At 56.8% G+C, this 63,691-nt stretch overlaps 4 protein-coding genes across 8 annotated transcripts; 3 read left to right on the top strand and 1 right to left on the bottom strand.

The window, feature by feature from the left end:
• Nucleotides 1-8,291: 8,291 nt before the first annotated feature.
• SOX12 (SRY-box transcription factor 12) lies at nucleotides 8,292-9,293 on the bottom strand. The gene has a single exon (XM_067554576.1). It carries the CDS (start codon nucleotides 9,291-9,293, stop codon nucleotides 8,292-8,294), a length of 1,002 nt encoding a protein of 333 aa, XP_067410677.1.
• A 22,388-nt stretch (nucleotides 9,294-31,681) lies between these two features.
• Nucleotides 31,682-35,492, top strand: LOC137157248 (purine nucleoside phosphorylase-like). The gene is made up of 5 exons (XM_067554542.1): nucleotides 31,682-31,883; nucleotides 32,710-32,813; nucleotides 33,673-33,848; nucleotides 34,357-34,547; nucleotides 35,263-35,492. The coding sequence occupies exons 1-5, from the start codon at nucleotides 31,682-31,684 to the stop codon at nucleotides 35,490-35,492; spliced, it is 903 nt and encodes a 300-aa protein (XP_067410643.1).
• Nucleotides 35,493-37,359: 1,867 nt separating this feature from the next.
• Nucleotides 37,360-49,300, top strand: CUNH20orf96 (chromosome unknown C20orf96 homolog). 4 transcript variants are annotated; one of them, XM_067553997.1, is made up of 11 exons: nucleotides 37,360-37,488; nucleotides 37,996-38,069; nucleotides 38,484-38,625; nucleotides 39,015-39,145; nucleotides 39,620-39,778; nucleotides 40,406-40,505; nucleotides 41,860-42,017; nucleotides 42,146-42,247; nucleotides 43,374-43,460; nucleotides 43,806-43,924; nucleotides 47,384-49,300. In XM_067553997.1, the coding sequence occupies exons 2-11, from the start codon at nucleotides 38,010-38,012 to the stop codon at nucleotides 47,445-47,447; spliced, it is 1,122 nt and encodes a 373-aa protein (XP_067410098.1). In that variant the 5' UTR covers nucleotides 37,360-37,488; nucleotides 37,996-38,009; the 3' UTR covers nucleotides 47,448-49,300. The 4 variants fall into 4 exon arrangements, with proteins under 4 accessions (XP_067410098.1, XP_067410099.1, XP_067410097.1 ...); XM_067553998.1 differs by lacking the exon at nucleotides 47,384-49,300 and adding an exon at nucleotides 46,594-46,790; XM_067553996.1 differs by lacking the exon at nucleotides 47,384-49,300 and adding an exon at nucleotides 46,312-46,790.
• A 974-nt stretch (nucleotides 49,301-50,274) lies between these two features.
• REM1 (RRAD and GEM like GTPase 1) lies at nucleotides 50,275-61,824 on the top strand. 2 transcript variants are annotated; one of them, XM_067553994.1, is made up of 5 exons: nucleotides 50,275-50,485; nucleotides 52,409-52,748; nucleotides 53,659-53,741; nucleotides 55,833-56,043; nucleotides 56,474-57,705. In XM_067553994.1, exons 2-5 carry the CDS (start codon nucleotides 52,412-52,414, stop codon nucleotides 56,749-56,751), a joined length of 909 nt encoding a protein of 302 aa, XP_067410095.1. In that variant the 5' UTR covers nucleotides 50,275-50,485; nucleotides 52,409-52,411; the 3' UTR covers nucleotides 56,752-57,705. The 2 variants fall into 2 exon arrangements, with proteins under 2 accessions (XP_067410095.1, XP_067410096.1); XM_067553995.1 differs by lacking the exon at nucleotides 56,474-57,705 and adding an exon at nucleotides 60,809-61,824 and having other exon boundaries at nucleotides 50,278-50,485.
• The last annotated feature ends 1,867 nt before the right edge of the window (nucleotides 61,825-63,691 follow it).

Raw genomic sequence — 63,691 nt, 5'->3', positions numbered from 1 at the left:
GTTCATTTCAGCTTCAAGCCCGATCTGGTGACTGAATTCCTGTTTGCCACACACCGAGCCCTGCTCGCTCCCCTTTACCCTGTGCACATGGGCAGAGAGCACGCCGAGTCACAGCACACACCGACTGCAGGCACCTTTAAAGGTAAGCAACGCTTTATTCTTCACGCAGCTTCCAGCCTTCACTGGAAAGCCAACAACAAACGCATAATCGCTGTTTTAATAGGAGAAGCAAATCCCGGGCTTTGGCTCTGGGCGAGATTGAGCTTTTTCGGTACGTTAAGAACAAGGCATTTCCCAGAGTTTTTTGCACAGTGTAAAGCGGGTGGACTTTGGGGGTGGAGGGGTTGAGTTTTAAGTGATTCTGTTGGCCCGGCAGAGTCGCCATCAGAACTTCTGGGACATAAAGGGCCCTGTGACCTGCTTCAGGGTCTAGTTAGAGCAAAGGAGGCTCGGCTCAACTTCGGCCCAATACTTGCTGTCCCCAGAGCAGACGGCAGGATCCCACAAGAGAGGGGGCTGCTCGGGTTTCCTCTTCCCTCCCCCCAATCTCTGGGTGGAGAGCATTTACTGTCAGGTCAGTAGCTGCTACCCCACTGGCCAGCAGATGTCTCCAGGAACCAAACCGAGCAGCAGCCGCTTGCTTCCTGTCTGTTGGGCTCAGGGATGCGGGGGGGGGGGGGGGGGGGGAAGGGCTCGGCCCTGCCCTGTGCAATGTGCTGGGATGCTCAGGCGGTTCTGGGTCTGGGTGATGGTGCCAGAGAAGCAGGAGAGGAGAGAGAGGCAGGTGTGTCCCTGTACAATCTGGTGGCTTTGAGACACCTGTAACACGCCCTCTGCCCCCGCAGAAGGGAGGCGTGTCGGTGAATCACACAGAAAGAGGTGGCAGGTCCCCAGGGACGGCTTAATGCCTGAGCCTCAGGTCTGAAAGACCTGAACTCCTGCAAGCACAGGCAATATCCGGCAATATCTTGCTGCCCAGAGAGGTGCCTCATCTGAGAGCTTAAAAACCAAGGTCTCGTCTGCTCTGTGTGGGCAAGAAAGCTCCCGGCGGTGTTCCGATGGTGTCCTTGAGCAGAACTCCCCCAACCCTGGCTGAGTGCCAGCTATCTATCTGCCTGTCTGCTGCCCCAGACCCCAGAGGTGGCTGCATTTCTGTGTGCTGCATATAGTGGTATGAAATAGTGTTGCATGAAATGCACTGTATACATGTCAAAAGGAACCTCGCTTTCCCTACCTGTAAGAAGGCGGATGGCTACATGCTTTGAGATGCCGGGATGAAAACGCTATGTAAGCATTATTCAAGCATTGTTCAACCTCGTTCTAGGGGACCATGCTGCAAGCAGAGTCTGGAGCTGGGGCATATGGATCTCTGCTCTCTTACTCTGCTGCGTAGATCCTGTGAGCGGGGGTATATTACAGCTGTACGTTGGGACATTCAGGGATCAGACAGGAACAGAGCGCTTAGTTCCACTGAACTACTGTGAATAGCTCCAGGGAGGGACTGAGCGGGAGACAGTAACTGAGAGCGGAGAGGAAATTTTCCACAAAAAGGGACCTTTGACCCAGAATCTAGTGAAATTTATGAAAACATTTTTGCAAATGTTTTCATGTCTTTTTGGAGGAGTTAGTATTTCTGTTCTCCTGCCGGCTTGCTTGGCCTGTCTGTGGAGAGTGCAGCTCCCAGCTCTGGGGCATCGCTGCACTCAGAGGCTGGGAATTTGCCCCTTCTACATTGAAAGTATCTGTGTAGCAGAACGGCAGCGTTTTCCAAGGCAGTGGCAGTGCCGTGTGCTGCAGTCCTGTTAGACGTCGCAGGCTGGGAGATCACCAAGGAACATCTAACCACTGCAGTGGGTGGCGATTCACTAGCTGGTGCTTTTCCCTCTCAGTCAGTGGTAGGTTGGGGCAGGAGTCCTGGGGCCCTGCGTTTTACCCTAATGTCTCTTAGGATGGGTAATGAGTCACGTCCATACTATTAGCTGCACTACTAGCTGTGATGACGTCTCGGAGCATGCCTAGAACTAGACGTTTTCCAGCACCTGGGCATACTGAGCCTGAGCTGAGTGCTCGTGTGTTTAATAAAAAGGGCTGTCCTTTCACTCTAGCCACCAGCCCTCTGAGTACGCCAAAGACAGGCCATTACATGCAGCTTCCTTCAAATCCTCCATTGTGCTTTCAGATGGGTTGTTTTCTTCTTCGCTGCCTGCCCTACGCTAGTGTGCAGTGTGTGTTTGTGTGTGTCTGCATGTGATGTTCAGAACTAGTGTGCACAGCCCCAGGCGTGGAGGAAGTGATTTATGGGCACTGTGTGTGAAGCCCTGGAGGCGAAAGGCTCTGTATGGATGGATGATGCTGTTTGCCCATGGCTTGCAGGATTCAGCTGATTTTGTGCTGTCTGTTGGCTGGATCAGAGGAAGGAGCAGGCTATTCCAACCCCAGGGTTCTTGTGCAAAGAGCGGGAGGCTCTGATTCCACTCTCACAGCAGTGTGAATCAGGAATATCTCAGTTATAATCAGTGGAGTAACGGCCAGTGGAGGTGAGATGAGATGCTGATCCCGCGTGTCAGAGATGCAGACACAAACCGAGTGAGAAAAGCATCTGAGGCAGACCAAGAATACACTTTATTCAATAGTTACAACAATCAGTATAACCATTAGCCGAGGTTTCACATAACCAGTCCGGGACGTTTCACACACACTGTTTGGATGTACCAAGTGCCGTTACTTCCCCTCTTCTAAAAGCCTATTTCTCCAAGACAACAGATACAGGAAACTCATCACTAACACAACATTACAAAATAAAACCCAGAGCGCTTGTAGCACCATTTGCAGGCTGGAGTTTTTCTCCATCGACACCTGCTGACAACTGTAAAGCGTTGGGAGAGGTTTGGGAAAAGGTATGGGGGTAGCCTCCCCATAGCCCTGCTGGCCACAATCCGTGGAGTTTGTTCCTGAGAGAAGTTTTTATTTATCTATATCGATGACTTGAATGTGTCACACACACACGCGCGCACACACGGCAGCAAATTACAGGCAGCAGGGACGCGGGGAAAGGATATTCACAGCAGAAACTAGCCAAGCGGTAGAATGAGAGAGAAGGTAAAACGCGTGGGTGTCTCTAAAGCACTAAAAGCACATGTCACAGTAGTTCACCATGGTTCACAACTCTTTCTCCTCCTACAAAGGAAAACAAGAAAAGCCGGGGGGGGGTGGAGAGGAAGCAAATGCTGTTTGTGCTTAAAGTCAGGAGGAAGGAGGCTGAAGAGTAGTATTTTCCTCTCCCTACTGTTCCGCTTGCTCCTTCCATGCCCTGGCTCTGGGGCTGTGATCAGGCCCCTGTAGGGAGGACCCTACCTGGGGCCTACTCCTGGGAGGGTTAAGCCTGATGGTTTGTAAACTAACTAGAACCACCAGAACCTGCTTTTCCCCTAGGGGACCTCTTAGGCCAGGCCAAAGAGAGCCCAGGATTCCCTCTCCCCCTGTCTCCTGTCTGCCGCAAGGGGCGGAGGGAGCCCACTCTGTCAGATACAGATGCTGGGGTGGACTGGGCACTGTGGCCTACAGCTCTGGGGGCAGCCCCTGGGAGGAAGAGGAGGTGAGAACCTGGCTTGGGATAGGCTCTGTGTTTTGCAGGAATCCTTCCAGACTGGAGTTCCCTCTGCCTGAGCCCCTGGACAGAGAACAGAGAGAGGTGGGGGTGTCTGCAATTCTCAGGGACCCAGAGAGCTGCTTCCTACCAGGTCTTGGCGCTGCAGGGGTGAGGAGAGGAGAAAAAAGCAGCTGGGCCAATGAAATCCACCTCTCCCTACAAACGGGGCAGGCAGCAGTGACAGGAGGCGCAGCCCCCCACCCCAGCGTCCATTCCCCTCTCCCCTTCCCCAGGGCTTCTGAGCAGCTGGGCTGGCAGAGAGCGGAAGATGCTCTTGGCGCGGTGGGAAGTGTGTCCATCTCTCACCGCATGCGTCCCCCCCACCCTAGACTGGCACCTGTTGGGTCTCTGTTACTGCCCACCAGCTCGCTCAGTGCTGGTTCCTAATCAGAGCTGATCTACCCCTAACCCTAGCTCCTGTTACTGACCGAAATGTCTTCGACAGACCCAGCCCAACAGCCCTGTACACCTGGCTGTTCTGCTTTTCTGCACTCTGGGCATTTCCCGGTGGGCTACAAGGAAGTGTGAGATCCATGGGCTGGCTGCAAAGGGGTTCCTCCAAGCAGAAGGGCAGGTTGGGGAAAGTCCCTGCGTGCACCTGACAGTGGGACATTCCGAACGCCCAGGCCCCAGCCCTGCAAGTTGATCCGCAAGGGAAAAGCCCCGTTCAGTGGGGCTTTGCACAGAGATGGGGACCTGCCTGTATGGAAGTGCTTGCAGGACTGGGGCCTCAGAGGGCAGCACCAGTTGTGGGCAAAGGCACAGAGGATTTCAGAGTCCTGGAAAGTGCTGTGCTGACGCTGGCAGCAAGGACCATTCATCGCAGAGCCTGGTGTTTGCAGGCATATTCCTGAACAGTCGATGCTCATTTAAACAGCTACCCTCTGAGCCATTGCCAGTGTTTTAGGGACAGGTACAAGCTCAGAGAGAATCTGTGGGCCATGCCCTGGGGAGTGAAACGCCCAGAACCTGCATCCCAGAAAGCTCCTCCCTGGGGAGCACCTCACAGTCCCAGCCACCAGAACATGTCGGCAGCTGAAAAGACCCAATCACCGTGAATATCGGCCAACATTTCCTCCTTCCAAGCAGACGAGCCCGATCCCGTTCCCACTGATGTCCGGCACTTCCCTGGGCCAGGGCCAACCCCAGAAGCGGCTTCGTTCTGGGGATATGTGACTTGTTTTATTCGCCTGGGGAGGGCTGACCCCAGGGCAGCCAGAATGTGGATTCTGGTGACATCTGGAAGCACGCTGGAAAAACGGCCCCATAAAGGTCCATTTGGGGCCCATTTACAGCACTGGGTAAAGCGCTGACTACCTCTGACTCAGCCCAGCATAGACAAGGGCCCCGCGGGGCAGCAGGGCATGCCCAGGGGCTGCCACTCCTGGGCAGAGCTGAGTCACCCCCAAGGTTGTCTCGTACCTCGCTTGGACACCGCGTAAGAGAAGAAGCAAGTTCAAAGAAAGCGTGTAAACCCTGCAGGGAATCCGGGCGTCCTGGAAAGCGGGGTAGGAGACAGACCTTACTGCAGCCAGCGTGTGTGGAGGGCACTTCAGCGGCTGGATTCCTGAGGTTCAGACGTGATTTGTAAGGACAGTCCTCCCAGGTCATTGAAAGGCAGGCCCATGTCTGTGTGAGTACAAGGCCCCTTGGGATGCACTGACCTGCAAGGTGCCATGGGTGAGGTTCTCATTATAATGGGACTGTCTGGCCTCTGCCTGGGGGCGGGAAGGAAGCCGAGGGGAAGAGCTCTGTAATAGAGGCAGAGCGAGAGATGGGCGTGACGCAGATGGGCTGTAGCAAAGGCGAGCGACTGCTAGGGCACTGAAGCAGTATCGCTACCGCTGAGCTGCAGAAAGCTCCAAGCTCCGGCTTGCCCTCTGTCCCAGCCTCCTGCCACTGCAGGCGAATGGCCTGCCTGAAGCAGGGGGTCTTGGGGAGCAGCTGTCATTTGCCCCGCTTTCCATTGCTTTATTTGGTTTGCTAAGGGCTGTTCTAAGCCGTTTTTCAACTGCAGTGTATGTTAACCCATTGCACCCCTTGGTGGGGGAGAAGGAAAGGTGCCTGATATAGGAAACATTTGTTCTGGTCAATAAGGATCCTTTGCTTTTTGCATATTTGCATTACTGTCTCAGTGAGCTTGAACCCTAGTTTATAAATTGGAATCCATATACACACACACACATACACATCTATATATATACTATTTCTCGAATGTATCCCGAGAGCTCAGCTGATCATCTGGGGAATACAGGGGGTGGAATGTCCTTGGGAGAGGACTTCCTGAACACGCCCACTTGTCCCCTGTCAAAGTCTAACATCTGGGCCATTTCAGCTAAAGCCACTGAGGTCCTGGTTTGACTCACAAGATAACAGTGATCTTCAGAGGCACAGCTCACCCACAGCTCCCGTTGGCTTCAGCTGGGGTGGGAGATGCTCGGTATCTCTGAAGATCATCCCACTGTTAAAAGCCTGGAGTGGTGTTGTTTCATACAGCTAGACAGTTTCCTAATTAAAGGGATCCCATTCAGACCCCAACAACTCCAGACTCGGAGCTTTGGCTGCCTCTGAATGGAAATCCTCACAGCTGTGGAAACCGGGGAATTCTGACCTACAGCCAAGCGGCCGCCTGACACACATCCCTAGGCGCTCAGGGTAGGTGAGAAACAAGGAGACAAGCCCTGCCCCAACTCCGGCAGCAATACGGTACGCCCGCATGGCTGCCGCCAGGGTGCTCCTCTTCCTGAAAGGTGTCCGCTGAAACATGGCCCAGAGCCTCACGCGGGGTGGGGATCCAGGGCAGAGGAGACCTCAGAAGCTGCATAAAGCAAGAGTTCCCTGGCAAGCCAAGGGTGGATGGCTCTGGGGTGTCTTTAGGGCTAAGTCCCGTCCCAAACCACCACCAGGACAGTGTGATCTCAGACCCACCCCGCCCCCTTACCCTTTCCAGCCAACTGGGATCTCATCTTGCTCAGGGACCTGCTTCCTGCCTCCCTGAGCCAGGCACTCGGTGCCGCCCGCCTCCCAGTCTCAGGCTGTGGTCAGGGAGCAGCTCGCACCCTTCCTAGGGCCACCGAGCAAAATACATTCAGACCTGGGCAGAAAGGGCCCCTTCTTTCTGCAACGCTGTACCGTGCCTTTAAATCCGAGCCTGGCATTGCAGCCATATGTTTCCAGGCGGCAGCAGGAGGCGGGGGTCTTACTGCAGGAAGGAGACATTAGCAAAGGCAAGGAAAAGCCCAGCCAAAGAGCCCTTCAACCAAGACGTTCCTTGCCAGGGAGCCCCAGGTCACTAGTCTGCAGGGAAAGGCCCAGCTCCTCCAGAAGAAGCAGGCACTGGGAAGTGTCCCCATGCAGCATGCAGGTCAATTTTGTTCGACCTTCAGTTTGCAGACCCGGCTCAGCCAGGCATCTGGCTTTGTTGTTGTTGGTCCCTTTAGGCAGCTTTCCCTGTGGCGTCCCTTCCCCAGCAAGCCCTGGATTGGCACACTCTGCCCACAAAGCAGCCTCACCCTGGGCAAGTCACCAGAACGGGGCACATGCCAGACCCGGCACCGCTGGCCAAGACCAGGCAGGAGCTCGCGCCTGAGTCTTGAGCAGCGCCGGGCTGCTGGGGGGCGAATCACCAGCAACGCCAGGGCTCGGCTCGGCACTAAAATCAGGGTGCAGTGCAGAAGGAAGCAACACCTGCCCACTTTCTCTGCCTTTGCTCACCTCTCGTATTAACAGGGGGCAGGGTCCTTTCTAGGAACAGGCTCCCCGCCCGGCGTAGTTGCCTACACGAGCGTCTGGAGAGAGGAGCAACAGCCTCTCGGATCCACGTGCAAATCACGTGCGTGCAACTTTGCTCTTTCCCCAAAGTGAGTTGCGGGGAGCGCGCGCCGTTGCAACAAGGCAGAGAAGGAGGCGGGTCCTGCCGGGACCCCAATAAAACGGGGTGTCGGAAGGAGGGGAGAGCGTGAGTTTGACACGCTTCCCTGCTAGCCCTGGAAACCCTAGGACGGACGCCTCCCGACTGGGCTCTCTTCCCAAGGGCTGTTCGAAGGAAGAGGATTAAAACGAAGGCAGGTTTGAAAATGCACGGAAATAAAAGCCAAGGAAATTGGCGATTCCCAGACATGCGAAGGCGCAGGGAAGGGGGAATGGTGCACGAAAATTCATTGGCAGGGGGTAGGTGGCCTCTGCTAGCAAGAGAGGGCAGGAGGAAAAAATATGGGGTGGAAGCGAGATGGGGTGGGGGAGTGTCTCGGCAGCGGAGGGCTGGATGGCAGCAAAGCTGAGCGGCAGCTGGAGGCAGGGGTGGGGGAAGGGGAGATGGGAGAAGAGAGGTTCACAATGAAAACCTGATTAGACAGTCAAATTTCATGGCCAAATAAACGCCGTGTCAAGCCCTGTACTCCCCAAGGCTTCGGGAACGGAAGGTGATGGCCCAGCTCCATGGCGCTGGACCCGGGCAGGGAGAGCGTGCTAGCGCTGGGAGAAGTGGGTGTGTGCGGCGGGGGATGGGGTGATCAGGGGAAATGTCTGCCTTTGAATGCGTTCAAGGCAAAATACCTGATTCCTGCATGTAAACAGCTGGTTTTTCTTCCTGTTTTTGATACGACCTGATTGTGGAAAAGAGTTTACCTGCCGACCGCGGGGCTCAGTACGTAAAGACCAAGTCCGAGATGCTTGACATCAGCCAGTCCCCAGCTATCATCTCCGTCACCTCCGGAGTGCAATAGTCCGGGAACTCAAAGTGAGAGGTGACTCCCAAGGGGAAAAGGTCGAGGTCTTTGTCGAAGACTGACCAGTCCAGGGCTCCGCAGGCTGCGCTCGGCTGCGCTTTCCCGGGCAGGACGCCCAAGAGCTCTTCCTCCAGCTCTTCGTCAGAGGAGGAGAAGGAGGAAGGCGGGGAGGCGGTTGACATCGGGGAGGGGGACCCACTCTCTGGGGATCTCACCTGCTCTGGGAAGGGCTGCACGCTGGGTTCTGGGTCCCTCGGCTGGTGGGGCTCAGCGGAGTCATCCCTCTTGCTCTTTTTCTCCCCCGCCGCCCGCGTGGCGGGGACCACGTGCCAGAACTCCTTGCCGGCTGCCTTGGGGCAGTCCTCAAAGGGCGCCTCCGACAGCCGCACCTCCAGGAGGCCCTCTTCCGTCTTGAGCGTCGACTCCCCCATTTGGCAGCCGGACTCTTGCTTGGAAGGCTGCCTTCTGCTGGCCGCGACCCGGCTGAGGACAGATGGTTTTATCTTCACGGGGAGCCTCGGCCGGGACTTGCTGGCCCCCATTTTGCCCTTTTTCCTGGGCCGGTACTTATAGTCTGGGTAGTCCGCCATGTGTTTGAGCCGCAGCCGCTCCGCCTCCTTGACGAAGGGGATCTTCTCTGAGTCCTGCAGGAGCTGCCACCTCCTCCCCAGGCGCTTGGAGATCTCGGCATTGTGCATGTCCGGCCACTGGTCCATGATCTTCCTCCTCTCGTTCTGCGACCACACCATGAAGGCGTTCATGGGCCGTTTGATGTGCCCACTCGGCGTCTTGCACCACGCCGGCTCGCCCTTGGTGCCGGCATCCTTCAGGAGCAGGGAGTCTTTGGCGGCTAGCTGGGGACACGCCTCCCTCTTCGACTCGATCGCCCGGCTCCTCATGTTCCTCTGCTGGACCATGCTGCTGCGGTCGAAGAATCCCTCCCAGACGCTAAACGCCAGTCAGGGTTATTTTCATTGTCCGGGAGACGAGGAGGAGAAAGAACCTTCTGCTCGCTGGCGCTCCCGGGCTGGGGAAGGTTTTCTTCAGCCCCTTTTAACAGGTCCGCCCCCTCTGAACTCGGTCCGTTAGAGCAGCAGGCGAGGAAATGGATGGAAGTGGCACGGCACCTTCCCAGCAGATCGCCCTGCCTCCCTGAGACGTTTCACTCCCCCGGCCGGGAAGTGAGCTTTGCAAAAGGCAGGCTGGTTTCTGAATCAATGGGCTGTGAGATGAACGCCAAGCCGGTCTCTCCTTGTGCTACACACCGGCTTGGCACGGCACCGGAGCAACGCAGGGGTCCCAGCCCGCAGCACACCAGCCCCCAGGGCGGGGGGAAGGGGATCGATAACAAATAAAGGAGTCAAAAGGCCGCTTCGGATTTTTCCCCAGACAGTTGCCTCCCCTGTGCCTGCTCCTTGTCTCTGCACCCTAGCGCCGGCCTTGCTTGCCAGCGGGAGCCAATGCCTTGCACTGCATGCTCGGTGCACTCCGCCTGGAGACGCGGCGCTCCCTCCCCCTGGCTCGCTTTCTCTGTCTCTCTCTGGTGCCTCCTCTTCCAGCTCTGACCGCCAGGGCCGGGTCCCCCCCCCCCCCCCCCGACGGATGGAAGGACGGACGCACTCCGCCTCTCGCTCGTGTGCAGTCTGGAGCTGCACCATTGGAAGCCTTTAGTGTAAACACCAAGGTGCTTATTCTGTCAATGAGAGGCTCCGCCCCGCCGGGCACGTCATTGGTTGCAGGGCAGGAATGAAGCATTTGCATCCCCCAATAGGCTCTCCCCGAGGAAGGGGTTGCTGGAGCGAATGTCAAACTTTCTCCTGCCCGGCCCCCCATCACCGACCTGGGGTCAGAACCAGCTCTGGGCCGAGGGGACTGCAGGCCGGGGGGGCGCGGACCCACAAAGCCGGGCACTGCCCACCCCTCTGCGGACACCCGGCTCTGGGGAAAGGGAGCGAAGAAAGCACCCGAATCGGCCTGGTCCTCGCTGGCGTCCCCTCCTTGCAGGTCGCCTCGTCCTCCTCCTCCTCCTCCGTGTAGTGACCCTCCCTTGGCCTGGCTCTTGCCTGAAATCAGGAACCAGCTGGACGGTACCAGCCCGGAAGAGCATACACTCTGTCCCAGACAGCGACCTGGACAAAGGACAAACCACGGGGTCTGGGGCAGGAGCGGACAGCCCAGCGGAGGAGGGCAGTGGCGGGGAGTGAGGTGCAAAGAGTGGGGTTTGAGGGTGCCTGGTCTCCTGTAACCCTCAGCACCACCACTCCCGACATGCGGGCACCGTGCTCGATGCTTCCCTTGTGCTGAAGCACTTGACAAAGCGGGTCCACACCCACGCCACCCCTTGGGGGGAGGCCGTCGTGGGACACATGCACCCTGCTGCAGTCTCACTACAGCCAGCAGGTTACACCAGGGATGAACTTGGCCTGTTGTCGTTTTACAGGTGGGGAAACTGAGGCGCAGAGCAGTGCAGTGACTTGACCAAGGTCACACTGGGGAGTCTGGCGGAGCAAGGACTGGAACCTGGAACGCCTGACTCCTCACCCAGTGTTGTAGCCACCATATGATGCTCTTGCTTCTAGCGCACCGGGCATTTTCCTTCCCTACCCTAAGGATTTCTCTCCCTGCCGTCTCTTTCATCCTCTCTTGAGGAGCTCTGCTGCCCTGGGTCTGGCTCAGTTTCCCGGTTGCACTCCCCACCACAGCCTGTCCAGCTCAGGAAGCTAGAGGCTGAGGTTGGAGTTTTCCTTCTTTAACATTGAGGATCAGACGATAGGGACAGAATCCAGTTTGTCTCCTGCTCCTGAGACTCCACCTTGGGCTTGTTATTTACACAGATGCCCATGCTGCAGAGTCAGGATCCGAATCTGGACTCTCTGAGCGCTTCAGGAAGCTCGGCTCCAGCATTCGGGCAGCACTGGCCCAGCCCTGGTGTGAACAGGCTTGCATCGGTAGTGGTGGTGAGCAGACGTGGCTGGAAGCCTCTTGCTACCCCGGCCACCCTCCTTCGCCCAGGGAAGGACCCCGGTCCCCGGCACAGTGTGCGGACGTGGGATGTTACTTGCAGGTGCTGTGGGGCCAGACCACATGCCCGGCCCAGCCCCAAGTGTGGCCGTGAGCCATCCGAGCCCGAAGAACTTCTTGTTTTCAGGCATCCTGTTGAGAAACGAGCTCAGTCCATGTCAGGGCTTTAGGCCTCGGGAGTTTTGGGGGCACAAAAGGGGTGTAACCAGCTTTGCCAGCCCCAAGTGTTCCAAAATCACGAGCCCCAGGTCCTGAGACAGGCGTGACAGTCTTGAGATTTCAAAATGACGTAAAGTTGGGTGCCGTGTCTTTGCCTCCTCGTTGATAAACCTTTGGGTTTGTGTTTTCAGGCTTTCCTCTGCAACCACCAACGGGTAGAAACGTACTTTCTTAAAAAGAAGGAAAGCTGAGACTCTCCTGTAATCGCCTGACTCCAGGAGCTTTGTCTTTAAGGAGAACACCGACGGTTATGAGACGTGCAATAAAATCACTAGCGTTGGCCCCATTGTGTAACCCTCTGGCAACCAGGCCCACAGAGAGTGAGGGTTGCCAGGGGTGAGATGTGAGACGCAAAGGACCAATGGCCACGTATTCATCTGTGGGTTCAATGAGTGTGGCTGAAAAACACAGGTGTAACCATTTGGCCCGATCCATGCGCAGTGTAACGCCGCAGCTTCAGTGCGCTTATCCCGCGGATGGATGGATTTGGCCCATTGCTTTTAGTAAAAAAAAACTTTGCCCTGGTATCCACTTCCTCTTGTTTACATATGCAAATTGGGTAACGCTGGGTGCAACAGGACTACTTTATTGTAGCTTATCTGTAGCACAGCTTGTGCGTGGAGCTCCCTGGATGTTCGGATGTCAGCCTGGCAGCCCCCGTGTTTGCAGTGCATGCAAATCGTGGCAGCATGTTCCGCCAGTGGGGTGAGCATTTAGGAACAGATCCCGCCTACTCTACGCAATAGAACACCTGACAAATTAGAAACATGCTTTGTTCATGGGAAAAGCTTTACATGGAGCAGGGCCCACCCGTCTGGAGGATCCATTGCTCATTGATTGCCTTCCTTGGGCTTTGAACACTTCCTTAAAGCACTGTTTGGTGACCCATCCACTCCCTGTGTGAGCATGTGCTCACAGTGATGGCTCCAGGAATAAGACTGAGCTCCCGCCAGAGGCTCATTTGGTCCTCGCTTCCCCCTGGTCTTTGAAGACGCTTTAGCACCACCTTTTCTAGCAAGTTGAACATACGATTGAGCATGCAAAGGTGCGTGCAATTGTGCACTCAGATTGCACACTCAGTGACGGCAGTTACACTCGCAAACTGGAAAGGTGCTTCCTTTCCCGGGGAAGTGACCCGATTTGCATATGCATAATAACCTCACAATTACACGCCCATTATCATTGCACAATTGCATGTGGAATCACTTGGAAACCTGGCCCGTAATGGCTAATGCTGTGCGGGTGTTGGTGCTGGAGGGACCGTTGGGGGATGCTTTAAGGAGTTTTGATCAGTCGCTTCTTGCATTCCATAATTGTTGTACATCAGCCTGCCTGCTTTGGTTGGAGGGTGTCTGATCCATATTTATCACCAGTCCCATTTGCATACGGCAGTGCTGGGCTGCTCTGCAAAGGCAGGCTTTGTGCAGGCCCCATCGCAGCCTCCTCTGGAACCGTCGCCTTGCGTGTCCGTCGCCGTCGTAGAAGTGCCATGTTCGCAAGTCCAGGTGCACCCTGGGCTGCGGGGAGGAACCTAGCTGCCAGCGAGCGCTTAGCCGATCAGCTGCAGCGCTCCCATCCTCCAGCAAAGAGCCTTCAGCACAGTCTCAGGGCTGTAATTGCAGCTTTTTATGGATCTGGGAGCGTGACCGGGGTATAATGAGCTGCTGGCTGCCCCTCCCCCACCGGAGAGCGAGCGGCGAGTCGGTGAGGCCAGAATTCCCTGCTCTGCTCCATGTGGAGACCAGAGGAAATGGGCTGGGTCCACTCACAAAACGCATGCGAGGTTCTGCCCGGGACATGTTCTGCTGCACGCTTGGTTCTCCAGGAGCTTGAGACACATGGGGGGGCTAACTCCTGGGAATGGGGGGAGGGAGTGTTAGTTTGTTGTGGGTCTCAGCGCAGGGATTTGGGGTCTTGTGCTTGTGCTGCCAGAGAAGGCGGCCGCATGCCCACAAATAAGGTGCTGCTCTGGAGCTTAACCAGTGGGATGGGGATCAGGACACCGGCTTCTTTCCCAGCTCTTCCACTGACTCGGCCTGCGACCCTGAGCGAGCCACTTAGCCCTGCTCTGCCTCAGTTTCCCCATCTGTAAAATGGGGATCATATGATAGCCCTAGTCAAGTGAAGGGCTTTGAGAGCCCCAGATGAGGCTGCTAGGGACATGCAGAATGTTTTGGTGTTTATTTTTCTCTCATGACAAACCGCCCACACTGGGACACGTGCTGGGGCTGAAAGGAAAGCAGGTGAGGTCCCAAAGCACCTGCCTGTTGCAGGAGACTTTCCTGTCTTGTGGAAATCCCTGGACCTTGCCCACAGAGCCCTGGCACTGGCTGCAGCTAGAGAAACAGCTACTGCCTGCTCCTCGGGGCGTCTGCGCTCTTCACCCCATTACAGCATGAGCTCCCCTCCCTGCCCGCCTCAGCTGAGATGGGTGTGTCCCAGCCCGGATGGGCGTGCAGGGCAGCGTGGCGGTCATGTCTGCGTCACCTTGCCCAGAAGGCCGTCGTGAGCTGGCACACATCTCCCCTGCAAACGCGCCACCCAGGGGCTGCCGCTTCCACACCGTGCCAGCCAGCCCCCGTCTGCCGCAGCCCAACGCACGGGCACTCACACGAGCGTCTCTCCGCCGCAAGCTATGGCGAGCAAAGTCCGCGCCGGGACAAGCCTGCCCTAGCTACGGGGAAGGCCGGCACCGTGGTCTCGCACGTGATCTAGCAACACGCGGCCCCCTGAGCAGCCAGGCCCAGCCACGGTGACTTTCTCGAGGCAGCGTTTCTTGGGGGAAGAAATGGTTCGCTTTGGGAATAGTCAGGGGGAGCCAGCCACCCCCGATCCCACCCCACTCCAGCACCCTTCTCCCAAGCATGGGTCAGCCTCTAACGCTGGGAACGCCGAGCGTGTGAGGGTCCGGGGAGGCTTATCTCTGCCCAATCCCGCTGGCAAAGCACCAGCACTCAGAGAAGGGGGCAGCTGCAGTCCAGGCTGCGTTTTTGCTCTTGCTGGGGGGCGGGGGGCGTAGCCCCAGTGGAATTTGAGGGTGGGGTGACCATGGCAGACAGATCTCTGGGGCAGGGAGAGAAAGGGGGTGAAAGCTCCATTGCTCAGGTGCAGGGCGGGGGCGGGGGGGGGTTGGATAGGCCTGGCACGGCGTGGGGCAATGTAGACGTTGCAGCCATCCCCTGCCTGGGGGGGAATCCTGCCCGGGAGCGCCCAGGGGGCAGGACGACGGGAGAGGTTAGCAACCCAGGTGAGCCCGTCTGCCCAGGCTGATGGCGGCAGAGGCAGCCACAGCCGCTAACGAGCATCCTGTGGAGCTCACGGCAGCTTCTGGGCCATTTCAATGAGGAGGCAGGCGAGAGCATGGGAGTGGGGGATGGGTGGGGGGCAGAGAGGGGAGTGTGGCTCTTAAAGGCACAGGAGCCTGCTTCTGGTGGTTACTGCAGGGTGGGGGGACTAGACAGAGGGCAGGCGGGCGGCTGTGACCTTGACCTTGACCTTGTCCCAGCCTAGCCAGCGCCTGCCCGGGAGGGTCCTGAGGGCTCCCTGCCTGGCCCAGCAGTGGGAATTCCCTGCGTGAGGGGAGGGAGTGGGGATGGAGGGTGCATGAACCACACTAATCTAATCCAGCCTGTGACACCGCCGATTTCCAGAGCGACTCCAGATTTACAGCGGTGAAACTAGGGTGGAGTCTGGCCCCGCGTGTCTGGTACGGACACATTTCTCTGGTGTGTTCTCAAGCTGGTCTGTCTCCACCACTTTGCACATTCCGTAGGCATTGGCAGAAGCAGGCATTTAACTAGGGGATTCAGGCACCTAGAGACGCTAACTGCGTGATTGTCGTTGGCAGCCTCCATCTGCACATTCAAGGGTGGATTTTGCACACACACACAAAACCCCTTTTGCACATGCAGGATACAGGCCTAGTGCGACAGACTATGTTTGGAAGCGTAACCAGTGGTGCTTCCCGGGGTACTCAAAATGTAATCAGTCTTTTAAAAATACATTAGAGTACCGCTCCATCCCTCACTCGCCAGGCTAGTGTTTGTGACTTTACAATCACATGGCTTGATTTTTAAAAACGCTCTGTGTGTTTAAAAAATCATACACCACACAAACAGCAGGAGAACCTGCCCCATGGAAGCCGAGAAAGTGTGTGCAAAGCGCTGTCAAATGCACAAAGCAAACACCGTGAGAGGGGGAAGAAACAGAGGAAAAAGATATTTGTCTCTAATCTCTTTCATTTATAGCAATCTCAGGTGTCTCTTACAGCAATAGTAGGTAAACAATTTCCAGAAGGAAATGTGATTTATAAATTGACGGTGTCCCTTTAATATTTCATAAGCTAACAATAGAGGCTTCTTTCTGGGAAATGGAGAGCTTCTATCTTATGGGCCTGCTCCAAAGCCCACTCCCTGGAAACCCTTCTATTGACTTCAGTCAGCTTTTCGATCACGCACGAAGGTTGGAAAACAGAGAGATCCGATGTTAAATAGACAGGGACAGTGTGGTTCTGGAAATGCAGGCCCAGAATAAAACTAATCTCAGCCTTTGAGGACCAGTTTTTCTGTAATCTTGGTATCCTGGAATCCTCCTCTCTGTGCTTTGTAACTGCTCTGAGTAGCAGAACACTGGTGTTATATCAAAATCAAATAGAATTTTATAGTGTGATGTGTGACACTAACCTTGGAAAATGTAAACTCCAGAGCTCTTTGAAATCTACAAACACCTTCGAAGATGCCAGGAATATGGTAATAAGATTCCTCTAACTAGTTTAAAATTCTCATGAAAATATATCGTATATTGACAATTGCTTTTTTACGTGTAAAATTGATTTCCCAGAATCCCAGGGTAGCAACAGTAAAATGTTACTTTAATAATTTTTTTATTATGTATTTTATTACACTTAGAACTTCTAGTGCCTTTCATCTGGGGATGTCAAACTCAAGCACTTTGGAGGAAGGATGGGCTAGTGGTTACAGCATAGGCTTGAGAGTCAAGACTCCTGGGCTCTATTCCCTGGTTCTGCCACTTAGCATGTGACTTTGGGCAAGTATGTGCCTCAGTTTCCCTACCTGAAAAATAGGGCTAACGATACCACTTGGGGCACAGGTGTGTTGTGAGGCTTAAATCAGTCACATCTGTAAAGACCCTTGAAATTCTTGAACTGAAAGTGCCATAGAAGCGCTAAGCATTACTGCTCACAAACCACATCAGACACAGCCTCCTGGGGACTGTTGCACCAGCCAGAGTGACCGTGGTGGGTGGCATTGCACCAGGCATCGTGTGGTGAAGTTCCCAGCTCTGGCTCAATCTTGCAAATCCATGAACCTCTGGCGACCCCACAGGCAGGGTCAGGATAGGATGTGTGCTCTTTGATGGAGAGTTAGCGAGTTGGGGTCATGAGTCCATCCTGGCGACATGGCTGAGAGGATCCAATGCTGCATTTATTGCTCTCCCCTTTTACAAATGCAGAACCAGGCTCACAAGGAGAAATAGGCAATAGGAGAGCCAGGCGTAGAACCCACCAGGAGTCCTGAATCCCAGGCCTCTGCTCTAACTACTTGGTCCACGTGACCCCCATGCGATGAGTTCATCTGTTCTCAAGCACTTAAAGCTGAGCAGAAGGCCAAGGGGTTACTTCAGACAATGCTCGAGCTGGGGAATTGTCCACCCATGTCCCTAACCTAACCTCTTCCCATTTATTTCCAAGAAAGGAAGAGGGGTCAGGTAGCCTCTGTGGGCAGTCAGCGCTGGGAGAGAGGGGGCGGCCGTGCTGGGGTGGGAAGAGAATGGTGCGTGCCGGGGAAAGGACACTGGCTCGTCACGTGGAAGATGCTCCAGGGTAAGGCGATGGTGGGACTGATCGCAGAACCAAGGTGCGCTGGGCTGTCCACCCCTCACCAGGGCTGAGCAGGTTAAAAAGGGCCAATTAACCTTATCAGCTGCACCTGGAGCAGAGCCAGGGCCTGATAAAGTCCAGCTGAAGCTAAAGCCCAACTGGGCAGGGGCAGGCTGGGCTCAGGAAGTTGAGCCGGAGGGGCAGCAGGGAGGAGGCCTGCAGTCACTCCCTAGAGAGACTGGGAGGTCACTAGGGGGCAAGGAGGAGTTGGGGTGGGGGTGAGTAGGCTCTGGGATCCTGCCCTGGACTATAGAGTCTGGCAAGGAGCCGAGAGGGGGGAGCAGCCTTTGGAGTGGAGGAAGCTCAGGCTGATAAATGAACGTGGGAGAGGGAGAAGTGAGGTAGGAGGGAGCCCAGGGAAACAGCCACAGGGCTAGAGATCGAGCAGAGCGTGGTTGCTAGACTCAGGGTCCCTGGCCTGGAACCCACAGTAATGGGCGGGCCTGGGTTCCCTACCGGCCACTGGGGAAGTGGCCTTGGCCCTGGACCTGGCCTTGGCCTGGCTGACTGCCTGGCATGGCATGCAGGCAGCCTGTCCAGTGGGACTCTGACACCCTGGGAAGGGTGAGCTGGCCAGAGGACTGCAAGTCCCAGAGGGAGAGAGAGCGAGACCATGGTGATAGAAAGGAGGGGCCTGCCTGGGCAAGAGCTCATTCCAGACCCACCAGGGAGTGTCCCCCACCCCTCTGTTACACAGGGTCAGTGCCCAGGGGAGCTATGGCATCATTGGGCACAGAGTGGGCATTGGCATCTGGAGCAGCAGCCCTGGCATCCGTGGGCAAGGCGCTGGCATCCGTGTGACGAGCTGGAGAGGCAGCATCTCGCCTGTTGGCAGGAGGCGGCGGAGCCGGGGATGGGAGGTAACGTGAGCAGAGAGGAGATGGCGCCCGGGTCTGGGGTGGTGGAAGTGGCTCCAGCGGGTCAGAAGATGGCACCGGGGATGGGGCAGTGCCCTGCAGGCATTCGGGGATGCAGCCACCCCACGTTAGCCAGAGGGATGAGGAGACGCCATCCCCCCTGTGGTGGGGGAGCAAGCGGTGCTGGGCAGGAGGCGGGATATGTTTCCAGAGCTCTGTTGCAAGGGGGCATGCGTTACAAAACTGGGACCTGACTCTTTTCTCAGTGACCCCTCCTGAAACGGAGACGCTTTTCCCTCCCGGGGCTTCTCTGCCGTCCTGCACTGGTCCTGTATGGCTCTGGGGCAAGGGGCTGGGGGTGGAAACTTTCAGGCATTTTTCAGGGAGCAAAAAAAATCCCGTATAAGGGATGAGGTGGACTTTGCTCCAAAGTAAGGGCCCAACCTGCCCCCCTGCAAGCCCCCGTTTCAGTATACTCGGAGAACGGGACATTTTCCTGTGGTACACTTTGCTGTTTCCCTGGGCACTTGGCGTGTGAAGACCACAGCACAGTTCTCTGTGGGTCCCGGGCCCCGCGTTCCTCTAACGCGTGTCGTCCACGCTGGCCCCCCTGCTCTTAGCCCAGGGCCAGTCCCTCGGGGGAATCCTGCCCAGGAGCGCCCCGGGGGCAGGACGACGAGAAGGGTTAGCAACCCAGGTGAAGTGCAGCGAGGCATGGAAACAGGGCCCGCTTTCTTTCGAACTCAATTCCTTTAACGTCAGGCTTCGGCCCCGGCGTGGGGGAGTGAGACGCCAGCAGGAGCTTAGGGTGGCGTGCAGACGGGGCCGCCAGATGTCCGCACTAATCACCCCCCAACTCCGACTGCTCCCCGATTGCCTTTGTTTGCCGCCCAGCCTGCTCGGTGGTGGTGCCCTGGGTGTGCCTGGGGGTTGCCTCAGTGACTGAGGGCTTCCCTGGGCAGGTGACGTGCCCATTGGCTGCCCGAGTGCCTGAGAGGATCGGGGAGCGCAGCCGGTGCCCATTGGCTGCCGTGGTGACGGACGGACCGGTTATCCGCGCATCCAAGCCCAGGCAGCTAGTTGCCGTAGCAACAACAGCGGTAAAGGAAAACAAGGGGCCTGGTGCCCCCCCTGCACAGGCGGCTGCAGCCCTGCCAACGGCCCCGGGTTTCGTGGGACTGTCTCGCTTTGACCCCCGACTGACGTGACCATTTCCCCCCCCCCCAATGCAGGGCTGCCCAGATGGGGGCGGGGAAAGGGCCAGTGTGCCCCAGTCCCCCCCGTCTGAGAGGGCCCCCAAACTGGTGACCTGGTGCACAGGGTCGCAGCGCCAGTCAGGTTTGGCCAGGCCGCCCCGCTGCCTTCATCCATGGAGGGGCCAGGCTGAACCGGCGCCGTGCTGTGTCCCGCCCGAGCCTCCGGCAGTGCTGGGAGATGAGGGGTGGGGTGGTGGTTCCTGAAGGCTTGTCTTTGGTAGCCTTGTCTGGCTCCGGGCCGGGGAGTCACGGCCCCCTGCACTCTGGAGATACAGCCAGCCCAGGGTGCGGTCAGGTCCCCCAGACTCAGTGGCAGAAAGAAGCAGGTGCAGGTGGCATTGGTTAGACAAGCCAGGCGGGCCAGCGGGGGACATTGCATGGCATGACAGACACCCCCCCTGGAAGTGGGGGCGGGGAGCTTCTCTAAGCAGAGCCAGAGGGGGGCACAGGCTGGGTCTTGGGAAGCTGGGGCACCTGCTGCTGTACTAATGCCAGCTCTCGGTGCTCGTCCTACACAAGCAGAGTAGGCCAAAGCGCAAGCCAGCCCAGCCCCACTGGCATAGCCATCTCTGCTGCCTCGTGTTAGGGCTAGTTGCTGTGCAGCTACAGCCTGCATTATTTAATTAACATGCTAATTAGCATTCTCTAAGCCTGGCCCACAGGGCTGGGTGGGTGCTCAGTCGTCCCTCGTTAGAATAAAGAACTCTGATAGCGCCCTGCCCCTGGCTTTCAGCCGGGCTTTACAGGGCAATGGCTCAGAGCAGGTGCCTCGCGGACCGCCCCCAGCTGGCATGCCGGAGTCAGCAGGGTAAAGGCAAGCCCTCAGCTGGCAGCTGGGATGCCCAACACTTGATGCCCATCAGGGCAACATCCGGTTTCAAAAATAAGAGGGTTTCTGATGGGGGTGGCAACAGGTCACTGCAACTGCGTTCCTGTCCCCCAGTCTGCAGGCAGCAAGAGAGCCACGGAGATGGGGCTGTCACCCAGAGCAAACGGGCAAGTCCTGCTCCTGGCGTTGCAGGGCTGGAGCCAGGGGTCCGGGTCCTCGGAGAGTCCTGCTCTCTGGACCTCGGGGCACAGGGGCTTGGGCCAGCATGCGTGAGCGCACTGGGGAAACGAATCTCCTTCCTTGACTGCAGGAGCATTCCCGAGGTGGTGCTATTACACCAGCGCCTTCTGGGGACCTTTGCTCGGGTGCGCGGCGCCGGGTAGCAGGGATGGCACTGGCACGTGCTGGGATTCGCGCTCTCCAAACCAGCAGCATGCAGGAGCGGGCTCAGTCCTGCGAGTGGGTGACGCGGACACCTGCCTGCTAAGACCCAGCCCAGGTAGCTGTCAGCTGCTCCTGGCCTGCAGTGGAGTCGAACCGGCAGCACGGCCTTGAAAATGCCACTGCTCATTAACAGCCCCCAGGCCCTTTCCTTCGCGTACAAACCCTTTGTAACCCCCCCTCCCCAGGATCCCCACGTCAGCCAGTCTCGACGTTTGGCCAGGGCTGAGGGTGCAGAGCTGCTCTAACGCTGGACTAGTTCTGCTGCTGTTCCGAGCCAGCTCCTGCAAGCAAACCGAGAAGGCGCCTCCCCTCCGAGGTGGGCAGGGGAGCAGCCTCTCAGCTAGAGATCAAGGGAGCCTGCCTCGAGATGCCCAGCAGCAGCCTTGAGACCGTCTCCTTTCCTGTGCCCCAGGGATCTGCCTTCCTCCAGCTGGGCTGAAGGGGGCTTGAACCAGCTTCTCTGATGCTGAGCCCTGCCCCTGCTAGCACAGAGGAGTCCCCCGCGTCAGTAGTGGGTGCCGGTCATGCAGACGCTGCACCTAGCCGGACTGAGCGTGCAGCCGCGCCCCTGGGGGCTGCTTAGCTTAGCTGGGCTCGTGTGCCTGCGGGGAGGTGAGGGAGGGTTTCTCAAAGCCATAAGCCAAAGGGGAAGGATTCCCTGATCCCTGGGAAGGGTCACAGACTCCTAGAGCGTAGGGCCCGGCACTTACGGCAGGACTAAGTGTTCTCTAGACCGCTGGCTCTCAGCCTTTCCAGACTACTGTGCCCCGCTCAGGCGGCTGATTTGTCTTGTGTGCCCCAAGCTTCACCTCACTTAAAAACTGCTTGCTTACACAATCAGACATAAAAATGCAAGTGTCACCGCACACGAGCACTGAGAAATTGCTGACTTTCTCATTTTTACCATATAATTATAAAATAAATCAATTGGAATATAAATATTGTACTTCCGTGTATCGTACACAGAGCAATATAAACAAGTCATTGGATGGAATTTCACTTTGTACTGACTGCGCTAGGGCTTTTCATGCAGCCTGTTGTAAAACTAGGCAAATATCTAGCTGAGTTGACGTACCCCTGGGAAGATCTCTGCGTTACGTACTCCTGGTTGAGAACCCACTGATCTAGACCGTCCCTGATAGGTATTTGTCTAAGCCGCTCTTAAAAATCTCCAATGATGGAGAGTCCACACCCTCCCTAAGCAATTTATTCCAGTGCTTAGCTACCCCTGACAGGAATTTTTTCTTAATGTCCAACCTAACTTGCCCTGCCTGCAGTTTAAGCCCATTGCTTCTTGCTCTATCCTCAGAGGGTAAGAAGAACAATTTTTCTCCCTCCTCCTTGTAACAATCTTTTGTTTTCTGAAAACTATCATCATGTCCCACCGCCAGGCTTCTCTTCTCCAGGCGACACAAACTCAACTTTTTCAATCTTCCCTCCTAGGTCATGGCGTCTGACCTTTCATCACTTTCGTTGCTCTTCTCTGGACTTTCTCCAATTTGTCCACATCTTTCCTGAAATGTGGTGCCAAGAACTTGACACAATGCTCCAGTCGAAAGCAGAAGAATTACTGCTTGTGTTTTTACTTACAACACTCCTGCTGATGCGTCCCAGAAGGTTTTTGCGTGTTTTTTTTTTTTTTGCAACAGTGTTATGCTGTTGACTCCCATTTAGCTGGAGATCCACCATAACCCTCGTCCCTTTCCGCAGCACTCCTTCCTAGGCCCTCACTTCCCAGTGTGTATGTGTGCCACTGAGTGTTCCTTCCTAAGGGGGGAACTCTGCATCTGTCCTCCTGGAATTTCCTCCTATTGACGTCCTGGCAGGGGGAAGTGGGGTGGGTCAGACCCCTAGTCCAGGAAAGACGGAGGGGACTGCTCTCATCAGGAGAGGGGGGGCAGTGTTTTCCCTGGAGGCGGCTGGCAGCTGGGGGAGGGAGGCAGATCACGGTGCTCCCTGGCGATCTCGAGAGCGACCTGCAGCTGAGGAGGAGTTGAGAACTCCCAGGGTTTGTTCAAACCCAGGGAGCTGCCCCCATATCTGCATGCATGCACCAGATCCAGCTGGGGGGTGGGACTGGATGCACGGCAGCCCTGCTGGGTGTGGGGTAACAGCACGCTGGATAGAGCCTCCTCCCAAGCCTTGTGTGTGCAGCAGGCAGTGACCCTGGCAGACACCGGCTCCCCAGGCTTCTGAACCTGGGACACAACTGCAATGGTCCGAGTGGCTGTCAGTGATGTCATCCAGGGGACAGCATCTGCCCAGGCCTTTTTCTCGCCCCACAGCTCCCCACACACCATTTCTGCCCACCCTGCACCTCCCGCTCTTCAAAGAGGTCCCTCAAAGGGACCGTTACACTCACAAAAATGGCCCCTTCTTCGTCTAGGCGCTACGTGAGTCAGTCAGGGGAGCAGACTGCCCCACAGGTAGCTGATCCCTCCCTTTACCCTGAGTCCTGGCTGCTTAACCTGCTGGCACAACCACCGTTTAACCGCCCCCGTCCCCCCGGGGCAGATCCAGGCAGAACGGCGCAGGCTCCTGTCTCGCCAGCGCAATTCCCAGCCGAGCCCTGCTCTCCTGGCCGGGGCTGGGGCTGGCCGTGGTGCGAGTGAGTAGAACCGACTTCAGGGAAAACTTGCTTTCCACGTGGTCTGGACCGCCCTGCTAGCCAGTGCCCCTCCGGCAGCACGCTGCCTTGTTTACCAAGCGCCGATAATCCTGGGGGCCTTGGCAGAGCCTCCTCTGCCAGCAGCTCACAAGCAGTAATTGACCCTCTGGGAGCTGGGTCCCTGCTATAGACAGAGCCGCCGGCAGACAGAGGGACTCGCTGGTAATCTCTCCTAGGGTGAGGCGGTGACTCCCGCAGGGGAGAGCACGGCTCTGAAGCACGGGCTGCAATCCCGCCCTCACCCCGTGTCAGCAAGAGGGGCGGGGGGCGCTCGAGTGTGAACCGGCAGAGGGGGCAGGAGGAAGGTGGTGCGGTGCCCGTCGGCTGTGGCCGCTCCTCTCGCCTGCCATTGCGCGCGCCCACACGGGCAGGCTGGAGAGGCGGGCAGGGCTGTGCCCAGACTGGGCCAGCTGGCACATGCATCCGTGGGGAGGCGGGCACAACAGGGCACCTGAGCTTAATGAGGGGAAGGGCAGGCGGGGAAGACACCTGAGGATCGATGTGGCGAGGGCTCCTCTCCGCCCCACTCCCAACAGGCCAGCGCGCAGGATCCGTGCGTGCAGAGCCCACGAGGGCAGGCGTTGGTGCGGGAGGGGGGGGCGACCTGCATGCTGCAGCACCCTGCCTGCTTGTTGATTTGTTCTGAGCGGGTAGAGAGGGACAGGGGTTGGGCTTCTCTCTTCTGAGCAGAGGAACGCCACCTCCTGCCTGGCCCTTTGCCTTCCACGGTGGCCACCTCCTTCCTGACCTCCCGCAGTGACAGGGTCAGGAAGGGACTCCAGCCACCCCGGCACTCTGACCACTAGGCCTCTCTCCCGCCAAGTACTGGCTGGAGGGTCAAACCAGCCTTTCAGCTAACTGGGTGAGGGGCCCAGCACAAACCAGGTCTGCCTCACGCCAAGCTGCGGGGTATCCTGGGGGCCCGCCCTCTGGCCGCCTGCGTCATCCTGAAATGCCAGGAGGGAGCTTAGCCATCCACGGGAGGGCACAGAGAGATCCACCTTCTGAGGCCCAGTGGAGGGGATGCTTGCAGGGAGGGCACCGAGGGGTTAAATGTGATTGGAAGCCCCTGGGCAGCCCAGCCAGCCAGCTGCAGCCTCCCCTCGCCAGGGCTAGGCACGCATCTTGCAGCTCTGTGCGCGGAGGCTGAGGACAGGAAGCCCCTCCCTGCTGGGAGATAATAGCGGCCTGACCCCAATTGCTGGCCGGCTGCGCGGCGGGGGTCCCAGGCACGGGCACCTCAAGCAGCCGTGCCGTAATGCAGCCTGGCATTGGCTGCACTTCGCCGCGGAGGCCTCGCGACAAAACTTTCCGAGGCCGCGGCCGAGAACCTCAATCTGTCACTGCACCTTACGCGCCCTCTGCCACCGATGGACTGGCCCCCCGCCCGCTGCACAAGCCCCTGGGCTAGGAGGCCGAGCCACTCCCTCCCCCAGGGAAGAACCGGTGGGGTTTCCTCCAGGGTTCGTTTGATGCCAGAGAGAATGGGGTGAGTGGGTGCCCGTGCTGGGCATCCAAAGACTGCTGCCCTCCAGCCCTGGCAAGCAGCGGGCGTCAGCTGGCAGGTCTCTCACCCCTAGGGTCCCTGGCTGTGCGCCCCAGCCCGCAGCAGTGGGTACACGTGCATGGTTCCCTCCTGAAATGTCACCCGCCACCCTGGAACCAACTGGCTCCTGCTAATATGGGCAGCAAGGAACCAGCCAGTGTCCGAGGGAACGTCCTGCTGAGACGCACGGGGGCAGCTCACTCTTCTCCTGCCCCCAAGAGCCTGAGCCAGACCCCAGCGTGACTCCAGCGCTTTGTTTCCACCCGCCTGCGTGTCTGGGCATCCAGGCCCCCACCAGCTCCTGTGCAGAGCGCTACTATAAAGCCGGGGACCAGCAGGAAAGTGTCAGCCCCGCCCAGCCCTGGAGGGGGTCACGCCGCAGGCTCCTTGGATCTTGGCTGCCTTGCACTGCTCCCCGATGTGCCCCCAACTCCACCGAGGAGGGCAGGCAAGGCCAGGGACTCTCGTGCATCTCCGGGCACCCCGCCCTTGGGCAGTTCTTGGGAGTCGGTGCCTCTCCTGTCCCACATTGTCTCCCCTTGACTGAGACACGTTGTCCTGACCTCTCTGTTAACCCCTTCCCGGCCGTGTCTCCCCATCTCCAGCCCACCCTGGGAACAGGCTCCTCCAGTCGCTCAGCCCCCTCCTGGCTACTTCTCAACCCCCCGTCCTTCAGTCCCTCATCATCTCCACTGCTAGCCCCACTCCTGGGACCCGACCCCAAGCTCCTCTTCGCTGCCCCCCGCATCCACTTCTGCTGGCTTCTGCCTTCCCCATGGGGCCGGCCCTGCACCATGCTCCCACCACTGCTGGGGGGCCATGGAATCACTCAGCGGAAGGGCAGTGGCTGGAGTGAGTGGGGCTGTGGGGCAGTGACATGGGAGAAAGTGGGGCAGTGGGGAACAGCAGCGGTGGGAAAATGGTGTCTCATTTCATGGGCCATTTGTGGGGCTGTGCAGATCCCCTGCTGGGTTGGGAGTCCTCTGGATGCTGGGTTTCTCCAACCCGCCCCCTTGCAGACCCTGAGATCCCCGCTCTAGAGGGAGAGCCTTCTCCTGGAAGGGAACTGCTTCTCCAGAGAGTCGGATCCTGGGATCCCAGCCCCACCCACCCTAGCTGGGCCAGACCAGTCACTCTCCCGCCAGTCCCAAGATCCCAGGTCCAGCTGCTGCTCCAGGCAGCGTCTATGTGGAGTCATGAGAGACTTTCCCACCGGCGCACACGAGAGGAAGGAGACTCTGGCGGTCGAACCCCCGTGGCGGGGCCTCGCCGGGATCTGCCTGTGACCCCTTGCAAAGAGCTCAGAGAGCCTCCGCTGACAAGCACCGGGGAAGCGCAAAGGATCTGACACGTCGTCCTTCCTAGCGTGTGTGAGAAGCTGGCCAGCAGAACGGAGGCCGGCTCAGCTCAGCTCAGCTCAGCTCTGCGTCCCCCGCCCCGCCTCGTCCCCGCAGGGATGCACAGCGCTTGCCGTCGCAGGAGACGTGGGCCCAAGCCTTAAAGCTCAGGGCCGGATCTGAATTTAACCAGGAACTCCCAGCTGTCTGCGTCTGGGGATGGGCCAGCTGCAAAGTTCAACTCTGGGTCCAAACCTCCTCTACGCTGGGCTGTGGGGCGTGGATGGGACCATCGCCAGGGGAAGCCCTTCCTTGCAGCAGCAGGGAGCTGGCAGCCGACCGTCTTTATTCCTGGCTGCACGCTGTCGCTGGAATCCAGCCGGCAGTTTTGCGGCTGAAGCCCAGGCTGGGCGAACCCTGGGCGCTCACTTTCCCATCGCTGTGTAAACTCCCCAGGAGCCAGGGGAAGGAGGAAAGGCAGGGCACACACTGAGTCAGGAGGGGCTGGGTTTACACAGTCACTTTGCTGCCCTTGTACTTTTTACTAGGGCCAGAGCCGGGTAATGGGAGCCCTCTGCTGACTCGCTCGGATTTCACACCCCACCACAGGAGCCGAGCCGGTTGCTTGGTGCCCTCTGCTGGATTGCCCTTCAGAGAAAGGGGGGGTTGTTCCCCTCAAACCAGGGGCAGCCAGGGCTGCGGGAGGTCACTGCCCAGAAGTGTCGAAGGCTGGAGAGACGCCAGCGTGGAGTCTGTGCTAGGGGCTGCAAGACAAAGTCCTGCTATTCTCGGCGCGTCAGACCCGGCCACCCCCACAGCTCTCACTCCAAGCCGGGCAAGGTGCCCGGCGTTCCCTTTCCCAAAGTAGCTACCGGCTCTGGCAGCCCTGGATTTTGGAGGCCCATCTGCAGTCCCCTTGGGCCGAGCACGGACCCTCCAAGCTCTGCCAGGAAGTCTGGGTAAATAGCATAGCCACAGGAGAGCCATGAGCGGAGGGGACGTGAAAGCAACGTGAGAGCCACAAGCCGAATTCAGCCCTGGGCTTGGGGCTTGGTTGTTTTTTTCCCCCCGATTTGCTATTCAGAGGAAAAAGTCATGACGAAAAATGACAAGCCAGCTGAGGTCTGCAAAGGGCCCATCAAGACGATCCCCATTTAGTTTAGTCCAGGTAGGATGCAGGACAGGAAATGATATAGTGGGAGGTACAAGACATCGCCTCAGAACAGAACAGCTGGCCTCATGTAGACAATATGTGTGTGTGTGAGAAAGTCGCACGATCCCCAGAGACAGATGGACGGGCTCTTCTGGGATCCCAAGACAGAGAAATTCTCCTGATCTGGAGAGAGAGAGAACACAAACCTAGATTCTCTGCTAATGAATTCAGCCCCTCAATATTCCTCTTCATTCCCTCATCTCAGTCCCTGTCTCTGGGGTTTTATTAAACAGTCCCAGGCTGTGTCCTGGACGCTGACATCACTGACCTGCAGCCCTGAACGAACCGGAGCGACATGAAATACGCAAACGTTCTTTTAACGGTTTTTCCGATCAAATTCTCCCGCCCCAACTCAGACCTGACACACAGCAAATCTTTCTCCTCCCAGTTATACAGGATGCCTGTAATATGTCTGGATAAACGTATCCCTTCAGGGCAGGCCCGCCCCTGGCAGACATCTGCAGGCAGGGAACTGATGGTGGGTAAGTTGACTAGAAATGGCTGGGTGGAAGATAAATGAAACAGATGCATTGTTTGCCATCTGAATTTGGAGAGCACGTCCATCCGCAGGGGACACCAGAGACCTGAAAGGTAACTCCGTACTCTGGCTAACACCGCAGGGAGAGTCTGACCCAACCAGTGCAAGAAGCGTCACCAACTTTAGGAGCAAGGATGGTCGCAGAAAATTTTCCCTGCAGTCTCTGAACATGATGGATCCCAAAGAACGGGACTTGAAAATAACCGGCCCAGGGCACAGCTGGTGCCAGCGAGCACGTGAGCGCAGAGGAACGCGGGACGCCTCGTATCTCGCTGGGGAAGAAGCTCTGGGTCGGTACACTCGCCGCTTTGGAGAGCTGCCTGGGTTTGTGGAGGAGGATTTCAGGCTGTTCTACAGGAGGAGCTGCCAGCAGCCTTGCCACACACTGTGGCTTTCCTAGGAAGCAAAGGGTTTGGGGCTGACAGACACAGGTGGCAGCAAGGAGAGAAGAGAGACTCTCTGGACAGTGCCTTTGACGGGTGCCGGCGAGGCAGAACTGCACCATTCACTCTGCACCATTGTCAGCAAGGGCAGGTTCAAACCCTCTTCTTCTAAACTGTCTGGATCAAGTGCTGCCCAGAAGGCTTGGCCCCCCGTATGCCCAGATACCCCTGGCCCAGTCTCCTCCCACCTCCACTGGGCACTTGGGCTTCTTCTTTCTGGTTTCTTAGCTGATTACATGTAAAACCCTGGGCTGGAGTCTGCGCCGAGTGACAATGGCTAACCTGGAGTGTCTCTGTGTTCCCAGCCGTGCGGGGAGACCAGAGCCTGGCTCCTTCTATCTCCGGCCGTGAGGGAGGCCCAGTGAACTGCACATTCTTTCTCAGCTGCAGGGTCACAGCCTCCTCCATAGCAGGATGAGCTCTTTGCAGACCATGGTGGGCCTGCGTTCTCACTGATCGCTGATAACAGCGCAGGCTCTCGGCCCACACTCACGTCCTGTATGTATCCCTCTGTTAGCTGCAGCCCTGCTTGTTGGGGATTGTTGCCTGACTAGTAATTGCTACAGTAAATCGGAGTCTGACCTTGGACACAAACATATCACTGTTAGCAAGGCGCCTGGCTGCATCCCGTCCTCTCTTTGTCTCTTTGTGTCCATTTGTGGGTCATTGTGTTGCTGTGCACAGCAATGCAGGTCCCACACTGATGAGCTCAGGACGTGGGGAAGGGCCCCTCTTCCCGTTCACCTGATGGGGACCCCTAGACTGACCATCATCGTCGTCACTTGGAAATCGGGACAGGACCAGACTCGGTTGCCATCGTGCTGAGTGTGGCATAAACACCCGCGTAGAAAGACTGTCGCAGTCCTCCATTCCCCACCCCAGGAGAGAGACCCACCATGCAGAGGCCAAGGATTCGACAGCCACGTTGCATGTGAGAGGAGAGAAAAAAAAGAACAAGATGCAACCCCAGCAGGAAAAGGAATGGAGGGAGAATCTGAAGAAACCCCCTTTCCCCACACCCAGCACACGGCGCTGCCCCTCCATCTCCCTATAATAAAGTCCCTGTCTGCATGCAGAAGGGAACGTCCGGGCACCCAAACAGCGGCTTTACAGATCTCGCCCCTCTCCTCTTCCCAACTCACCTGACCGTCAGTGACAGCCCCGGGAACAAAGGAGCCATTCAGTCATCTCTGCAACCCCTCCCACGCCCCAGCCGACAAGGATTTTTTTTTTTAATGTGTAAAAAAGCCCAGGAACAAAGGCAGTGATGAATGGATGGGGGAGAACCCCCCCGGCCCCCGCTCTGCAGCATCCAGGTCTGTCTCAGGGTTGGAGGCTTCACGGGTCCCAGGCCATTTCATGCCCCCAAAAGTCATTCATCAACTTCTGAGCAGAAACAAGCTCTTCTAAAGGGCACCAGAGGCTGCAGGCGGGTGTGGGTGGGGGCAGCAGCCCTGGTTTGATGAAGCAGAACCAGGAGCAGAACCACCCTATGTTCTGGGTTCTGCAGAACCACACCCCAGCCTCCTCGGCCCAGCTCCAGCACTGATGTGTTTATCTGCATGGGGGCAGCACCTAGAGACCCCAGTCAGTGATCAGGGCCCCCCTGAGACTGAATGCTGGTGCGTTGCTGCCAGCGTCTGTCGTCCTTGTAATATCTGTGTCCGGCAGTGTAAGGTCACATGTGAGCGGGTGTCTGGTGAGCCTCTGGGACCGTGTAAATCACCACCAGAGGGAGAGAGGCAGGAACTCCTGTGAAGGGCTGACCCTCAGCAGAAGTTGTTAGGCCCTTCCTAAAAGGAAAAATCCTTTGACAGCAGACAGGCTAGTGTGGAATTTCCCTACCTGTACCACCAAGAGGACAAAATACTGTTTGTTGTTATTCTGACTCCAAGTGAAGATGAGTCAAGCACGTAGACTCCTCCCTGCTGCTGAATTCGTAGCTCAACGTCCAGCTCATCGTCCCTGCAGCCAATGGGACAGAGTAACGGCCACTGGACTCAGACCACTGGCTATATAAACTGGGGCAGCCTGGGAGAGTCAGGCTCCATGAATGGGAGTTGGCCGAGCACTGATCAGCTTTAAAATCCAGGTTTCCTTCTCCTGCAAACGAAGTTTCTGGGCTGGGAATCCAGGATGCAGAGAGAAGAAAACTTCAGGTAAGACTATTGCATGATGCTGTGTGCGTAGAGCTGTGTGTCTACGTGAGCATGTTCTACAAGTTGACCTATAAATATTCACAGGAAAACATTTTAAATCACCCTGCGGTTCTGAAAGTAACCCACTTGTTTTGAAAAACAGATCAGAAATTCTCTTTCTTCTCACCGAACTCCTCCAGGGTTCTGGTGGGAGGAACTCTCCCCCGGTTAACCCACCAGTGTCACATTCCCCCTTTTGTCTGATCAGTTTCTTGGGGTTTTTAGGATCCTCCCACCCTGAGGTTGATAACAAGGGTCCTATGATTTTCAGCTGGAAAAAGATTTTTTTAGTGAGTGTTAAACCTTGCCTTGGAGGGTTTGAACAAGAATCTTGCAGCACTGGGCTACTGCATGAGAGCCAACAAACGAAACTGACTAGAAACAAAAGTGAGGCAGGCTTGGGTGTTTTCATCATCCCAGCTTAGTGGATAACCGGTGAATGCGCAGCAATGATCGTGCTATGTGCCTTTTTAAAAGTTCTGGCCTTTATAGCTATCTCTGATGCTTTTAATCATGCAGGATTTTGGATGCATTAAATCTGAACAGTCTGCTGTGCGAATGTCAAACCCTTCAAACATTTCTAGTTAGCTTCCGTACAACTTTTTAAAAAACTACAAGCCCTGAATTGTGACTTGCCTAGCACGATGGGGCTCAGATCCTTGACTGAATATCAGTCTAAAATGACAGGTAAACTCTTCTTCCGCACAAGCAAAGCTCTCCGACAGCTGCTGTCTTTAGACACTCAGGCCCTGAAGAGCCCCAGTTTTTTTGCCCCCGGCGTAGGCTGGTGCAAAAGGGTTTGTGCAGCTCAGGTCTCCAGGCTTGAAGGCTGGGCACATGGATCCCTCGGACGCCGTATCCTTGTATTCATGCAGCTTCGACAAATGTGAAGAGACGGCGCAGTGGCTTCTGTCTCACACCATGCAGCGACCCAAGTTCGCCATCGTCTGTGGCTCTGGACTGGGCATGCTTGCGGAGCCCCTGAAGAACCAGGAGTCCTTCAGCTACGCAGAGATCCCCAACTTCCCCAGCAGCACAGGTACCACGAGCACTCTCTGCTTCCGTTTGCTGCGGCGCCTTGATTCTGACTCTTAATTCCTCCAGGATAAGCTGCTCCCCTCCTGCCCTGGATACCCCTTCCTTCGGCAGCGCCAGCCGGGGGCATGACTTGTTTCCAGGGCTAATCTCCCAGTGTTTGCCAGCTGGCACTGGCCAGGAAGCAGGAAGAAAAGGTCAGCTCTGTGTTCCTGGGCAAGGCCACAACGTTCCTTCTCCTATAAAGAGAGAGGGCAGAGTAAAGAAACCCTAGCCTGCCCTGCCTCCTCGGCTAATGTCTACCTGGCAGGAAGAGGGGGGGTCACTCTGAGTGGGGGGGAAGGCGTGGGGCTGGTAGGCTGGGGAAAGGGAAGACGGGAGGTTGGTGTGTAGTCAAGGGTGGGTGCAAAATTGCAAACGGGCCCCTTTCCCCTTAGGACAAGCACGGCCAACCCCCCCCTTCCCATTTCACCTGCAAAATCTTCTTGCTCTTACCCCTCCCCCCCAACAAGAGTCCCTCACCTGTCCCCTTCTCCCCGCCAAACCTGCCTGTAAGCATCCACCCATGAAAGGGCCCTGGCTTCCCCTCTCAAATCTCTGCTGGCCCTGCCCCAAGAGTAGCTCTCCAGCCCTTTGCTGGATCCCCAGGGGGGATCACTGCCATGGGCAGAGGATCTGCCGGAGGCTGCACTGCTGTAGAGAGCTTTGAAACACTGGCTTGCTGGGAAAGGCCCGGGGGGCGGCTGCTGGGGAAGTGAGCCGGCGTTGGCACACCGCTGCACTCAGCCCCGGCTCGGTTGGGTATTACACATTGCCCACTCTCTCCGCAGCGCCAGGCCACGCTGGGCAGCTTGTCTTCGGGGAGCTGCAGGGGAAGCTCTGTGTCTGCATGAAGGGCCGGTTCCACATGTACGAGGGGTACTCTCTCTGGAAGGTAGGCTGGCAGGCACCAGGCAAGGGAAAAGCACAGGCGAGTCAGAACTAGGGAGCCGAGCAGAGATGGGCTTGAACCAGAGCTCGATTCCAGGAGGGTTTGGATCCAGGTCTAGACTCATCACCGGCTTGGCCCAGGGCGTCAGGGCTATGAGTGCAAATGCTCCCCCACCTGCTGGTGACAAAGGCAAAGAGAGGGTTAATGATCTCTCCTGTCCCGGGCTGGGCGTGGGGGATGTCACTCTGCCCTGCTGTAAATGGGCCCACACAGCATCCCAGAGACACTGGCCTTTGGGGACCAGGCTTTGCAGAGTCTGCCCTGGGCAGAAAGGCTCCCTTACAAATCTGCCTTGAGTGCAGCATTTGATGCACCAGCCTCCCGCTGGCTACTCCGGTGACGGGCAGACTCCCACCGTGCGGAGGAGCCAGTCTCTGCACCGTGCCTGTTTGGGTGTAGTACACGCCCTGCCATGGGCCAGTGCCAGCACCAGCCTCCCTGGGATATCAGGCACGGACAGTGGCAATATAGACTCCAAGAGGCAAACACAGCCCGGGTGGAAGTGGGCGACTCTCCTGCTGAAGCAGGCGGGGGTTGCACTCGGCTCCTGTAGCGCGAGGCCTTTGCAAACAGACAGGCTTCCTGACATGACGCTGTGAATCTGTGGGGCTGTCGGCACAGAGCTCCCTCCACTGGGGGTTGTGATCTCGCCGGTCAGGTCACGGCTTTGCAGTCCAAGAGAAGAGGCCATGGGTTGTGGCCTGAGGGGAAGGAGGTGGGGGGGGTGTCCCGGCGAGGGGCCCTCGGTGGCACAGACAGGGCGAATCTCCGGTTGCTAATGGCTATCTTTCCTTCCCCTGAGGTTACTTTCCCAATCCGAGTGTTCAAACTCCTGGGCGTGGAGATTCTTATTGTCACCAATGCAGCCAGGGCCCTGGCAGATAGTTACAGGACCGGGGAGCTGATGATTATCCGAGACCACATCAACCTGCCGGGCTTCTCCGGACAGAACCCGCTGCTCGGGCCGAGCCAGGAGAGGTAATTGCAGCCCCAGCCCCTGCTCCCTGGCTGGCGATCGTGCCCCAGGCTCACACCGCATCAAAGGCCCCATGTTACTTGGCATGGCATGGTGGCGACCTGTCGGAGGCCAGGTTCTTCTCCTTAAGGACAGCACCCAGAGTCTGTTCAAAATGCGGCGACACTGTCCCACGGTGTTACCTTCTGGTGGACAGAGCACTGGACTGGGACACAGGAGACCTGGGTTTTATTCCTGGTTCTGCCACTGGGCTGCTGGGTGACCCTGGGCAAGTCACTCCCCCTCTCTGTGCCTCAGTTTCCCCATCTGTAAAATGGGAACGATGATTCTGGCCTCCTTTGTAAAGCACCAGGGATCTACGGATACCACATGCCATAGAAGAGCCAAGTATCAGTGGTATAGTCCAACAGATACGGGGCTCTCTACCTCGCTTTAGCTCAGCTGCAGATTGCACTGAGTCCATCAGGAAAGCAAACCATTTATTCTCTTTCCCCTCCCTGCCTTCCGCAGGTTCGGGCCCCATTTCCCAGCCTTCTCCAGTCCCTATGACCAGGAGCTGCGAGCCCTGGCTCTGGAGATCTCGGAGAGCCTCGGCTACTCTTCGTTCGTCAAGGAGGGTGTGTACTGCATGGTGGGGGGCCCCAACTTTGAATCCGTAGCCGAGGCCAGGCTGCTACACATGCTGGGGGCAGACGCTGTTGGTAAGGAACCCCGGTGGGGACTGGCGTGAGCCAAATTCCGGTTCCCTCTGCCATCCTGAGGGGCCAGGCCCTGCCACCTGCCTACTTGGGCCGTGGCAGGTAGAGTGCCTGCTTCTCAGTGAGGGCCTCGCACTGCTAATGGTGCCCCGGTGCTCAGCCCCGTCCGCTGAGCAGCAGCAGCTCCCCCTGAAATGAAGACGGGCTGCGCCTGGCCCCGGGCCAGAACAGCTCCCCGCCCACTCCTCTGCAGCGCTCACGTCCGGGCTCCATGTGCACAAACAGGACGCCCAGAGCGGACGAATGCAAGACAGGCTGGGCCGCCCACGCCTGAGGTGTGCGATAGACACAGGTTAACACCCCAGCGGGGCTCGCCTCCGTCGGCAGTAGAGAAATGGAGTTGTGAGCCGCTCTTGGGGCAGCCCCTATAAGCCCAGCCTGCTCTGGACAGACATTACTAAACACCCCACCACCCTGTTTGTCGGAGCAAGGCTTTGCCCGGTGTTCTCAGCCACTGTTCCCTTTGCCCCTGCCGCCAACTGGCATGCGGGGTGCTGGGCAGCCTGGCTGCATTCCACTGCTGGACGGACCGGCTCTGCCGGTAAAAGGACAGCCGCTGGCCAGACGCACCAGGAGAGCCCCACCAGGCTCCATCCTTATCCTACCTTGGTGTATGGGTGCAGCGAGCACAGCTAACCCAGCCCTTCTCCTCCCCCAGGGATGAGCACTGCTCCTGAGGTGCTGGTTGCAAAGGATTGTGGGCTGCGCATCGTTGGCCTGTCCCTGATCGTTAGCAAGGTGGCGAAGGAGTACGCCAGCCGAGAAAGCGCCAGCCGCGAGGGCGTGCTGGAGGTGAGCCGGACGTGGGCCGCCCCCCTACAGACACTGGTCACGGAGCTGGTGAGCAGGATCGGTCCCAGCAGCCTAGCATGTTCTGGAGCTTTGTAGAATTTCGTGGAACCTTCCAGACAAGTTTAATACATTTGGGGGGGGGGGACGACACACGACACGACACACGACACGACACCCAAAGACGTTCCTCGCCTGGGGCGCCATTTGGTCTAAGGCTGCCCTGCTCGTGTGGACACTTGTTCTGGAAAGAGCCTTTCCCTGGTTTAGCTGATGTCATTTGGAATAAGTGAAAGAGAAAGTCACTCGGATTCCAGAATCAGTGTCCACGCAGGAAGTGATGGTGATTTCACTGTACGGTATAATTACAGCAGTACAACTCCCCCGGACACAAGCCCTTAGCTAAGGTCTGTGCAGCCCTTTGAAGGTAGAAAATACTATTTAGCTAAATGCGATGAATCTCTTGCCTGGCAGGCTGATGTGTCTGAGCCCACCCGGGAGAGAGGGGGGCAGGGAAGAACTGGGGAGAGCGATAGGCTATCCTGTGTGAAGGCAGTCGGAGACGGCAGGCTAGATTAGATGGAGCCAGGGCTGTGGATGACCTCTTGCAAGACAGAGAGAGCAAGGCCCGGTTATTGCCCGCATGCTGATCTGGGTCACTGCTGTGGATTGTCCATTTTCTGGTCCCTGCTGAATTGCCATGTGCTGAGGTCGTCACTCAGACACGCTGGTCACTGCGCATTGGGCCTGAATAAGAACTGCAATGCAGCGCTCAGATCTATATTGAAGAGAGATTTTGTTAGGCCTATAAACCAAGTAGCACCAGTTTAATGAAAGGCGTGACTTTAAACCGAGTGAGTTAAACCGCTACGATTTGTGGGTTGATGCTCTTAAATCGTTTTAAACCTTAAAAGTTGTAAATCTGGGGCTTGCCTGCACCGGAGGAAGTCAGTGGGTTACAATTCACACGGTTCATCATTTCAGTGGAAGGCTGTGTGCATTTCGGAGTATTTCAATATTGGTACAGTGTGGAATGGTACTGGCATAACTACAGGTGTGAATTACAACCTACTTTGTTATTTCAGTGCCATTGACCACGTAGACAAGCCTTCACAGGGGCAAGCTAGCCCATTATAACCTGTTTTAATCTGGTGTAAAGGGTGTCCACACAGGGGTATGTACTGGTTTAACTAAACTGGTGCAAGTTTGTGAGTAGACAGGCTCCCAGGTAATCAGTTGTTGGGTGAGGTTCTCTGGCCTGTTTGAAGTGATCCTTTCTGACCTTACCATCTAGTAACCCTCCCACGCCAGTCGCACACAGACCAGGCACGGGGGGGGCGTGTGTGTTGGGATTCTGATGATGCTCTCAGTTTTTTTTCCAATTAACCTTACATCTAACCGGGTAGGAATGAACGACTTTGTAACTAAAATGATTGACAACAGCCAATAAATATGGTGACACATACACGTCTCTGGATTGGGGGGCGGGGCGCACATGGGCAGGGGGCTTTCTGAAGAACAGCTGAATGAACATTTTCCCGGAGAAAGGCCGTGTCCGGCACCCAGCCTGCTCCAGCCCAGAAGTGCAGGGGAGTCCCTGCTTGCCCCGGCTGCTCCATTCTGTCTTTTTTCCTGACTGGGGCGCACTGGACACCCCACGTTCCTGCAGCCAGGCCTACCCCAGGAGCGCTTGGCCGGCACAGAGACACCCGCCCAGTGTGGACGCGGCTAGGCCGGCAACACGGGTTTAGCTCAACCTGCCCCGTGCATCAAACAAGCCACAAGCCGGCCGGGGCGCTGCCGGTCGGGGACCGCACGGGGGCGCTGCAGAGCTGTGGCCGCCCGGCCCTGTGGCGCGCGGGGGCGGCATTGCGACCAAGGCCCCGCCCCGCCGGCCGCGCTGCCGGGCACAGCGCCGGGGGGGGGCGGGGCTAGAGAGCCCCGCCCTCGCCCCTTCCCCAACCGGCTTCCGTACGCCGCGCGCGTCCCGTCCCGTCCCCATGGAGACCCGCCGCTCCGCGCCGTCCCGGCTGCTGCTAGACGCAGGAGGCCGAGGGCGGAACCAGCCGGGAGGGGGCGCCCGGGGCGAGGCCAGGCACGGAGGGGGCGGGGCGGGGGGACCCGGGGTGGCGTTTGGTTCCTGGGGGAGGGGGGCCCCGCCCCAGGATGGTTTCTGGCTCCCCTGGGGGTGTTGGGGGAGGGGGGGGGGGGGCAGGACAGTCTCTGGCTCCCAGGGAGGGCTGGGGGGGGGCAGGACAGTCTCTGGCTCCCGGGGGTGGCCCCCCAGGACGGTCTCTGTCTCCCAGGGGGGCTGGAGGTGGGGGTGTGGACCCCCAGGATGGTCTCTGGCTCCCGGGGGGGCTGGGGATCCCCAGGATGGTCTCTGGCTCCCGGGGGGGCTGGGGGGGTGGACCCCCAGGACGGTCTCTGTCTCCCGGGGGGGCTGGGCAGACCCCGGTTTGGTGTCTAGCTCCGGTCTGCCTCAGAGCGATGCGGCTGCTCTCTGGGATGCCTTGCGCCTTGCTCTGAGCCTGAGCCGTCCCTGGGACCGAGCCACGCCGGGGGGCAGCCGCCTGGCTAGTGTCTCCCTCTTTTCTTCCAGAGCCGCCCCCGGGAATGGCTGCAAAGGTCCTGACCGCCCTGGCCCAAAACGCACCCGAGAAATGCGGGACAATAGTAAGTTATCCTCCTGGCCCTTTCACTGGGCTCCTCTGAGGAGCAGGGGCGGGGGGCTGGTGCCAGGACCGCGTGGTGCTGGGGGCTTGAGAAGCACTTCTAGACCCTGTGCAGTGCCTCTCCCCACACCCCTTGTGGTGAAAGAGGAGACGGGGGCTGGGAGGTGGATGGCTGCCATCTGCGTGTTAGTTCATGTTCAACTTGCCCTAATCAGACATGCTACGGGTTGTCATTGACAGAAGGCCTGGAGGGAACGCTGCCCGGGAGGTGCTCAGCCCTCGGGCACAGTGGGGAGGTTCCCAGACTCCCTTGAGCAGTACAGTGGGGAAGTCAGAATTGTGGTGAAGACAGCCCATAAACCTCCCGTGACACCTTCAGCAATAACATCTCGTTTGTGTCTTCTGCTGAGTATAGGATTACAGCAAGTGGCAGAGGGTGGAAGCAAAAAAGAAGAAACCTGTGGCACACAAGCCAGCATTGCCACCTATCACATCACCAAGTGAGGACACGAAAAGCAAAGGGAGCTCCTCTGGCTACCAGAAAAACAAGCGGTCAGGTTGGCAGAGATTCTATTTCTGTACCATGTGGCATGTCACTGCCCACCAGTGCCCCTTATGCAGCCCTAACAATGCTTCCTGCCGGAGGGCTTGGGCACAGAGTAGCTGAGAGTTTCCCCCAAAGCCAGTACGGCTTTGCCATTCTCTGCAGTGACTCCTGCTGGGAAAGGCTAAAGATGCCGGGACTGGAGACCTGTGAGCTCCTTCACATTCAGTGCTCCTATACCGTTCCTTGAAGTTACTTCCCCTGGGTCTGCAGTAATTATAAATTCCCTGTGACCAGCATTCCTTAAATGTCCATTAGCGACACATGGGAAGTGTAGATAGTTCATGTCATGTATTAAAACTGGACAGTATAATAAGTGCAGAGCATTTTCTGTTTTACCAGTTCTATTCAGTCCCAGTTCATCCTTGCCTTCGAAGACAGCACTCTCTCTGAAAACCAGATTTACTCAGCAGAAAACCTCAGCAAAGGAGACTGATTTAACTAAAACCTTGGAGAACATCAAAATTATTAAGGTATGTGAAGCAAATGTCAAGTGTTGTGATTTATAGAGAGCAGACCATATGGTTATTCAGGGCTGTCCCAGTAGAGGAAAAAAACTAGAGGCTTGATTATCTCATTTACACTCATGCAAGGTGGATGTCAAATGCTGCCTTTCGGATTTGGAGGCATGCACCAATTTGACACTTCCTGTTGTGCTCGTGCAGATGATTCCACAAGGTGCTGAGCAAAGGAAAATCAGGCCCAGGGTGCTGGGAGGAGCTAGAGGAAGAATGTAGAGATAGAGCAGCTGGCCAGTGAAGAAGGTGGGTGCAGGTATGTGTTGGAGAAATTGGTGTGACTCAACAAAAAGATTGTTATATTGCAAAAAGATGGGTATGGTGCCAAGGTAAATGGAGGTTGATATTATTATTTATTAGTGAACAGGAATGTTATTGGGATGGTAGGTGGAATAGATTTGTAAATCTTTCATTCATATATTCTTTCAGAAACTGACCAACTCGAAGAGAAAGTCCCTAGATGAGCTGAAGCATCACAGCACCACCCTTGTGGAGACCAACAGGAGGCTGACTCAGGACATTCAGCAGACAGATGCCAGTACTGCTAAGCAAACCAGAGACCTGCTGCAGCAGTATGAGATGTTTGGGGTGAGGTTTAGGTGTGGCCAGTCCAGTCAGATCAGCAGAATCCCACTACAATCCCAGCTCCTTCTAATCCCACTGGAGCAGGTTCAAGGTCTTGTGTGGTAATTACACAGCCCGAGCTGTGATTTGAATGTCACTAGTGGTAAGGGGGACCAGTCCTGTGCCCTGAAGCGCCTCTGCAGCATTCTGTTTTACACAGTTTATACATCACTGGGCTCTGCCCCACAGCAGCCAAAGATGCTCCAGCTTCCTGCATCATGCTGCCTCCTCTTCAGCTTCCCTTCCAGTGTTGCCAATCCCAAAGGCAATGCCACTGCAAGATTTTCTGATGAGAAAGCAATACTGTAGCAAGTGACAACTGTCACCCTCCCCTAGGAGCTTCAACATGTCCCCTCCATGAAGTGCATGACCTCGACTGGCTCATGAGGTGGCAAGCACAAAGACGCTCCCAAGAGCAGCTCTCCTGTGCTTGCAGTTGTGGTGCCATAGCAGCATGCAGTTCACTCCATCATGCTATTAGTGGGATCAATAAATACCATGGTGAGAGGTGCATTAGGAAGCCTGCAGATAGACACTTCATAGTCTGTCAGCAGCATATAGCAGTCAGTGACTAGATTTCAATCTCTCCAGACAGTCATCTCGACCCTTCGGGACTCCAGTCAGAACCAAGTTGGCGTAGCAAGAGCAGAACTCCAGGAAACAGAAAAAATGGTGGAAAGGAATCTGAGGAGTAAGCATGGATAGTTCACATTAAGCTAATACAAAATATAATACATACATCCCCATTATCCTCCACTCCTCATTTCATTAGATTGAAAATGCCAGATTGTTGTTGCACACTTCAAATAATTAGATTTCCTAAAGATAATCAGTTAGTTTTGGTTCATGGGGACTGTCCCAGTTTCAAGGTAACTGCACCTGTATTCCTCCACTTCCCGGAGTTCCCAGCCAGGTCTCAGGACTCCAGCTATTGCCTGTCTCTGGGTGGGGGCCCTTGTCCCACTCCCTTCTAACCAGGGTTTGAAGGCTGCACAGCTCCCTACCTTGCTTTGTGATATCCCCAGCAAACTAGTCTGCCCTACGGCCCGCACCTGTGCGTTGCTTTCTCTCTGAGGGCTATGACCAGTGTATTGCCAGCAGTTACAAGTTAACACACAGCTCCTCATAAACAAGCACTTTATTCTTGAAGTGAAAGCATTTACAGAGTAAACATAAGAAAAATAGTAAATAGACTTGAACGCACATTAAACATATCAGAAGTCACCCATTAGTCTTAGGGCACCCTAGGAGGCCAAATTCTTTCCAAACCTTCCAGAAGGGCTGGTGCCCCTTTGGAAAGAAGGTCCCATCCGTTTCTGAAGCAGAAGGAAGGCTCTGAGTCAGTTTAAATACAGTCTCTTCATGCCAAAAGCCCTTTCTTTGTCTGTTGGTCTCTGGAAAACCCAGTTTGAACCAGGATGCGCAAGCCTCCCCAGGGGTGGTACCTCTCTGAAGGTGTTGACAATCTGAGTGATTCACTTTAATCATCCCCCCACTCCATTCTGAGTTCCTGGCGGAGCTAAAAGCAACCCTTCCCTACTGGAGCTGCACACTATCCTTGGCCCACAGTGATACACAAATCAGTCATACACTTAATGCAACAGTGGTCCCCAAAGATACTGCGTGCAGCTGCAATATCTGTCCCTCTTGGTCAACTCCAGTAAAAAATATTTGGAAGGGTTATTAACCCTCCAAGGGCAGAAACCAACCACTAGCTGATGGGGGTTAGGAAGAAATTTTCCCTATGGGCAAGTTATTCCATAATTGCCTGCTTCAGAGATTCTTGCACCTTCTTTGAAAACATCTGATACTGGCCACTATCAGAGATGGATAGTGAACCAGATGGACCACTGGGCTGATTCAGTCTGGCAGTTACTGTGTTTCTAATCATGGCCACTAGACTAACATAGTATTTAACCATTGTAAAGAGAAGGCCCTCTTTCAAAAGAACAAAAGTTTCGTTGGCTCCACTGAACAGGAGACTCAGCAGAGAGGGAGTCTGGGAGCCTCCATAGTTTAATTTTCTGCCTTGGCCTTTTAATCAGAACTGAAGCAACAGGTGAATCACATGAACACCAAGGTGCAAATGCTCCAGGAAGAGCTCAATGTTCTGCGAACGTACATGGACAAGGAGTTCCCGGTGAAAGTTGTCCAGATAGCTTTTATGCATCGCAGCATCCGAAACCTGAAGGAAGAACAGCAGGTAAAGAGATCTCTCCTATCCCACATTATCCCTGTGTGTAAAGAGAAGGGATGGGGATCAAAGCAATCAGATGTTCATTTGCTTAATAATCCTGTTGTTTCCCTGCTACCCATCCGTGTAATTCTCAGGATGAAATGGATGATATAGAAGATCTGGCAAAAACAGTAATGCAGCAGCTGGAAGAGAAGGTGCAAGATGAGAAGGAGCAGATATTGCAGGCTGTTGCAGAGGTTAGTGGATTGCTTCTGTCTTTGCACGCTTGAAGGTTAGTGAGAAAGATAATGGTATACCCTGCCAGCTAGACTGCTACTGGGAGCTGCCATATTGGCCTGAAGGGTTCCAGACTTGGCCCATCAGTAACACTGTGGTGCAAAAGATATGCAAGGGTGTAACAGTGCACCTCTGCCTGCAGCTTAGTTGATACCTGGAGTTTTTCTTCAGAGTAGAAGGGAGCTGTATGTGCAGAGCTGGAGTTGCATTGGGGGTGTATTTGTAGCCTGGCCAGTTGCAATATTTTCAGAATCAGGCATGTGTATTTGCACACACAATTAGAGTGAATGAATTAAACTGAAAGATGTTTAGCTAGTCAGTTGTGTGCACAGTTACTGAGCTTGCACATACGTTTCCAGTAATTGCATGAGCACATTAAGTACACACAATACTGAAAATATGAGGCCTTATTCTCCCTCCATAAGATATGAGACGCTTCTATTGTATAGTTGCTGTTTGTGTGGTAATACTTCAGACTTCTGTGCAAACATTAATTAAGGAATCCTCACCATAGCCTGGTAAGGTGGAAAAATATCCGTATTCCCATTTTACAGCTGTATCTATAAGCAAGGGTGAAGTGACTTGCTCAAGGCCATTCAGCAAGTCTGTGTTGGGAGTTGGAATTAGAACACCAATATCACTGACTCTTCGTCCTATATTCAGTACAATGTGATTTCATGGAGTATTGAGGAGATGCTGACCGCCAGCCCTTGTCCCAGCATGCATTATTCCTTAAAGGAGGAGTTCACCTGTTATTCTAAATGTGGCAAATACTAGTAGATCATCCGTAGGGTCTGCAAGTGGCAGGGTTTCATACTTGTCATTGTAGAAATATACCCAGTTAGCTCTAAAGTACATGGTTCTGAACAACCAAACCCTGAGAGATGGCATCCCTGTTTCCTCCCATTGAAGCCGTGAACCCATTCTTCTGAGCCTTTAGTTTAAAGAGGGCCTCAGACAACACTCTTGTTTGTGATTGTTGCAGCTCTGTCCCGCTATTTTCTGCTTCTCTTCTGGTCCAGATGCATACTGGAATTTACTCTCTGGTCTTTTGCTTCAGCTGGTTTGTCTTCCCCGTCTGTGCAGGACAAGGCATTTCTCTATCAGGAGGGGCTGAAGCAGATGGCTGTCAACAATCAGATACTCAGGAACGAAATCCAAATGCAAAAGAAGGTGAGCAGGTTTGGGAGCAAGTAGCATGGAGCAGCAGGGGCCTGGGCCTAGTGAGTTTTAATCCCTTTGTTGCTGGTCCTCCAGTACAATGGCTGTGCCATTCAGTTTCCAGTGGAACCAGTGGACTATTAGGACACACCTAGGATGTTGAGGAGCACAGCAGGTATTCCTGGCATACTGGAGAGTGTACTGTGGGGAATGCTCCGGTCCTGGCTTTGTGAGGATGGACCAGATGCCCTGGCAAGTTTTCTCTAGCTCCTCTGCTGTTTATAATTCTTCAATACCTGTGTACTCTCTTCTTCTATGTGTTTTTAAAGAAAAGTCTCACAGGTTTAATTCTTTCAGATCATTCACAAGCTGCTGGAAGAAATCACAGAGTTGCGAAAGAGCATTGTGACACTTCGCTGGAGTGTGAGAGACCCTCGAGAGGTGATCTTCGCTGATGTTCTGCTCCGCAGGCCCAAGTAGGTCCTTGCACCGATGTCCTAAGCAGTAGAGTTTATTGAACAACATGCCACAGGCCCTTCTGACACCAGCTTCACTGTGACTATTCATGGGTCACCCTCTGCTTGGTGCATTGGGGATTTACTCTCCACTCAGAATGCCTCTGCATTATGTAATAAGAAACTCAACCCAGCTATTTGTACAGTTGTCAAAGGTAAACTGTGCACTTCACCATAAAATGTAAACCTAATTATAATACTGGATCCAATTAGGGAAGGGAAGTGCATGGCCTAATGGTCTGAGTACAGGAATAGGAGCTAGAAACTAGGAAGGGGTTGCCCTGGCTCTGATCCTGATTTACTGTCAACCATGGGTAAGTCACTTCCCTTCTTTGTGCCTCAGTTTCCCCACTAGGGAATTGTGAGGATTAGTAAAGCTTTACAAGCCTCCTGTGATGCACAATAAGTACGTAATCTATTGGTCTCATTTTGCAGTTGAGAAAACTAAGCCCCAGAGAGGCCAACGGGCCTTCCCAAAAGACTCATTGCACTCGGTGTATATGTAGCCCTGTTGGTCCCAAAAGACTGGATGACCAGTGCACGCTCTGACAAAGAGTCACTTTTCAAACAGCCTCAGTAAATCCCCTTGCCCCCAAACACTGGGTGAAAAAGGATAAGTTGGCCATTTTTCTGCTTTGTTAAAGATGTTTCAAAGGCAGGTGATAAGCTGCAAAAAGCCAGATTTCATTTCTCCTCTTGGCTCCCTTCCTAGCCCCAGTTCACTGGTGGCTGATTGCTTTCAGAATTGAGTTTCTGGATAACCCCTCCGCCTGTTTAAAGACTATATGCTGTGTTGATACTGGAGCTAGGAATTGTGACGCCAAATGAAAATTCCCACTAGTGTATCAATGTGCAGCATGCCCTGCCAGCTCGCTCACAGAAATCCTGGCCTCTAACTTCCAGGAACAATCTAAAAGGTTTGGCTAAGATTGTGGGTTCAAAACATAAAACAGAGAGAGATGCACTAACCCGCCCTGAAACTACTCCCACAAATACCTACCTGGGTGCAGTTGATCAAAAGAGCAATTGTCATAACACCTCCGATTCTGGCTGACTGCACACCAAATGCACAAAGAGCCACAATATCTAAAGGAAACTTTATGCTAGTTTAAAATGGAAACCTGATGAGTAAGTGCCCAATGACATTACAATGGGCCATCAGTCTTGATCAGTTATTGACTTTTAGGCTGTAAGCCTGGGCCAGATTTGGCCCAAAGAGGTTAAGGGCTTGAATGTCAGCCAGTCCAAACTTGTAGGTGTATCTGCAAAATGCATGTTTAATTGTGTGCTGTTTGCCTGTGCATATACAGCAATTCTATGTGCAAAGTGAGTGTGTATACAAACTGCAAATCACACTGATTTTCATCTTTAGCTTCCCCATTTTTGCACATAAGGTAATTTTACAGGCAAATTAGGCCTACAGTTCCCCTGCATTTTGCATACATAGATTAATCACATGAACTATATGAAAACCAGGTCCTCCATGATTTCCATAAGCCCAGGCCGTGAGTCTGTGACAGAGCCAATAACGGCCCAGATCTCCTAATTCCAAGTCCCATGTTTTAACCCCGAGACCATCCTTTGGCTAGGTCTAACTGTAGAAGTGTAGAGGCCTGATGTGCAGCAGAAGGAAAGCCTGCAACATTGGGAAATGGTGGGGAGAGTTGAACGGCCTTGTGATATATTAGTGCAACTTAATTATTTCCGATAAAAGAAGGATAAAAAGGGGCATTAATTAGTCCTGACGAATGGTAGAGCTGGGGTGAGTGTGAGTGGCTGGGAAAAGGTTTAAAAATAGAAGAAAGACTCAAGTGGGAAAGTTTCTGCACATCATAAGTCAGGCATTTGTTGATTACACAGCCCTAACAGGCTGGGAACCTTTGCCAGAGCCATCACCGCAATCTCCTCCACAAACATCCTTCAGACATTTCCCACTGACCTCCTTTATGCTTTTCACATGACTTCAGTATGTGCTGGTTTTCCTTGATTATCCCTTTGGTTTCCAGCCGCTGAAGGAACAAAGTTGTGTTCAGCCCAGAAAACTGCTGTGAGAGTTGGGGAATGAGTGCAGCACAGAGCTTCAGTCTCTCCCCCAATAGCAACAGCAGAGCAGGAACTCATCCTCCTTGTAGGCAGCGTTGGCTTTTTAGTAACAGGGCTGTAGTGTCACAGGACACGAGAGCTGGGATGCCAAGAGTCTAGAGGAGGTCCCTCCCTTTCCAGACTCATTTTTGTTTCTAATTGTTGCATGGCCAAAGCAGCAAAACCCATTGCTTCCTTCCTCGCCCCCTCCATTCCCTGCCTTTGCTTTGCCAAAATACAGCTGAACAAGTCCACCTTCTATGCAGAATCGGTATTGCAGCCTGGGCAGCAAGGAAGATGAGAGATGGCGTGTGGCTAAGCCCAAGTCTGGGAGTCAGAAGACTTGGGGAGCTAACCCTGGCTGTGCCATGGACTCACTGGGTGACATTTAGCAAGTCATGTGGGGCCTGATTTCTCAGTGTGTGAAGTCCATGGGCATTGTAGCTGTTCAGGCCTTCTGGAAATCAGGCTACTTACCTCACTGTGCTTCAGTTACCCCATCTGCCCCTCCGAGTGCCACGGGACGTAATTCCCTGTGCTTTCTCCAGCCGTTTCAGAAGCCTGGATTGAAGGTGCGGTGGAAGCACAATTAATGAGGACGTTGATACACAAACTGATGTAATGCAGCCCCAGCCTACCACATTTCTCCCATTCTCGGCTGGAGGGAGTAGCTCACAAGGCCCTCCCTGTTTGTTGGGGTTGAAGAAGAGCAGCAGCTAAATACATTCTGTTTGGTTTACATAAACCTACTGCCTGCATCTGATTCTGTTTCTCTGTTGGGGTGAAAAAGTGCGCCTAGCCCCTTTGGCATAGGGCTTGGTTATCCTGTATATGCTGTCTAAGAACCAGTTATGCAACAGGGCTCAGGCTTTGATTAACAGCATGTGATCTTCCCATAGGAAGAGCGGAGATGGCCAATCTGGTTAGCTGCCAGAATGGGCTCCAAGGGTGAGTCAGAGCTACTGTAAAACGCTGCTTAGGCAACACTGCTGTGGATTGGGTAGCCGGTCTGGGCTCTGGCTCGTGCTGAACTTGTGACATGCACAAGAACCTGACATGGCTTTAGGGGGCTGCTGTTCTAGGAGCAAACATGGGGCTCTGGTCCTACCGCTCCTCCCATAACGAAGGGTTTCTGAGTGTTGGACAAGGGATGTCTAGGCCTTTGAGCTCCTGTTTTGGCTGTACAGTGTGTCAGAGAAATTCCATGCATTGCTAGCCTTGATAGTAGCAGGATTTCTCTTCCCCATCACCTCACTCCCATAGATCATGGGTCTGAATTGAGGCAGAGTTCTTGTTTCCTTGGCTATGGCTTGATTGCTGTCTCCTTTCTCCGCTCAGATGCCTGCCAGATACAGAGATTGTTCTTAATATCCCCCTGGAGGAGGAGGAGTTTTCCATTTAGTCTCGGCAGCTTTGGACCTGAGGTGGAAAGGTGGGGATGGGCGAGGCCTTGCCCACAGAGCTATGGCAGCACAGAATACAGCTGGGCCAAGCACAGGATGGGGAGCTGTACGACAGATCACCTCTTCTTCAGGGACCAGCTCTCCAAGCCCATCCCAGTTCTCGGGAAGTTCTGCTCTGTGCTGCTTCTGTTTTGTCATGCCCCAGTGAAACATGTTACATCACAGAACAAAATGCAGGAATCCTTGTGTCCTCTTCACACCAGACCCAAACTGGTGTTTTGCTGTGTAAAACCCAGGAAACTGCCATCTTGCTAGAAGGAGTATGATGCAAAATTCTATTACAGCAGCCAGCTCTCATCCAAGACAGTGGATCGTTGATGAGGTGTCACTCTCGTCAACAGCCCCTCCCCAGTCTCCCATTCTTACAGCACTACCACGTGTCATTGGTGTCAGCCACTACCAATAAAACTGCAAACAGTTACACTCCGTCAGATAGTTCTTGGGGTCATTCTACTGACGCCAGGGGAGTTCTGTCATAAAGGAATTGGGCTTTTTTATCCTTCCCAGTAAAACTACTTTGTGAAAGATACTTTTGTCAATAGTTTGGTTTCTGGTGAGCTGAAGCCCAGGCCCAGGATGAGGTCTTCAGTAATGGAACAGCGAGGAGCTGTCGCTAAGTGCCCGCCAACATCTGCCTGTCAAAACGATTACATCCCCCTCAGCCACAGCAGATGGAAATTCAGTGGGACAGGATGGTGACAGGATCAGGATCTTCCACTTAGTGTTTGTACAAATGCTTGCAGGTCCTAGCAGCAGGCGTCACATGCCCTATGACAGTATTCCATCCCATCCCATCCCAGCGGTCTGTTGTTTACCGTTGAATGCTTCTGACAGCATTCAGCCTGGGACGTCAGCCAGGGGAGGGATAACTGCAGCATGTTTAACCTGCATCTTTCTGTCTACATTCTGAAATAAAAATGAAGTGGATCTTAATTGGTAACCCAAGTTCCATCCTGTCAAAATAAATCGCCAGCAACCCAGACCTTTTATTGTTTGTCAAATACCAGCACTTCTCATGTCAGTAAGATCCATCACGCAGGGATCTCCAAGTGCTTTACAGACACTAGTAAGTGTAACCGTGCAGCCTTGATGACAGAGCCAAACTGTAGCTGACTAGAAACTCATCTAGCCCCATCCCTGTAGGATCTGAGCTCACCTCCCTTCCCATAATGGTCATTACGCCTTGTGATGCTTCACACACCCCTCTGAAAGGTTTACTCCCTGCAGGTGTGTGGGTGAGTAGATTTGACAAGTGATACTTCACGTGCCGTGTGATTGGTGGAGGAAAAGTGCTATAAAAGTGCAAAGCATTATCACACGGCTCACACTCTCTTACTTGGTGAAATAGCTTCTGTAGTTACTCCGTCTGCCACGAGATGGAGACCGGCAGCAGCTCAGCAGGTAGCGAATCCTTTGATTGATCCTGTAAGAATTTGGGGGAGGAGGTGCTCAACTGATTCATAGAAACCTCAGAGCACCAAAGGGCCGGGGGCTGGGGTCTCCCTGCTGACTAACAGAAAATGATGAGCACGGGAGAGCAGCCCTGCTCTCTGAGGAAGGTCTCCTGATACATGGGCCATCTCACCCATGGAAGCTCTTTTGCTAGGTGGTGGGTTTTCAAGCACAGAAGGAGACTCCTCCAAGGCTGGCTTAGGCTCTGGAAGAATCCTGCTCGCTTGGTGCTGCTCCATTTCCCCCAGGCCTGGTGAGAGTTTCCCCTGAAAGGAATCCAAAAGTCCAGCAGCTGGGAACCAGGGTGCAGACTGCAGCCGAACCAGACACGCCGCAGGAGTTGGCCTCCCAGCCTAACCCCACCAGCCCCTAGTGCAGCCAGAGTGGGACCTTTACACACACACTCGTCCCTAGGGGCCTGGCCAGCTGCGCTGAAAAGGACGAGCCCGTGGCGTGGGCTGCCCATAGCGCTGGTCAGCCAGGAATCACAGTGCCGTGTTTAGGGTGAGCATGTGAGTTGACTGAGACCAGCAATGAAAGCCTGGAGGTGCCTAGAGTGGTAGCAGCCAGGATGGCGGGAGGGCTGCTGCTGCGTTAAAGCAGCGACGTGTACAGTATTTTGTCAGAGCTCCAGGGGACCAGTCTCGGACCCATGTTACCCAGCAGTGCCATCGACCCTTCCCCTCGCTCCGCACGCGGCCAGCCAGACCCGGGGACCAGGGACCAAGAGCACTGGCACCTGCTTTGCTTCCGAGGATCTTCCTCCTCTCTGCCCACCTCATCCGCTGGCTTTCTCTTTGCCTCCTACTGGGCTGCAGAAGTTACCCCAGTCCTAGGGACGGGATTAATTGTGGGGGCAACGCGGAGTAGGACTATGCTGTGGGAGGGAGGTCTCAGGGGAGAGCCATTCATGGGAGGGTGCAGTCTAGGATGACCCCTGAGAAGGTCCATGGGGAGACCAGCTGCCAGCGTGGAAATGGGGATGAAGGGGCAAGTCCCTGAGGCAGGGGCTGTGGATGCTGGAGTGGGGGTTGGCTGCCCTGGTGCTGGAGGTTTGGCGGCCAAGGGGTCAGGCTGGGGGGGTGTATACCCAGGGCTGCGGGGGGAGGGAATCCCTGGGAGGGGGATTCAATCCCTTCGGGAGGAGTTGATGCCCCAGGGGCTGGACTAGGGCGAGGGGTGCAGACCCCTGGACACTGGGCTCCTGGGGGTGGTAGGCTTGGGCTGGGGCCGCGCATGTCGGGGTTACTGGAAGGGCTGGGTCCCGGGGTGCGGCTGCGGGACGGGATCCGCGCGGGCTGGGCACGCACTCCGCCCGCCCTGGGCGGCCCCGGACGCGCTGGGTGGGCCCCGTCGAGGGGGTGGGTCCCGGACCGGCCGGAGGGGGCTCCACCCCCCCAGGGTTTAAAGTCCTGCGCTCGGCGGCCGCGCCGCTCCGCGATGAGGCAGGGGAGCAGCCGGGAGCTGGGTTCGGGCTGCGGGCGGCCGGGCGCCGGGATCCGGGGAGCGCTGGGCCGGCGCCGAGGTGAGCCGAGCCGGGCCGGGCCGGGCCGGGCCAAGTTCTGCGAAGAAACTTTCCGCTCCAGGGCTCGGGAGCCGGGCTGGGGGGTGCCGTCAGTGGGGCCGGGCTGGGGGGGGGCGGTCAGTGGGGCCGGGTCCTGCCCGAGAGGGGCGCGCTGGGGCGCACGGGCGCGCAGCGGCACGGGCCGGGGGGGCTGCGAAGTGGCGGGGGCCCCACGCTGTCCTCGCTCCCTCCTGGCGTTCAGCCCCGGCCCGGCTCTCCAGCCCCGGCCCCCCAAGGCCAGGCGGGCAGCTGGAGCACGGGGCGCCCCCTTTTCCCCGCTCCCTCGGCTGCCCGGACGCGGGGGACCGCCCTGCCCGAGCTGGACCCACCTGGTGCCCGGGGGTGCGGGGCGAGGCTGAGTTCTGCGGGACCCATGCAGCGAGCCCTGTACTTCGGGCCGCATCCTGGGGCCAGGGACCTCGGGGAAGCCTTGAACCCTGGGCCGGGTGGGAGGACGCTGCCTCTCTCGGGATCTCCCGCTGCAGCCCTGTGCTGGCTCCCGGCAACCCGACCTGACCGAGGCTGGCACGATGAATGTTTAACCATGTTGTGGAGGTTGGCACCGCGGTCCCCATGGCATCCGGCCGCTCGGGTTTCTGGTGCCAGGCTGAAACTCACAGGGTGGGGAAATCCGCAGGGGAAAGCGCCTGGGACACCCTCTCTGACAGCCGGCCCGGGGCAAGCAAATGGTAGATGAAGTTCAGTGTTGATAAACGCCAAGTAATGCACGTTGGCAAACCGGATCCCCGGTGCGCACAGTGCTGGGGTGTCCGTTGGCTGTTAGCGCTCGGGGTGACTGCGGGTAGTTCTCTGAAAACGGCCACTCAGTGTGCAGCGACGGTCAGAAAAGCGAACCGACCGTTAGCAGCCAGGAGGAAAGGGCTAGATACTGAGACAGAAAATATCGCCTAGCTGTGTTATAAATCCACGGCACGCCCACTGCTCGAATCCGGCCTGCAGATCTGGGCGCCCCATCTCAGAAAAGATCTATTGCAATTGGAAAAGGGCAACTAAATGATTAGGGGATGGAACAGCTTCCACATGAGGAGAGATTAACAAGACTGGGCCTTTTCAGCTTGGAACAGAGATGACTAAGGGGGACATGATCGAGGTCTGTAAAATCATGACTGGTGTGGAGAAAGTGAATAAGGACGTGTTATTTACACCTTCTCCTAACACAAGAACTAGGGATCACCAAATGAAATTAACAGGCAGCAGGTTTAAAACAAACAAAAGGGAAATGTGTTGTCACACAGTGCACAGTCAACTTGTGGAACTCCTTGCCACAGGATGATGTGAAGGCCAAGACTACAATGAGGTTCAGGAAAGACTAGCTAAGTCCATGAAGCATATTAGCCAGATGGGCAGGGACTGCTGTTTGCCAGAGGCTGGGAATGGGTGACGGGATGGATCACTTGGTGATTCCCTGTTTTGTTCTGGAGCACCTGGCACTGGCCATTCTTGGCAGAAGGATACTGGGCGAGCTCTGCGGCTGTAGCAGCAACAGGGCTCACACCCAGGATCCAACGGCTTTGAAGAGTCTTTGGCTCCGGTCTTGTTTTCCCAATTTAAAAGTTGTTTGGCTGAGACAATGCAGGGCGAGTGGAGAGCTGCCTTAGGAGATGGGGCTGATTTATGTCTGTTTCTGCTGGGCTCGCGTCCAGCTGGGAGACAACAGAAGTGGAATTAAAACAAAACAAAGTACCTCTATAACTAGAACATAGCCAGACTCTCAGGGCACCGAGGGGCGGGGCGGGTACTGGAGAATCCCAGCCGGAGCAGGACGAGAAAAACCTGTGGTGGCCTCCAGCGCCGCAGCAGAGCACCTCGCCTCCCGACTTCCTCCCCCAGCAAGCCGCCAGCTCTGCCTTTCCTGTCTTGCAGGACATGACTCTGAACACCCAGCAAGGGGGCAAGAGCCCTGTGCGGAGACGGGCCAGCACCCCAGTCCCCCTCTCCCACCAGTCCCGGCCAGCGATGCGTGGGCCCAGGCCTAACCCCATTGAATCCCAGCACCCTCCGCTTGGCTTCTCCTCCTCCTTCGACCGTGGAGACAAAGCGCCGGTGCCGCGCGGCAGCTGGTCGTCTGACTCGGCCGACTCCGATAGCTCCTGGGAGTCCTTGTACCGGGTGGTGCTGCTGGGAGATCCTGGTGTGGGCAAGACGAGCTTGGTGAACCTCTTTGCTGGGATCCAGGAGAAGGACCTGCCCGAACAGCAGGGAGGTAGGGGTCCCTGCCCTGTGGGAGATGCAGCCCAAGGCCATAGAAGGAGACCCTCCCGAGGGCCATGCGGTGCGGAGGTTGGGGGTCGCGGAGGGAAGGAGCCCTGTGTAAACCCAAACCAAGGGGTACAGTGGAGAGGCTACATGGGTGTAGATGGCCCTGACTGCTCAGGAGCAGGGGAAGAGCCATTTCCTAGCCGGGAGGAGGGCTCAGCTGAACCCTGGGACCGCGCTCCCCACCTCCGTGCCCAGTTCCTCCTCTCTGGCTGGGCAGGGGGAAGTGAGCAGGGCACCGGGTGCCCCAAACCAGCGGCGAGCCCCGGGGACTCCGTTCTGCTGTGCTGACTGTACGTAACGCTCCCCTCTGACACTTAGCTGGGGGTTTCTGTGGGTTTGAGGTGGGGAAACATCAGGGGCACAACGCACTGACACCCATCGGGGCTCAGCCGCCTGGGGCCAATTCATTCCACTGGGCCCAGCCGCCTGCCGGAGCCTCGGTGCCTTTCAGCCCAAAAACAAGCTGGCAAGGAGAGGGGTGGGTGAGTCCGGAGCCGGGGAAGCGCTGTGAGATATCCCAGGATCTCCCCCCTCCTTCCGAGCGGCCGAGTAGGAGAGCAGCCGTGCTCCCGCCAGGCATCGCCCGGGACTTCACCGCTTCCCACGTCCTCTTCCATGCTGGTGTCTGGTTTGTACCTTTAGCTCCTTGCCTATAAGGTCAGTTGTTTTTGCCCTGCCCTGCGTTTAACCCCAGGGCTCTCCCTCTCCTCCTCTGCCTGGGCAGACAGCAGACTCTCCCTCTGGAGTCTCAACAGCACTGGGCCTGGTTGGGAGGCGTCGCTGGGCACTAACGCAAGCCCCCCCTGCCCCAGGCGCGGAGTCTGGCTGACCTGGACGTGTCTGGCTTGTTTCAGAGGACATGTACGAGCGCACCCTGTCGGTGGATGGGGAGGAGACCACGCTGCTGGTGATGGACACCTGGGAACCAGAGAAGCGGGTAGGGGAGTGGGCGTGGGGATCCCGGGGACTGTCCGTGGGTGGCGGAGGGCGTCACCTTTTCAGTTAAGGGAGCTGTATTGCTAGACTCTGGGGCGATTCGTCGGAGGGGCTGTTGCTGTTGTAAACGCTGCAATGCGGCTGCCTCGCTGGCTGTGTTTCCACGCCCACCGGCGCAGGAGACAGGGCCGCAGGGACAGGAGAGCCTGCATCTCCCAGGCCCCTGTTGAGCTTTCTTGCCACCGTGTGCCCTCCCCAGCAGACTGCCTGCTCAGAGCTGCCCGTGCTGTGCTTGCGGCTCCTGTCGCTCTGCAGAGAGGCCAGAAGGGATCAGAGACACCCGTAGGTTAAAATCAGCGGCTGGAGCAGGGTCAGCAGCTAGTGACTTCCCCGATGAACAGCTGACTGGGTCCAAGGGAGGCTCTTCACATCCTCAGGAGCTGGAAGGAATCCCTGCCCCCCCCCCCCACACACACACACAGCTGGGGGCGAACTGCCCCCCCTTTGTCCCTCCCACTTTACAAATCCCACATTAAAAGCTTGTATTTTCTCCCAAAGGCTTTGGTCTGATGAGAACAACCTTACCTTGCTCTTATATGGCACTTTTCATAAGCAGATCTCAAAGCATGTCACAATTGTGAATGTATTTATCCCCACAACACCCCTGTGAGGTGCTGTTATCCCCACTATACAGATCTGGGACCTGAGGCACGGAGATAAGTGACTTGCCCATGGTCACCCAGGAAGTCTGTGGCAGAGCAGGGAATTGAAGCCAGGCTGAACCCCTGGACCATCCTTCAGCTCCTTCCCTTCCTGGCCCCCATTCCCTTTTAAATAGACTCCCCTCATCTTGCTGGCTGTTTGCCGTTGGAAAAGGGGAGCATGTTCTGCTGCGTCTCTTTTCAGCCTGAGGACCAGACTCCTGAGCCCTCTGGCCGGGGTCTGGGGCTGTATGAATACCCTGCTGAGGAATTATTGGCCGTGGTGTGGTTTGCAAAGGGGTCACTGGTGGGGTGTGATTCCCAGAGGGTGACGAACCAGGGGTTCTGGTGTGAGCTCTTTAAAGCCCTCTTCCTGATCGGGGGGGGGGGTGTCCCCCAGCACCCCAGGAGCCCCTTGGTATTTGTGGGCACTGATACAGATGCATTGCTGGGCAGCCTGGGCATTTGGGAGCGAAGCCTGGGGCTGTCATTTGCGGCTGACCGATGGAGGAGGAGACCGTGTCCAACGCCCCCCCAGAGCCAGAAGCTTTTCATCTGCAAATGATTGACCGAGCCACGTGTCTGCTCAGTGACCGGAGGCTGCAGGAGCCTGGGCTGCTCCCTGCTGGGGACAGGCTGACCGCAGCGCGTGCCGCTCCCCACCTGCACCGGGGCTGGGATGCTGAACAGCTTCCCCCCTCCAGGCCCTTTCCGCAGTCGGGAGATTTGCAGCCCCATCCCCTTCCAAACGCTCCGGGCGCGCCCGCGGGGGCAGGCTGGGGAAGGAATTTCCCTCCGCCTCAGACTTGCGTAAACCTTGAGCTTGCCACCCGTTCCCCGCTGAGCGGCTGGAGCTGTCCCAGGCCCGTGACCCTGCCTGCTGCTCTGCCTTCTCTCCACCACGCTTGGCCCCAGCCCCCAGCAGACAGCGCTGCTGCGGGCAACGGGCGGTTCTCAGCCAGACCCTGGGGCGCGCTGTCTTGTGCCCAGTGACCCCTGAGGAACCATCAAGGCCACCTGGAAGACTGGGAGAGAGGGTGGATCTCAGCGCAGCCAATGAACCCGTGCAGAGAGCAGATTCTCCCGCCTGCCCTGCAGAGTGAGTGTAGACGGCTGCCGGGTCAGAACGGCCGTGCTGGCGCAAGTGCGGACGCCAGATTGAGGAAGGGGATCGGGGGGTGTGCGAAGGTGCAAGTTAAAGGAGCCCAACCCTCTACTGCACCTGATCTCCCGCCAGCTCCCCCGGGCACACGTTACCCCCGTACTGGGAGGCACTGAGTACGGGCGGCGTGACGTGGGTGGCTGGCCGGGGCTGGCCCGCTGTCGGAGAGCCTGTGGGGACCGTGACCGTGTGCCTCGACGTCTCCGTAACGCCGCCTTTCCCTGTTCAGCCCCAGGAGGAGGAGAGCGGGTCCCACCACGACTGCCTGCAGGTGGGGAACGCCTACGTCATTGTCTACTCCATCACCGACCGGGCGAGCTTCGAGAGCGCCTCGGAGCTGCGAATCCAGCTGCGCCGGACCCGGCAGGCAGAGAACATCCCCATCATACTGGTGGGGAACAAGACGGACCTGGTGCGGCGCCGGGAGGTCTCTGTGGAAGGTGAGCGAGCCGGGCTGGCGTGGAGCCGGGCCGGGAGCTAGCGGGGAGGGGGAGGCTTCTTCCCTGGTTTCTCCGGCGGCTCCTCAGACCTAGCTACGGCACCAGGATGGCTGGCATGAGACTGGGCTGGTACCGGTTTGCCTGCGGAGCGTCCGTCTGGGAGTGCCGCGCTCTGTCCATCCATCTAAACCTCCGTCCAGCCACTAAACCGCCCCCACCCACCCTCTTTCTTTTAGCAGCCTGTCCTGTCACCTCCGGGGCTCTGCCCCCCGCTGTACTCTGCAGCCTTTAACTGCTGCCTCCCCTCGCATGGCCCACTGGCCCTCCAGCGGTTCCGCTCCCCGGTCCCCCGTCGCCGCCTCTCTCTGCCTGCAGAGCGCTCGCTGTCCTGTCGGCCGACTCAGGCGGGCTGGAACCCTTCTCTTCCCAGAGGGCCGGGCCTGCGCCGTGGTCTTTGACTGCAAGTTCATCGAGACGTCGGCCACCCTCCAGCACAACGTGGCGGAGCTCTTCGAGGGGGTGGTGCGCCAGATCCGCCTGCGCCGGGACAGCAAGGAGGCCAACGAGCGGCGCATGTCCGTCTACAAGCGCAAGGAGAGCCTCACCAAGAAGGCCCGGCGCTTCCTGGACAGGCTGGTTGCCAGGAACAACAAGAAGGTGGCTCTGAAGGTTCGCTCCAAGTCTTGCCATGACCTGTCTGTGCTCTGAGACCTGTCACGGTGCCGGCCGTTCCCTTCTGACGCTTAGAGATGCGGCGTCTTATTCCTCCCAGGAGGCTTTCCATCATGCACACCGGGGTTTGTGAACTTCCTTCTCTGTTCGTGGCGTGAGGACAATAACCCAGCAGACGGCGCCGTCTTCCTCACCAGAGCCTCAGGACCAAGTTGACACCAGCAACCAGAAAACGCCCCTGGGGAAGGACTCCTTGCATTGACTGACCTTCCTGCTCCCCGGTGGCATCTCCTGCCTGCCCTGCCAGAGGAGGTGGGCAAGGACAAGCCAGGGCAGGTCTCCGGGTGCAAGCAGGCTCCATGAAATGTTGCCTGTGGAAGGGAGAGAGAGGAAACTGTCCCAGAAGGAGGGTGGGGAGTCCGGGAGGGGGGGGGTATTCACCTGTGCCTAGAGATAATGCAAGGTTGACACCACGTGGCAGGGACAGGACAACCCCCTGCTGCTTCTGGTGTCCACAAAGCCGTCACCAAGGGCAGAAACTGCCTCTGAACGCTGCTGGGAGCTGGGCGTGTAACTGGCCCATGATACCGTGCGGACAGGCACTCGCAATCCCTTGGACAGGGAGGCCTGGAGCTGGGGTGCAATGGCATGGCAGGGTGGGGGCTGGAGGTGTCTTGCTGCCACCTCTGGGCGTATTAACGTCAGTGGGGGCAGGGGGAAGAGAGCAATGGAGAAGCATCTTCCTTGGGCAGGAGACTGGGGAGGCCTGGCCCTGCCTGTCTCCCGGCCTGGGGGTGGGGCTGCGCAGGCTGAGTTCCTTAGCGCCCTGCGGCTGTCGCTTGGCCCAGGCGGCGGGCGAGGCAGGGCGTCTGCACCACGTCTCTCTCTTCTGTACAGTGGTTTTGCGATCGAGGTTTTTCTGTTGTCGACTTTGTATGACCGCGACGACGAACCCCCGAGACTGGCAGAATAAACTAAATCTGGAAAGAGGCCCTGTCGCCAGTCACTGCGCAGCATTTCTTCGCTTGGATTTCCTTTACACCCCCGCCCCCCCACCAGGGATGCAGGGAGCTGGGACCAGTGCGCATTTGTACCTGCTTCAGAATCCGAGATGGGCAGAGGCCAAACCAGACCCCCGAGTCTGAAGACTGGGATTCAGACCAGACCCTGAAATGCACGTTTCATGGGGGCAGACGGGCTGGATCCATTTGGCTGCCACGGAAACGTCCTGTGGTTCCCTGGTATGTTTAGCTCTTCAGTAGATGCCCATTCTGAACTGGCAGCCCAGAAGCACATGGCGGGGGAGCAGGGTTTCAGCTCGAGGGATTTAGCTCACACACGTTTACAGGCAGCGAGGCAATCCCAAGGAATATCTGAGAGGCGTTTGGGCTGGATTCTCCAGTCTGCCGACTTCACGGTGCGCTCTTTACAAGGTGCAAGTGACCTGAGACCAGCTGGAGATTCCCCCCGGCGAATTCCCTGGGGTCGGAGGAATCTGGGCCATGTACAGCGTGGCTGCCTGCCGCCTCTCAGGGCGGAAGTGGGAAGCGGGGGTGTCGAGGGGGTGGGATGGAGCAGAGCGCCCCGAAGTTACACAGCTTGCACCAGCAGCTGGAGTTAGTGGGCGCCCTGCTGCTCTGACTTCCGCGGGAGCCGAGCAGTCTGGGATCAGCGAGCCCCAGTTGCCTCCACCCAGCACAGCCGGCGTTGCAGGAGCAGGGCCTTTATCTGCAATGCACGCAGGGGGTGGTGTCATTTCTCGGTGACTGTTAATCACCCGAGCTGCTGATTCTGTTCCCTGCACCTGGAGCTGTGCAAAGCGGGTGTGCGCTCAGTGGGGGGCAGCCAGGCAGGGCCCAGTGTGGCCACACTTCCCCTACAGCTGGACGCCCAGTTCTAGGTCTCTCAAGTGCAAAGGGGATGGATATGGGGGTTTTGTTCACACACACACACGGTGAGCTGGGCTGTTGGGATCCAGGCTCCAAGGAGAGGGCGTGTGACGAGAAGCCAGGGGTGAGTGGAGGCTGGCCGGGACCGGCACCTTCCCCTTTAAGCAGGGTTCGGGAAAGAACAGCGAAGAGACCGGCTTAGCATCAGGATCCAGCCTGGGTTCACACGGAGCGCAGTGCATGCTGGGAGGGACCTGGGGACCATTCGTGCTCTGGTGAGACCCCAGCCATCACAGTGATGCTCCGAGCTACGGACCTCCCAGGGATGCTTCTGTGCTGTGGCTCAGGGCGCCCATCTCTAGTAGCCTGCAAGCGACTCCGGGCCTGCAAGACGGAATGGGGGCTCCCCGGAGAGCAAAGCTCCAGCCGGCTGCTGTCGCCAGGGCGCCCGGCCATGCCATGCCGTGCTGCTGGGAGAGGAGAGCCTGGCTGCGTCCGTCCTGGCCAGCGCCTGGAGATGGGTTAGCAGGTGAGTCCCGCTGCCCGGCTCGCCGAGCCCCCTGCTCCCAGCCCCGGAGCCAGTCCTGTGCCAGCCCCGGAGAGCGCCAGGCGGGGCGGCTGCCAGCACGGAGCCCTGCACGGCTCCCAGCTCGTCCCAGGCAGCGGCCGCAGCCTAGCATCCCTGCGAGGCAGCCAATGGGCTTCTCCCCATTTCACAGAGAGGGGACGGGACCTGGCCAGGTCTGCCCAGCGAGTCGCTGCTGTTGCCAGGAGTTGGGCTGCCTAGACGTCGGGGTTGGGCTGCTGCTCCCCTGCCAAAACTTCCGATTCCTTCCCAAGGGCTTCCCTGAACGGGGCCCGGACAAACCGGCCAGCCCCGAGCCCGCTGGCTTTCCCCTCTTCCCTTCCCGCGGCCCCGCTCCGGGCCGTGCCTGCTCCCAGCACCTTCCGCCAGGAGCGCTGCGGTTCTCCGGTTCTTCCACTCCGGCACTTCCAGCCTTCGCCTCTTTGCCCGGGAGGGCACCTGAGGTTACCTGCCGGGGGCCCTGCGACCCTGCCTGTGCCGTGCTGCCCCTCCGATCAGTGGGGGGACCAAGACTTCTCGGTGGTGGCTGCGATGATCCGGCCATTAATCTTTGCACAGAGCTCCGGCTAAGCACCCGCGTTATTCAGCCTCCCTGCCACGGCAACGGGCCCTCGGTCTGCTCCGGAGAGCTGCCCACTCCTTGCCATCTGACCGCTGCCCGCTGCATCTCCCCTCCCCTGCCAGGCTGCTGCAAGCCTGGCCCTGACTTCACCAGACCGGGACAAAGGAAGTGTCGCTTCCGACCTCTGATCGGCCAGGCAGGAACCCCCGGGGATTTCGGCTGGAGCGGCCAGTCCTGCCTCGCTGCTGGGGCTGGGCCCCTCTGTGCTGCAGGCCCAGTGATGTGAGGGGACCGGACTGGGGCAGTGGGAGCTGCAGCCCCCCGATTTGCCGCCTGTACAGCAGAGAGAAGAGGTCTGCCTCGCAGGGCTGCACGGAGGCTTCGTTCTCTGGCAGATGTAGAGCGCAGCGAGGGGATGGAGTCGCAGCGGAACGGGGCTGGGCCACAGCAGCTAGTAGAGATTTTGTGGGCTCAGCAGAGGGAGAAAGACCAGCCTGGGGGGCAGGGGGTGAGACCACAGCAATCTGCCCTTTGACTAACCAGCGCTCCCCCGCTGGGGACAGCACACGTCCCCCAGCTGGCCTGTCAGCATTCCCAGGCTGGCATACGTGGGTGTGACGTGACGGCTGTGCCAGGGACGAGGCCAGCGCTCCTGCCTGCAGAGCCTGAGCGGAGGAAGCCGTGACTCCGATAAGGAGGAGCACAAGTCCCCCCTCGGCTTGTTTTTTATTGAGCCCCAGCTGCTGGAAGAATGTTCAAGCCCGTGGTGCTGGTGCTGGTGGTGGCTCGCTCAGAAGCCTTGGGCCCCAGGCCAGAGATGACTTGGCTATCCGCCCCCTCCCTAGGTCAGGTCAGGAGTTTCCACTCGCCTTGCATCTTTCGCATCAGGCGAGGGAGGAATTGTTTAAGGGGCAGGGGGGGAGCTGCAAAGCTCTGGTGAGTTGCAATCATTAATCGAGGCGGCTGGAAAAGGAGGTGGGGGAAGCAATGGGGGGAAAATCCCCTTTCCTGCTCCCGAGGAAAATAGGGACTGAATTCTGCTGCTCTTTCCCCCAGGGCAAATCCAGACTGACTCCACTGCCAGCTGCTTACTCCAGATTTACCCTGCTGGCAGGGGCTCAGAATCTGCCCCTGCTGGGCTGCTGCGCTATTCATTATCCAGACCTCCAGAGCGAGCTGCCGTGCAGCCTGCGGGGTGTTGGTGCAAGGTTCTCTCCAGCCAATGAACTCTGGTTCAGAGCTGAAAAAGCTTCTTATAAATAGTGACCGCTCTGGGGCTGCTGCTCCTTCCTGGGCGAGGCAGCCAGCTGCCCCTCCAGCAAAACGCTGCCTCCTGCCAGGCATCCAGCAGCTTCCTCCAGGCAGCGCTAGAGGGGGGCTCATGGTGGAGGAGTCTCATTGGGCACTGGCAGGGCACTGCTGGGAGGAAGCTCACAGCGCTGGGGTCCCAGCTGGCACTGGCCCCATGAAATGCCCTTTGATCTCGGCCGTTTTTCAGCCCAGCGTTCCCGAGCTGCCCTGCCGTGGGTAGCTGTCTGCACAGGGCGGCCCCACTCCAACGCGCAGTGGAAACCGTTCTCTGCCAAGTGTCGAAGGTGGCTCTGTAACGCTCCCTTCGTCGGGGCTGAAGATCAGCTCGCGCCTTGCTGCCCTCCCCTCCTTGCCCCCCACATCCCAGGAGCATCCAGATGTCTGCTGTGTGCAAACAGCTGAAAGTCCCTCCCGGGAGCGGAGAGGAGAGGGGTGCAGCGGCTCAGAGTTTTCCTCCAGCAGTCAGGCGGGGGCGGGACCGTCATTATGGAAAGTTGGCAAGCGGCTGCAGGCAGCCCGGGGAGTGGAAAGAATGAGGTCAAGCTCAGAAAAATGCAGCCCTGCTGAAGGGCCCGCAGGAGAGGCCAAGGGGGGGCGATAAACGGAGCTGGGAAAGGCAGGCAGGGGAGAGACTGGCTTTTGTCCAGCGGTTCTGCGTGCAGCAGCCAGCTGGGCCGCGGCACCTGGCGCAGGTATGGAAAGCCGGGGAGCGGGCCCAGCGGCCTGCTTGCTTCCCCCCCTTTCCTGGGCAGCACCTCCCGTGCGCATGCCGCCTCTGCGGCGAGAGGGGAGCCCTTGGGAGGAGCACGGGGTGTTCTCCAGCCCGGACAACTCCGAAAGCCAAGTTGGAAGTTGCCCCAGAAGTTCTGCGCTAGGGATTACGGGGGGAGGGCGCTGGCCTGTTACACGGGGGCCCGACTAGAGGATCGCGGTGGTGCCTTCTGGATCCACCCCCAACCGGGCCACTGAAGCGAACGTGCCTGTGGTGCTGCCCACGGCTCCGTATGAAGAGGCTCCGAGTGCGAAGGACTGTGTGAGCATGTGGCTTGGGGGTGGCTGTGCCCTGGTTGCTGAGTGAGCCTAGACAGGAGGCTGGGCCTGGAGGCTGGGCCTGGGGGGAGCACACCGTGCGCCTCTTTGAAGGCTCTAGGAGCACCTGCTACTTCCAAGCGTGCTCTTCCCAGGATCCCCTGCCTGCTTCTGCTGGGCACTCAGGCTCCAGCTCCCTGCGCAGTGTACAGCTCCCTGTGCAGTGTACAGCTCCCTGCGCAGCTGCCATTTTGAACTGCACGTAGTTGGCCCAGGTGTGAATGTCGACATAGCAGCCTGCAAAGCGGCGAAGAATCAGGTCCAGGCAATTTGCTCCCCCCCCACCTCCACCCTGCCACTGGCTGGGGGGGTTGAGCTCTGCACCCTCCCTCTAAGGCCCCTCTGGCTGAGCAAGCGATAACTGAGCAATCTGCGCATGCCTGGGTGAACGTCAGGGCCCTCTTAGGTCACCAAGACCAATCTGGGGGCTGCACCCTGGCCAAAATGCTTCACTGGTGCCCATTGATTGCTACCGGCCTCGGGTCCAGACAGGAGAACCAGGACCTCCAGTGCACCAAAAGACCCATTGCTTGGTCCCAAAACCTACTGGTTAGCCAGCTGGAACCAGTTTCCAGCTTTCAGCTGGAATTTTCTCTCTAGGGCGGCTGCTCTCCCCCGTCGTTGCTAGCTGCTGGTGTCGTGGTATTTATCTCCAGCCAGGGGCTGACTCAGGGTGGTGTGAACTGAAGCTTTAGGCGCTGATCCTGCGCCCAGGGAAGGCTGTGGAGTTTTTTGGTCAATGTTCCAGTAGAAGCAGGTTCCCAGAGAGACGCGTCCCACGCGGGGCAGGTGGGGGAGGAGCCAATTGTGCTCTCAATTACACCCGGGCGTCCCTGGGCACTTTTCTAGGTGCCAGAGCTGTAGAGGAGAGCAGGAGTGAGACAGTCTGGGGTGCAGCTTTTGTGGAAGTAGCGTCTGCTGAGTGGGGGGCCCGTCAGCGCCGCTGCAGGACCCAGAATGCTGAGACAAGCGAGAGGAAGGGAAAGAAAATGCAAATAGCTTTTCAAGTGGCCAGCACTGTTTTAACTAAAAAGGAAGGGCCGGAGCCCCCACTGGTGTAAACCGGCACAGCTCCCTCGAAGTCAACGGGTCTAGGCCTGTTTATTCCAGACGAGGATCTGATCCTAAACTTTACTCCGTTGGTTGCTAATAGGACAGTGAGTCTTCCTCTGCCCAGCTGCTCATTGACATCCAGCCTGGGTCGAGGGGGACCAAAAGTCGTTGCCATTTGATGGCTGTTCGGTGGCCTGGGTGGAACGAGTTTGTTGGGCTATAAACCAGCCTCCGCCGGACGTGTGTCCACATCTCAAACAACAGCCCAGTGGGCATGGCTTGACCTGGGTTTGGTAGCGAGACCAGTGTGTGACTGGGCCATGGGGACAGAACTATTTTGACTTTATTTATTTAGTCCATTTACGAGGCAACTGTTGTGAGGCATCTAAGAAACATAACAATAAAAAAAACCAAACGCCAAAGAATCAACCGGCCCAATGCAATACGCAGCCAGCCAGCGTAAAAAATATCTGGCACCGGAACAAG

Source organism: Emydura macquarii, unplaced genomic scaffold, assembly GCF_026122565.2.
Source record: "Emydura macquarii macquarii isolate MOO-44397 ecotype Brisbane River unplaced genomic scaffold, CSIRO-AGI_Emac_v2 contig_1483, whole genome shotgun sequence".
Taxonomy (NCBI): Eukaryota; Metazoa; Chordata; order Testudines; family Chelidae; genus Emydura; species Emydura macquarii.
This window is presented reverse-complemented; position numbering and strand designations above follow the sequence as displayed.

Coding starts and splice junctions, on each gene's coding strand:
- REM1 (XM_067553994.1), top strand. CDS start 52,412: ATGACTCTGAACACCCAGCAAGGGGGCAAGAGCCCTGTGCGGAGACGG. Junction 52,749..53,658: donor CCTGCCCGAACAGCAGGGAG/GTAGGGGTCCCT, acceptor GGCTTGTTTCAG/AGGACATGTACGAGCGCACC. Junction 56,044..56,473: donor CCGGGAGGTCTCTGTGGAAG/GTGAGCGAGCCG, acceptor TTCTCTTCCCAG/AGGGCCGGGCCTGCGCCGTG.
- SOX12 (XM_067554576.1), bottom strand. CDS start 9,293: ATGGTCCAGCAGAGGAACATGAGGAGCCGGGCGATCGAGTCGAAGAGG.
- CUNH20orf96 (XM_067553996.1), top strand. CDS start 38,010: ATGGCTGCAAAGGTCCTGACCGCCCTGGCCCAAAACGCACCCGAGAAA. Junction 42,018..42,145: donor ACCTGAAGGAAGAACAGCAG/GTAAAGAGATCT, acceptor TGTAATTCTCAG/GATGAAATGGATGATATAGA. Junction 42,248..43,373: donor TATTGCAGGCTGTTGCAGAG/GTTAGTGGATTG, acceptor CCGTCTGTGCAG/GACAAGGCATTTCTCTATCA.
- LOC137157248 (XM_067554542.1), top strand. CDS start 31,682: ATGGATCCCTCGGACGCCGTATCCTTGTATTCATGCAGCTTCGACAAA. Junction 32,814..33,672: donor AGGGGTACTCTCTCTGGAAG/GTAGGCTGGCAG, acceptor CCTTCCCCTGAG/GTTACTTTCCCAATCCGAGT. Junction 33,849..34,356: donor CTCGGGCCGAGCCAGGAGAG/GTAATTGCAGCC, acceptor TGCCTTCCGCAG/GTTCGGGCCCCATTTCCCAG.